This window comes from Rattus rattus, chromosome 13 (assembly GCF_011064425.1).
Source record: "Rattus rattus isolate New Zealand chromosome 13, Rrattus_CSIRO_v1, whole genome shotgun sequence".
Lineage (NCBI taxonomy): Eukaryota > Metazoa > Chordata > Mammalia > Rodentia > Muridae > Rattus > Rattus rattus.
Window position 1 is genome coordinate 33,011,960 of NC_046166.1, and position 68,883 is coordinate 33,080,842.

The 68,883-nt window shown below is 38.9% G+C and overlaps 1 pseudogene; it reads left to right on the forward strand.

Annotated features, from left to right (window-relative positions):
* Positions 1-38,968: 38,968 nt before the first annotated feature.
* On the forward strand, positions 38,969-40,084 carry LOC116914848 (annotated as a pseudogene).
* The last annotated feature ends 28,799 nt before the right edge of the window (positions 40,085-68,883 follow it).

Below are 68,883 nucleotides of genomic sequence, written 5' to 3' on the forward strand. Positions count from 1 at the left end.
AATTTGCTAGCACAGCTCCTATTAATAGTTTGGTTCCCCCTTCTAAAAGGACTGAAATATCCTCACTTTGGTCGTCCTTCTTCTTGAGGTTCATGTTCTCTGGACTGTCTCCTGGATAATCAAGCTTTTGTTCTAATATCCATTTGTAAGTAAGTGCATACCATTTGGGTTTTTTTTTTTTGGTTGTTGTTGTTGTTATTGGTTTGTTTTTATTGATTTGTTTTATTTGTGTGTGTCTGTTTGGTTCAACTCCCTTGGGATATTTTTTTGTTCCATCCAGTTATAAATGAATTTCATGTAGTCATGGTACTGATATCTCAGTAGTTTTCCATTGAACATATGTCCCATATTTTCTGTATCCATTGCTATGTTGAGGGACACATGATTTCTTCACATCTTCTGGGTATTATAATCAATGGTATTATGAACATAGTGGATCAAATATCCTTGCTAAAGGTTGGAGCATCTACTCAGTGAATGTCTAGAAGTGGTGTAGGTGGGTCTTCAGGTAGTACAAAATCTAATTTTCTGAGGAATCTCAGAACTGATTTCCAGAGTGGTTGTACTAGGTTGAAATGCCACTGACTATGGAGGCTTGTCTCTGTTTCTCCACATCCTCACCAGCAATTTTGTTACCTTAGTTTTTGATCTTAGCCATTCTGACTAGCTTTGGTGGAGTCTCCAGGTTGTTTTAGGGAATCTGCATTTCCCTCATGCCTAAGGATACTGCACATATCATTAGGTTCTTCTCAGCCATTAGATGTTCCTCAGATGAGAACTCTTGTTTAGCTCTGTACACCATTTTTCATAGGGTTATTTGATTCTCTTGAGTTCTTTGTATCTATTGGTAAAGATCTTTTCCCAATGTGTTGTTTGCTGTTTTGTGTTAATGACAGTAATCTTTCCCTTGCAGAGGCTTAGCAATTATATGAGGTCCCATTTGTCTATTCTTGATCAAAGAGCATAAGCCACTGGTGTTCTGTTCCAGAAATTTCCCCCTGTGCCCATTTATTCGAGGCTCCCTACAGTTTTTTCTATTATTTTGAGTGCATCTGATCTTACGTGGATGTCCTTGACCTACTTAGACTGCAGCTTTGTACAAGGCTCCAGGAATGCATAAATTTGCATTCTACATGCTGGTTTATGGACGAATCAGTAACAGCCTTAGGCAGAAGCATGGCCAAGATTCCACCTGCCAGGTGTAGGTATAAAAGGGGAACACAAAGAAAGGCAAGGACCACTAGGTGGTTAGCCTCTCTGAACGTGTCGTCTACTCAGGAGACCACAAGCTCACCAGAGGCAGGGCACAAGTTCGGTCGAGTGTGCTGATCGAACCCAGAGTGTCCTGTCCTGTCCTTGGCTGTGGACATGGAACCAGGCACTCAGGCAGGCATCCTGCAGAAGATGCTGGATAGTCCCTGTCAAAAGAGCAACCCAGGAAAGATCAACAAAGTGCTGACGGAACTGTCTTCTCTGAACGTTCTGTGCAAAAGCCTAGCAGAGATTGACTTCAGAAAGACCATAAAGTCGTGGAAAAAACAGCAGCTCCTGGTCCCCTTGTTTAAGGACCTAATAGCCAAGTGGTCACTGGGGTTGCTGCTGGGGCCCCAACCAGAGCAGGTCCCCCCTGGACTTTGGCTTGTTGAGGAGCCACAGGACAGCGCAGCAGAGTACTGATCTAGAATAGACAAACCAGGAGCACGTATTGCAGGTAAACCCAGTAGCTGGGAGAGTGGTCTTCCTTGGGCTCAGCAACTACAGACCAGGTACGATTTCCTGACTGAGCCCTAGCCACAAAATCAACACAGGTTCTTACTCACAGACACCTCAGCATCGAAGCCTGCACCCAAAAGAGAACTGGAGCTCCAAGCAACAGCTAGCTCTACTGAACCCAGGGCAGGTAGGAACCCACTCTGCAAACTTTGAGGAACCTTTGAGCATGAAGGAGCCAAGCCTCTTTAAAGAATGCCATTGGCTAGGTCAGGGTAACACAAGTGGCTTGTGTTTTGGGGGCACAGAGAAATCATCCATCAGGCTGCTGGGAGCAGGAAGAACCCCCTGGGACTGGTTCAGTGTTGGACTGCCTCAATGATGAATGCTGATCTCCTTCTTCAAGTTCCACTACCATGCAAGAGGAAGAATGAACTCCCCTGGCTTGCGTAGATGCAGAGGCCTGGAGCAAACATTCCTCGAGGTGATTCTTGAAGATCCAAGGACCAGAGTTCCATTGTTGACTGTGCTAGTCCAGCTACTCGGTGCAGTGGCAAAGCCTGCCTTGCTGTGGATGTTGTCTCACAGCCATCTTCCTCTCAGAAGGAGGAAGAGCCTCACCTTGGGGCTGGGAACTCAGAAAGAACCACAAAATGCCAGTCTATTCAGGTTGTTTGTCTGCAGATGTTGCCACCAGAAATCCCAACCAGGGCTTCTTGGTAAACACTCTGCTGGCATCAGGGATGTTACTCACCGCCAATCTGCCAAAGAAGAAGCTGAGCCTAGGCAGTCAGAAGAGAAGACACAGTCCACGACAAAGACAAGCAAGCAAACCAAGAGCAGGCCTGGGTCCTCTGCAACCCTGTAACGTCAGGAGTCCCAAGAGGAGAGGTTGCAGGCCCTCAGAGTCCACATCCAAAGCTCAAGGGCCAAGAGGATACAAGCAAGACAGATCATCATGATCTCCTTCCATACCTTGTGCAAAAGCCCTAGTCAATAAAGGGAGCCTGGACCCAGAAGGACTGCCTCTGCACCAACTTCCCACAGTCTTCCTGAGGCTCCTACCCATCTAGGAGCCCAGAAGCCTTCCTGCCTGCCCCCTTGAACAAAGGACAGCAAAAAGGCCCCAGTTAAGAGATCTGCTCTGCTCATGGTCAAGGCACTCAGGGACTACAGCCGTAGGTTCTACACAAAGTGAATTTCAGATGCTCTTCACAATCAGAATGCCTGCAAATCCAGGGACTGGGAATTACTGGGCATACACTCTTCCCTGGAGGAACTGACATATGGCACACTGTGGTTTTCAAGCTCCAGACACACTCCACACCAGCCTCTTCTGGAATTTGCACTGTGCTTCCTGACAAGATTTTCCACAACTTAACTCCTGTCCCATGTCAAGTTGTAAATCATGTTCCAATGTGAATAAATATCTACCTCCCACTTTATTCAGTGTTTGTGTTTAGGTATTTTTAGAATTATGGATACAGATTAAAGTACATACTTGCTTTTCAGTTACCTAAATAGACCAACTGTATACAGACAGTTTCACAAAGATACATGTAGGTTATCATGTAGCCCAATAGGTATATAGTCTCATACATTGTTAAGTATGTAAATATGAGTTGAAATCTGGCTGGAAGACTACCCCTCAGTTCCCAGAATCTAGATAATTTAATGAATCTAAAAGATATGAAAGCTGAAAAGAAAAAAATAAAACTAGACTAAATTTTGTGATTGTGTGTGTGTGTGTGTGTGTGTGTGATAGAGCTATGTGTATCTGAATAATAAATAAGAGGAGACATAACCAAATACACCTATGTATGTGTGAGTGTTTATGTGTGTGTTTATATGTGTGTGTGTGTGTGTGTGTGTGTAGGTGTGTTTGTATGGTTGTGTGTTTGTATGTGTGTGTATGATAGAGCTATGTTTATGTGTGTGATAAAGAATAGGAGGCATAGAAAAATACACACAGGAATGAGTAAGAAGTTAGAAAGAGATAGACAGAGAGAGCGAGAGATAATCCTCATGTCCTGATGCGAACCGAAGTGAGCCAAAGTTCTCAGAATTTCTCTCCTGTTAGGGCAAGTGTACTGGTATATTTACACCCAGCCTTAGTCCATACCTTTGATGCAGCTTGTGATCAAAGGTCATATGAACAAAAGCCATGGAGAAAAGCAGGTTCATGTCTACCCATTTAGAAAGAAGTATTGAGTAGTCACACAGAGTTTGAAGGAGACAAGCATTGACAGTAAGAAAAAGAGAGACAGACCTAAAGAGACAGAGAGATAAGCAGAAGGAGATTCAGTCAAAATGAAAGGCAATCTCCTGACAACCCTGCAAGTGGACACATAGAAAGCCAATATCAAAATTGAAATGCAAATGTGTGTCTGGGCTGTTGGTCTCTATACCTGTGGGGAAAACCATGGCCAGTAGATGTGGAAAGAAGGAAGGAATTAGAAGGCAAGAGATGCCTGCAGCAAGTTGCTGTTTCCAAAATGTTTGGCTACACAGGAAAAGTTCTTGTGCTAAGCAGGCTCAAATGGCTAAGTCACAAGGTTGCCTTGCCATTTTGCATTCTGCAGAAAACTGTGAGGAGAGTAGATTCCAACCTGTTCTTGTTGTGATTGTTGTTCTAGCTGATACTTTCTTTCCTTTTTTCTTTCCATTCTTCCTTTCTAACTTCCTTCCTAACTTTTTTTTTTCAGAGAAGACAGTCTAGTTTTTCCATGAAATGTTGCAAATGTTGACTGTGAGTAACAATCCAGTATTTAAAAAAAACAAAAAAAACAAAACCAAAAAACCACCTTGGGTTAGGTGTGTGGTGCCAGCACCGACCTGGTACTGAGAATCGGGCTAAAGCCTACGGGATGAAAAAAAAACACACACACACACACACACACACACACACACACACACAGGTTATCGTGTCAAACCAGGAGAGGCAGAGAGGAGAGAGAGAGAGAGAGAGAGAGAGAGAGAGAGAGGAAGAGCGGAAGGAAGAGTGAGAGGTGAGGAAGAAGAGTGAGAGTCTCCTGTAGCTTTATTTACCACTTATATACCCAAGTCTCCAGGTAGAAAATAACTGGGAAGCACTGTGGGAGACCCTGGCTCGTGACTTCGGTAACAAAAGACCAACTACGAGACCTGAATTAATTGGGGAGAAATCCAAGAAGACCAGCCTAAATCTCAAGGATAAAGGCTGAGGAAGTAAAAGGCAGAAGTAAATTGACCACCACCCAGGTGTGGTCCAGGTGTGTCAGTTCCACATGCATCAGCCGGGCTCAGCAGAGGTCATGCAGTGGAGACACAAGGTGTTTACTACTTGGTCTTTTCTTCCTGTGCCGTAAATACATGGGAGAGGCCTCTGTCCAACAATCCCATGACTTTTACTGTGGCCATGCAGTTACAAAGGGGCCAGGCCCAAATCCAATATGGCACTACATTTCCCCCGTTATTCTTTTATAAAAGACCATTAGGTGGAAGTAGTGGTCTGAGAGAGATCAGACATGCCTCACAGAGTGCCCAGCTCAGCCATGGCGAGCCACTCTTGCAGTTAGGACTGCACCCCAATGGCTATGAATGAACTTATGCTGTAACACACCGTTCTGGGCTATACGTGTGTGTTTATTGGGGGAGAAACTGGGCAGAGGAGCATTTGACCGGCCCATACGTTTAAACGGGGTGTAGCTACCTCTGTCTTAGGATCGACCTCTCAGACCCCAGCCTCTCTGTCATAGGACCACCTTGTCGCCCTCAAGGCTCCATGTCTAGATTGGTAAAGGGTCAGAGGAAGTTGCCTGTCACTGAGAATAGCTACATCAGGTCATCTTCTCATTCCTCTTACTTGAGCCCAGGGGCGAAGGAGCAGAGGCCAGATGGCATTAATTTAAGAGATTGTGGAAGTTGAGCCTCTTCCGATAAGTAGTGGGCACCTCATCTGGTTCTCCTCAGCTGCTACCACCAAGGGCCGTAGTCAAGCCGCTCCTATAATAAAATTTAGAATTCCCAATTGTTAGCAACTACTCCAGAAAGTTCACCCACTGTGCTTGCCTAACAATAGATTGGGGGAGGGTAACTCCAGACACTGCAGACACAATGGCTGCAGCAGTAATGGCTGCTACAATAGCAGCAAAAATGCCAAGGTCTTTCCCAGGACAGTTCAGGATCGGTCATTCTTCTCTGGAGCAACCAGCAGGCAGTGGAACCATGTCTGAGATCTGCAGAACCAGGGCAGAGTTCCCCAGTCCACAGCAGCTTCACGCAGGCAGCAGTGCACAGAGGGTCGGAGCGCAGGCCTCGGTGGGACAGGACACAATGACTGCAGCAACGCCAGAATTTCTGTGATGACAAAAGATGAGGGGAAATCCTCCATCTTCCTCTAAGGGCACAGGAATGACTCCAGGGACCCGAACCAGGAGAGCTGAATCTTCATGCTCCCAGGATCAGCAAGTCTCACCAGACACTCAGGCAGCTGGCACACTCCTGTAGAATCCTGTAGAAAAAACACAAACATTCCCTCTTCCCCATATAAAATACCTGGACAGGATCATGCCAATATGTGGATCTTTCTATTTCACCTAGGCAGAAGTATGCCTAGTTGTAGGGTGCCATAAACCTTGGCATCCAAATTTTAAAATTGAAATAAAAGGAGCATTATTAGCATTCAGGGATAGCTCCCCCTTTTATTTATTAAAATTGTTAAAATATTATTTATTAAGATAAGTCCTCGAGGATTAAATTGAGGACACTGAGCACTTGTATTTATAAATTGACTTGTATACCAAATTATTGTTTCCAGCATTATTGTTTTGATGATATAAAGAATGAGACTTTTTGACTAATTGTTTCTATGTAAGGCCTATAATCTGCCTGGTATTATTGTCCTCCCTTGCTAAGGGGTCCAGGCAATCCAGTTTGAGTTTTTAAATGGCCTATAAAGGAACAGTACTTAGTGCTCTTAACCACTAAGCCATCTCTCCAGCCCCTCACCAGCTTTATTTCAAATCCTGTAAACAGGGTCCAGTTTTAGCCTTATTTAGAAATCCCTGAGTTGGCAGGGTGAGGCTGGGCATTGAAAGTAAGCAAATGGAGTCTTCCTCTTTTCTCCAGGGTGTGTTATCAACTCCATTACCATTTTCAAAGAGCTGGGTCTATGGTTTTGTTTAGTTCTCTGAGCCAGAGCACTGAAAGGACAGTGAGTTGTCAGACATTCACACTGAAATCACTCACTGATTTCAAGTAGAAAACCTGCCTCTAATAAAGCATTAAGTAATTGTAAAATTTGAGGGCTAGTAGTATCTAAAAAAAAAGAAAATTTTTTTAATCAATTGTAAAACCACAAGCCACACATTGGCTATCAGTGTATGAATTGAAAGCTTGATTTTTAACATTTAAAAACAGGGGCTACAGCACGTAATTTAATAGTCTGTGTTGAAGCAGGGGAAACTCAAGAGAATAAACAAGTGATCCAATCATACATGTAGCCTTTTCATTAGATGAACCACCTATATATAAATACAGTAAGCGCATTTTCTATGGGTTGCATGCACAAATTTACAGTAAATACAAAAGCATGCAAGGAGTAAAATTATCAATTTTGCCTGAAATTTGTATATGTAATAGGCCAAATATCAGTATTTTGTAATAACCAATTAAATTGCTGTTTGGACTAAGGTATGTTTCACCAGGTTTCTTTTTAAAATACTTCCATGACTCTAGCCTACAATTCTGTATTAACACAGCTGAAGTTTTATCTCCAATGTGCATAACAAAGACCTAAGTCCTCTGGTAAGGTGAGGTACTTAGCCAATTAACATATCCTTAGAAGCTTAAAATTAGCTTCAAATATTCTTTTCTGGAGTAGTGTAACAGCTACTCCCCAAATATTAAAGCTCATTTTGAGAGCAAAGGTTTGTAGTAAAAATTTCCATATACATTGAAAGATTTAAGTTCTAACTTCTTACAATGAAGAAGCAACAAAATTACATAATACAAGGCTGTTAGCAATCCTCTAAATCTATCTTGAATGGCGGTTGAAGTAAGCAAACAGGCCATAATGCTCTCACAAGTTCTAAAACCTCATCAATCCTTCGTAAATCTTCTAACAATCTCTACCTGTTTGATTTTTTCTCAATTATAAATAAGTTTGAGTTACTCAATGTAACACTGGCAATCCTTAATCACAATCCTTAAATTCTCCTTGTAACATCAGAGCACAACCACAAGGTCACCTGAGTTCTGAGTAGTGACTAGGCAGCTGTCCTTGGGGCAGTGGAATTAGCATTAAAATACAGATAACTTCAGGGCAAACTACGACTTTGGAAAGCAAAACTCAACCTCCAACAAACTAGTCTCCAAAACACCGAGTCTATCCTTCATGCTACTAAGTTTGGCTGCCAATTCCTACATATGAACGCACGATGGTGCGGTCTCCAATACCTCAACAAAGAGACATTGCCCTAAAATCTTTTAGAAGCCTGATTTCTAGGATAAGAATTACATAAAAATATTATCTCAATTTAGACCTGTTTCCCTAGGTTGGCTCATGCCACATGTTGTCTAGAATGACTTCATCCAAATTACAGTTTTAAGCCAACTTTCTGTTACCAATATTATACTTTTTTAACCATATCCAATAACCTAAAAGCCAATAGTCCATAACTAAGGCATATAGAGCATATTTATACATTTAAAACCAATCAGAAACAAAATTGAAGTGGCTACACCTATCTTTAATATTTAGACCAAGCACCATTTTTACTTTTCTAGCTATGATTTTAAGAGAAGCACCTTGTCACCTGCTAAGTCTAATAATAAGTCAGGGATTTTTCTAAGAGAAACAGCCATCCGCTCCCTTAACATAGAAGCTGAGGAGCTGCTAGCAACTTTAAGATTGGCTAGTGTAAACATTTAGCCAGCCCCCTGGGGAGCTTGCCCAGCAGATTTAGGCTTCTAGCTACAGATGTAGGCTCCAAAAGCCAATTGAAACTTTTTATTTATTTGTACCTTTTTTGAAAGGAGTTAAAACTACATCAATGGGTGAATCAACCAGCATTTAAAATTTTAACCTTTTCTTTTAAACATGAAACACAAAACATTTAAACAACGAGAAACAAAAAACACAGACATAAACTGACAGACATGGACAGCTTGGTGCACCAAGGACAGACAATAGACATAGAGGGAAAAAACTAGATGGTGTCCCACCAAAGGGACCCACATATCCTACCTATGGAACCCAGAACCAGAAATAAGCATTTCTCCAATAGGAGCCAGCAGAGAGGCAGGACGTCTCGTGCTTTCCCTCTGTTCCTAGGAGAGCTCTGAAAGGTTTTTTCTTTCTCCAAAGCATCTCATGGAGAGTCTGGGAGGACTGTTTTCCCAAACCCATTCTCTCTCATGTCTAGGATGTAAATTATCTCTAGTCAGGGTCCAAAGACTAAAATATAACTCTAAAAGAACGCATATGCAAAAACACTTTACCGTTACCTTGTCCCTTTTTTATGACAAGTTTTACTCAGGCTAGCCCAAATCATCCAGGCCTTTCCTGACCCATCTTACGTCCAATCCGTCACTTCTCCTATGCCGGCCGGGCTCCAGGGACGTCCCGTAGGTGGTACCCCCTTTCTTCTCTGATCTCGGTGGGACCTCCATTTGTCGGCGCCAGCACCGACCTGGTACCGAGAATCGGGCGAAAGCCTACGGGATGAAAGAAACACACACACACACACACACACAGGTTATCGTGTCAAGCCAGGAGAGGAAGAGAGAGAGAGAGAGAGAGAGAGAGAGAGAGAGAGAGAGAGAGAGAGAGAGAGAGAGAGAGCAGAAGGAAGAGTGAGAGTGAGGAAGAAGAGTGAGAGTCCTTCCTAACTTCTTTCTTTACTTCTTTCTTTTCTTCTTTCTCTCTGTTTCTTTTTCTTCTCCTTCCTGTGTTGGTTTGTTTTATTTAACTACTTTACTTTTTATTGGATTTATTTTTATTTTCATTTCAAATATTATCCCTTTCCAGGTTTTCGACACAAAAACCCCCTATCCATTTTCCCTCTCTCTTCTTCTAGTGAGGTGTTCCCCTGCCAGTATAAGCCTTATTTCACACTACCCTACACTGAGATTTCCAGCATTGGCTGCTCAAGGGCTTCTATTTCCATTGGCGCCAAACAAGACCATCCACTGCTAACTATGCAGCTGGAGACTTAGGTCTGTCTATGTGCATCTTTGGATGGTGGTTTCTTCTGTGAGGACACCGATTGATTGGTATCATGTTCGTAATTTGTATTGTTGCACTCCCTTTCAGCTCCTTCCTTCCTTTCTCTAACTCTTCAAATGGGAGACGAGCTCTCTCAGTGCCTTGGTTGGCTGCTAGCCTCCACCTCTGTAGTAGCCATACTCTGGCTGAACCTCTCAGGAGACAGCTATATCAGGCTCCTATCAGCATGCACCTCTTGGCATCAGCAATACTCTGTGAGTTTGAAGCTGTATATGTTTGAGTTAGATCACCAGCTAGGGCAATCTATTGATGGCCTTTCCTTCAGGCTCTGCTCCAAATTTTGTCTCTGTATTTCCTCCTGTCTTAGTTAAGGTGTTTATTCCTGCACAACCATCCTGACCAAGAAGCAAGTTGGGGAGGAAAGGGTTTATTCAGATTACACTTGCACATTGCTGTTCAGCACCAAAGGAAGTTAGGACAGGAACTCAAGCAAATCAGGAAGCAGAAGCTGATACTGAGGCCATGAGGGGGATATTTCTTACTGACTTGTTTCTGCTAGCTTACTCAGCTTGCTGTCTTATAGAAGCCAAGACTACCAGACCAGGGATGGTACCACTCACAATGGGCTGTGTCCTCCTTTGTTGATCTTAGTTGAGGAAATGCCTTGCAGCTGAGTCTCGTGAGGCATTTCCTCAAGTGAGGCTCCTTTCTCTGGGATAACTCCAGCTTATTTCAAGTTGACTCACAATACTTGCCAGTACTCCTCCTATTAATACTTTTGTTCTCCCATCTAAAAGGACTGAAATATCCTCACTTTGGTCATCCTTCTTCTTGAGGTTCATGTTTTCTATTGACTGAATCTTGGCTAATCCAAGCTTTTGTTCTAATGTCCATTTATAAGGGAGTGCATGCCATGTTTTCTTGTTGTTGCTGTTGCTGCGGTTGTTGTTTGTTTGTCTGTTTCTATTGATTTTCTTTGTTTGACAGTATCCAAAGTAACAAAATCAGGAATGAAATCAGAGACATAGCAACGGAAACCAAGGAAATCCAAAAAAAAATCATCAACTCCTACTACATAAGACAATACTCACCAAACTTGGAAATATCTAGGTGAAAGGGAAGATTTTCTAGACAGGTACCAGTTACCAAAGTTAAATCAGGATCAGGTAGTCAACTAAAATTACCATAACTCCTAAAGAAACAGAAGCAGTCCTTAAAAGACTGCCAAGTAATAAAACAGATGCTTTTAGTACAGAATTCTATCAAACTTCAAAAGAAAACATAATACCAATACTCTTAAAGCTATTCCAAAAGAATAGAAACAGAAGGAACACTACCCATTTCAGTCAGTGAAACACAATTACACTCATACCTAAATCACACAAACACCCAAGAAGGAACGAGAACTTCAGACCAATTTCCAGTATGAATATCAGTGAAAAAATATTCATAAATCTCACAAACTGAATCCAAGAACATATTAAAGTGATCATCCATCCTAAATCAAGTAGGCTTCATTTCATGGATGCAGGGAGGTTTTAATATACAGAAATCCATCAACATAATCCTCTATATAAACAAACTCAAGGTTAAAAAAAGCCACACTGTCATTTCATTAGCTACTGACAAAGCATTTGTAAAATTTAACACTCCTTCACTACAAAAGTCTTGGAAATATCAGGAATTCAATGCCCCTACCTAAACATAGTAAAAGCAATATATAGTAAACCAGTAGCCATCATCAAAATAAAGGTAGAGAAACTTGAAGCAAACCCGGCCAATCAGGGACTAGACAAGGCTGCCCACTCTTTCCGTACATGTTCAATATAGTACTGGAAGTCCTAGCCAGAGCAATTAGATCACCAAAGAAGTTCAAAAGGATAAAAATTGGAAAGAATAAGTCAAATTATCACTATTTGCTGATGATATGATAGTATATGTAAGTGATTCCAAAAGTTCCACCAGAGAACACAACAAAGTAGATATAACATTAATGCATACAAATCAGCAGCCTTCTTCTACTCAAAGGATAAACCGGCTGACAAACAAACTAAGGAAACTACACCCTTTGCACAATTGTCATAAATAAAATATACCTTGGAGTGACACTAACCAAGGAAGTAAAAGAACTGTGTGACAAGAACTTAGTCTCTGAAGAAATATATCAAAGATCTCAGAAGATGAAAAGAACTTTAATGCTCATAGTTTGGCAGGATTAATATTGCAAAAATGGCTATCTTGCCTAAAGCAATCTACAGATTCAATGTAATCCCCATAAAAATCCAAATCAATTCATCATAGAGTTTGTAAGAACAATTTGCAAATTCATTTGGAATAACAAAAGCTCAGGATAGCAAAAACTATTCTCAACAATAAAAGAACCATTCCTAACCTCACGTTGTACCACAGAGTAATGGTAATCAAAACTGGATGAAATTAGTGTAGACACAGGCAGAATTCACGACCAAGAAATAAACCCACACGAAGGAGCTAAAACTATCAAGTGGAAAAGACAGCATTTTCAGCAAATGTTTCTGGTCCAACTGTTGGTCAGCATGTAGAAGGAAAATTAATCCATTCCTATTTACTTGTACAAAGCTCAAGTCCAAGAGAATCAAGGATCTCCACATAAAACCAGATGTGCTTAAAGTAATGGAAGAGAAAATGGGGAAAGCCTTAAACACTTGTACAAGGGCAAATTTCCTGAACAGAACACCAATGGCTTATGCTCTAAGATCAAGAGTCAACAAATGGGACCTCATAAAATCACAAAGCTTCTGTAAGGTGAAGGACACTGTCTGTCAGTGACAACCAACAGATTGGGAAAAGATCTTTACTAATCCTATGTTTGATAGAGGAATAATGTCCAATATATACAAAGAGTTCAAGAAGTAGATTTCAGAGATCCCAATAACCCTTTTATAAATGGTGTACAGAGGTAAACAAAGAATTTTCAACTGAGGACTGCCGAGTGGATGCGAAGGACCCAAAGAAATGTTCAACATCCTTAGTCATCACGGAAATACAAAGCAAATCATCTCTGAGATTACACCTCACTCTGTTCAGAATGGCTAAAATAAAAAACTCAGGTGACAGCAGATGCTGGAACGGGTGTGTTTAAAGAGGAACACTCTTCCATTGTTGGTGGTTTTGCAAGCTGGTACAACCACTGTGGATATCAGTCTGGAGGTTCTTCATAAAAATGGACATAGTAATACCTGAGGACCCAGCTATATCACTCTTTGGCATAAACCAAAAATATGCTCCAACATATAACAAGGAGACATGCTCCACTATATTCATAACAGCCTTAAGAATAATAGCCAGAAGCTAGAAAGAATTCAGATGTCCCTCAACAGAGGAATGGATAGATAAATGTGGTATATTTACACAATGGAATACTACACAGCTATTAAAAACAATGATTTCATGAAATATCCCTCTAAGGGTGGCAATAAAATCACAAAAGAACACACATTGAATTTCCTCACTGATAAGTGGATATTTACCCCAAAGCTAGGAATACCTAAGATACAATCCACAAACAACATGAAGCTCAAGAAGAAGGAAAATCATAGTATGGATGCCTCAGTCCTTTTAGAAGGAGACACAAAATACTCAAGGGAGGAAAAACAGAGACAAATGTGGAGCAGAGAGTGAAGGAAAGACCATCCAGAGACCATCCCACCTGGAGATCCATCCCATATACAGGCACCAATCCCAGACAGTATCATGAATGCCAAGAATTGCATGCTGATAAGAACCTGATAAAACTGTCTCCCAGAGGCTCTGCCATAGCATGACAATTACAGAGGCAGGTGGTGGCAGACAACCATTGGACTTAGCACTGGGTCCTGAATGGAGGAGTCTGAGAAAGAACTGAAGGAGGTGAAGGAGTTTGCAACTCATAAGAAGAACAACAATAAAATCAGTTTCTCCTATAAATGATCAATGTATTTTGCATGTTTACAGTAATGTGAAGAGTCTCAAGGCATTGTTTGATCACACCCCATCTTTTACTTTGTGTCAGGGCCAATGAGTTATTTTCAAGTGCAGGAGTGTCATATGATGAGTTGGTCTTTTCCATAAAGCCATTTCACATCTGGTTAAACCTCTAAACCATCAAACTGTTGGGTTAGAAGAACATGTGTCTGTTTTCTTTAGTGTCAAACAGAAATCAAAAGGACTATCTTTGCCAAACAATGTCACTAGTATAACTAGAAGAAAAGCCAGATTTAGAGAAGTCAGAAACATATCATAGAGGGAGCACATAGGCTGCTCATCTTGAGTAGGTAGGACATCTCAAGACATTTAGGACTCATTCCTCTTTTCCTCCCATACACCTTGAGCCTCAGTTCAGGAATGTATTTCTTTAGGGGACTTTGTTTTAGTGGATACTTCTTCTTTTAAATCATTTCTTAAATGAGGGCTTTCTAATTATGCCCTTCTTGTTGATGTATTTAAAATTTAAAGTTTCTTTCTGGAATTTTCTATCATTCTTGGTAGCCTGTTATTTTATTTCTCAATAACATTTCATTTATAACAGAAGGGATATTTAGTTCTTATTTTCTATCTTTTTTCATTACATAATGAGTTCAAGAAGTGGGGATTTTTGTTTATGTTTAGTATATAAGAAGGATCTTTACCTCTCTCTTAAACACAGTATGTATTTAAAATAATAAAAATCGATGACTTGATAAAAGAAAATATGAGGCTCGTGCTAATATGTTATGGAAAATATTTGCTGAATTCTAGGCAAAACACTAATAATCATTCATTATAATAGTTTCTAGTGGTGTGCAAGTTTATGTGAGCTAGGGTATGCGATGGTATTTAAAAAAAATCCCTGTATTTTAGTGTGATAACTGAACCACAATCATTTTTAATGAAATAATTCATTGTGTTTAGATATTTATATGCTGAAATCTACAGTGCAGTAGAATCTGTATGACTTGCTTCACAGTCACTATGCACATGAAAGGCCACACATGACAGAAGGATGGCTCTGGGTGGCTGATTGTCACTTATTGATGGAGAAAATGGTTAATTCTATATTTATTTCTATGTCTGTGAGTAATTAAGCCTTTACAAAATAAAATTTCTTATAGACCTATCATTATTTAAACAAATCCCTAAATACCTAATATCATAAATAGATTACATTCTCTTGAATGTAAAACTTATTGCCTGTCCTGGTTAGGAATTTCATGTCATGTTACAATTATGAACACTATATATTAACTCTGTAAGGGACTATACATGAATGGAGTTCTAATAGTATGAAAGAGAAACAACATTTGTATGAAACAAAGTAAACCACTGGGTTATGAAAAAGTACTGATATTTCAAGAAGCAAAGTGTCTCTGGAAGAAAATTATTCCTGAGAGGTATTTACCTTTTCATCAAAATTCCTTGAGTAATTTATCATATCTACCAGTATTTTGTTTGAATTTTAGATTTGAATAACATTATAGTATTCTCAAATCATTCTTATACATATGGCATGCTCACAACTATAACTTGTATGGAGTTATGGAGGATCATTCCGGGACCTAATGGAAGTGGATCACGGGAGTTCGTATGATATTTTTTAGTTCTACTTCATTTTTCTCTAGAAAATATTAATTGTCAAAACCTGTGTATTCATTTGCCAAGTTACAATGACATACATATGGAACTACATTGAGGATTGTGAAATTAACTCCTTCCATCAGTGACCAAAGTAGGAACATCGTCTTCATTTATTTATCAAAGACTACTGAATTTTTATATTGTATGCTTTGAGCACAATTTCTTGAGGCATTCTGTTTAGTTAAAAATATCATTAAACATCACAGATAGTCAAATTATCTAGTATTATAATAGGAATTTGCCTTCAAAGGAGAGGCTTACATACTACTAATGACAGAAGGTTAGTAGAAAAGTTAGATGCTCCAATTAGTTATCTACAGGCTTGATGAGAACACACATTGATGATTCTACACAGTCTGCTGAGTATTGTCAGGCCTGCCTGCCTTCTTCCCTTCCTCTTTCCCTCCATCCCTTCTCTCCTTCCCTCTTCATTTCTTCTTTTTCTCTTGCCCTCCTTTCTCCCCACTCTTTCCTTCTTCATTCTCTTCCTCCCTTCTATTTTTGCCTTCTTTTCCTTTCAAGTGTTGATTTTACAAAGTAGGAGTTTTATGGTAACATTTTCATACTCTTAGACTCACTTAAAATGATACTTGGAAGTTTCTTTGTTACAAGGTCTTATTTTTTAAGGATTGCAAAGTATCATTAATACTGTTGCTTCAAATGAAAGACAATGAGAATTATAACTGTATCACTCAAAGTATTACCATTGTAAGAAATGATATGGTACCTGTATTTTATAACAATTTCAGTGACAATCTTCTTTAAATTTATTTAAAATCCCTTCCAAACTGTAAAAGGAAAGTGAAAGCAAAATAATTCCTAAGTTCAGTTAACAGAAATAGGGGCATTGCATGTGGGTGGAAATCATAATATTTATAAAATGCCTTCATAACAAATAATTAAGCTGTCCACAGGATTCATATTAAAATGCCTAATATCAAAAAGGGAAAAACTCAAAAAAGCAAAGAATATTGATAGGAAAATGTAACTTTAATATCAACCTACATATATATTCTTACATTTTGCTTTACATTTTTTATCTTATTATATTGAAGGAGAAACAGATTAGTCAGTGCTACTAAGTATATAGCATATTTGGAGAATTCAAAGCAATTATCTCTGTTCTATTCTGTACTTTCCAATTCACAGAAACAGATGTTATACTTTTATGCATTCCTTGGTAATAAGAGTCAGTTGAAAGAAAGTCTGTAGTATTTTTAAAAAGTATCACACTTCCAAGTTATCTCTGAATTATTATTTTCCCATGTGTAAGTTATGAGCCAGATGAAGATGTTTTGGGAAAAATAATAATTTGTTCAATTTAGTTGCTTTGACTCACAATTGACTGAATGGCTTAGCAAAGCAGAATCAACAGCCACTATGAATACAAGATGACTCAAAGCAAGCAAATGAAGAGTATGTATAAGATCAAGGGTTCAGGCTTAGTTCTGGGTTTAAGAAATGCTTTGACAGCCAACATGATATTTAGGAAGGAAATGTCTGAAAATAGTTTGAAATTCAGGACAGTCTGTGTAGACTAGGTTTTATATGGTCATTGCATTCTCACATTTACCAAAAGACTACTAAACCTCAAGTGGAACTCACAAAGATTTAGAAAGTGTCTTTCTCACAATGTAGCATTCTGACCTTTCCAATCACAATGTTTTAGTATCTTCTAAAGTTTCTTCTCCTTCACAAGACCTTTGAAATACATTTAAACGACCTGGATCAACTAGGAAAAGCACTATAATGACAGTTAACTAATAAAACTAGCTTTTGACATGTAATCTGTCATATTCACTAAATAAGATGGGGTTATCCTAAAGTGTTGCGAAGATGTTACAGAATAAAATCATGAAAACATTAACTTGAATCAAGCAATAATCTTAAATGTACATTTCAAATAATCTTGTTATTCTTTCAACATGATTTTCTTGGTATTATGTCTTGATGTCTCTGCATGCCATCCATTAAGGATGAGCACAAAACCTGCAACAAAAATTATAAGCATTACAAACAAGAGGAAAGACCAAATAAGTAAGGAGAAAAATAAAATCCCACTTTTTCTTTCTTTTTTTCCAATTTTATTAACTAGAGTATTTCTTATTTACATTTCGATTGTTACTCCCCTTCACGGTTTCCAGTCCAACATCCCCTAATCCCTCCCCCTCCCCCTTCCATTAGGTGTTCCCCTACCAATCCTCCCCCATTACTGCCCTCCCCCAACAATCACCTTCACTGGGGTTCAGTCTTGAAGGACTATGGGCTTACCCTTCCACTGGTGCTCTTACAAGGCTATTCATTGCTACCTATGAGGTTGGAGCCCAGGGTCAGTCCATGTATAGTCTTTGGGTAGTGGCTTAGTCCGTGGAAGCTCTGGTTGATTGGCATTGTTGTTCATATGGGGTCTTGAGCCCCTTCAAGCTCTTCAAGTCTTTTCTCTGATTCCTTGAATGGGGGTCCCATTCTCAGTTCAGTGGTGTGCTGTTGGCATTCGCCTATGTATTTGCTGTATTCTGGGTGTGTCTCTCAGGAGATATCTACATCCAGTTCCTGTTGGCCGTCTTATCTAATTGGGTGGATGTATATGTATGGGCCACATGTGGGGCAGGCTCTGAATGGGTATTCCTTCTGCCTCTGTTCTAAACTTTGCCTCCCTATTCCCTCCCAAGGGTATTTTTGTTCCCCTTTTAAAGTAGGAGTGAAGCATTAGCATTTTGGCCATCCTTCTTGAGTTGAATGTGTCTGTATATCTAGGGTAATTCAAGCATTTGGGCTAATAGCCACTTATGAATGTGTGCATTGTGTGTTTTTCTGTGATTGGGTTACCTCATTCAGGATAATTTCCAGTTCCATCACTTTGCCTATGAATTTCATAAAGCCATTGTTTTTGATAGCTGAGTAATATTTCATTGTGTAGATGTACTACATTTTCTGTATCCATTCCTCTGTTGAAGGGCATCTGGGTTCTTTCCAGCTTCTGGCTATTATAAATAAGGCTACTATGAACATAGTGGAGCTCATGTCTTTGTTATATGTTGGGGCATGTTTTGGGATATGCCCAAGTGAGGTACAGCTGGGTCCCCAGGTAGTTCAATGTCCAATTTTCTGAGGAACCTCCAAACTGATTTCCAGAATGGTTGTAGCAGTCTGCAACCCCACCAACAATGGAGGAGTGTTCCCCTTTCTCCACATCTTCGCCAGCATTTGCTCTCACCTGAGTTTTTGATCTTAGCCATTCTCACTTTTGTGAGGTGAAATCTCAGGTTTATTTTGATTTGCATTTCCTTTATGATTAAAGATGTTGAACATTTCTCTAGGTGTTTCTCAGCCATTCGACATTCCTCAGCTGTGAATTCTTTCTTTAATTCTGCACCCCATTTTTTAATATGGTTATTTGTCTCCCTGCAGTCTGACTTCTTGAGTTCTCTGTATATTTTGGATATAAGCCCTCTATTAGTTATAGGATTGGGAATGATATTTTCCCAATCTGTTGGTTGCTTTTTGTCCTAACAACAGTGTCATTTGCCTTACAGAAGCTTTGCAGTTTTATGAGATCCAATTAGTTGATTCTTGATCTTAGAGCCTAAGCCACTGGTGTTTTGTTCAGGAAATTTTCTCCAGTGCCCATGTGTTTGAGATGCTTCCCCACTTTATCTTCTATTAGTTTGAGTATATCTGGTTTGATGGGAAGGTCTTTGATCCACTTGTACTTGAGCTTTGTACAGGGTAATAAGTTTGGATCAATCTGCATTCTTCTACGTGGTGACCTCCAGTTGAACCAGCACCATTTGCTGAAAATGCTATCTCTTTTCCATTGGATGGTTTTGACTCCTTTGTCAATAATCAATTGACCATAGGTGTGTGGGTTCATTTCTGGGTCTTCAATTCTATTCCACTGGTCTATCTGTCTGTTTCTGTACCAATATCATGCAGTTTTACCACTATTGCTCTGTAATATGCTTGAGTTCAGGGATAGTGATTCCCACAGAAGTCCTTTTATTGTTGAGGATAGTTTTAGCTATCCTGTGTTTTTTGTTATTCCAGATGAATTTGCAAATTGTTCTGTCTAACTCTCTGAGGAATTGGATTGATATTTTGATGGGGATTGCATTGAATCTGTAGAGATAGCTTTTGGTAAAACAACCTTTCTCTTCATGTCCACCCCTCTGTTCTTGAAAATATTCCTGATGTTACCAGGATATATGTGCAGCTTCCAAATCTCTACCTACTGTTCATCCAAGATAGTCTTATCTGAACATGCACATTCTGCCAAATATATTCCAAATGTTTATTTGCCATCTTACTCAATTCACTGTCTAAAAATAACAGCCTAATTGGAATCTCTGAGAGAACCTTAGAGCAATTACATAAACTAATTTTGACACTCCACTATGACTCTACACAGAAAATCAACTTATTTCTCTACATTTCATGTGTTGCCAAGTGTCAGCAGTTGCTAATATAGTTTCACAGGATGAAAAAATGGTTACAAAAGTTGACCCTTATCTCCTTACTCTTTGTTGTCTTTCTTGATCATTTACTATTCCTTCTATTAAGTTTCATTTTTACATTCCAATACATTTATATCACTTTCCTTTCCCTTTCCTTCCTCCTCCAAACCCTCTCATAACCCCTCCTTGCTCATCCATTCATGGACCCTTTCTTTATTAATTGGTGGTTAATATTCCAGTACTCTTTAAAAAATTCGTCATTTCAAATTTTTTTTTAATTTTCCTTCCTCAGAATTGCCACATTCATCTTGAACCAAGATGATAGTTTCAGTATTGTTATTAATATCAGAGCAACATACTGTCATCTATTTCATCACTCTCAATACTGCTAAAATGTACTTTTTGTTGAAGGTGTTTATCAGGCTTAGTAGTTCTCTGGTGTAACTTTGGGGCCACTTAAAGGATACAATCATATCATTGCAACTAGTGATATTTTGACTTCTTCCTTTCCAATTTGTATCTCTTTGTCCTCCTTTCATTGTCTGATTGTTCTGGCTAGGACTTTGAATACTACATTGAATAAATAGGGAGAGAGTGGACAGTCTTGCCTATTCCTTGATTTTAGTGGGATTACTTCAAGTTTCTCTCCATTTAGTTTGATATTTGCTGCGACTTTGCTGTATATTGCTTTTACTCTGTTTTCATATGTGCTATAAATTAATGATGTTTTCAAGACTTGGATAAAAAGAATTTGATAGTATGACGCCCCAAGATCCCAAAATCTCCCATGCTACTAAGTTGATTGGCAATGTGGTTGGGTAGTAAAATAACTCAAATTCTAATCAAAAGCTTATCTACAGATTCAAGCGAAATTAATCACCCATCAAAATGGAGCCCAAAATCCAATTTAAAGACCTCGGTTTGCAAACTTTAATAAAAACCCAGAGAAGTAAAACTATCTCAACAATAATAAAAGGACTTCAAGGGGAATCACTATCTGAACTCAAAATTGTAAGAGAGAAATGGATAAAATCTCCCATGGTATTTGTAATGGATTGATAGACCAATGGAACAGTAAAATGGCCATTCACCAAATGGTCACTTGATTTTAATGCCAAAAATCCCAATGGAAAAAAAGCATTTTCCAATGGTCTTCAAGGTTAGACAACTGGATTTACATGCAGAAGAATACAGATCAATCCATGCTTATCACCCTGTACAAAAACCATGGATCACGGACTTCCAGCATAAAACTATCCTCAAACAATAGAAAAAGGACTTGAAATATATCACTGAGAAAAATTCCTGAACAAACACCTCAAGCAAGATCTGAATCGACATGGATCTCAAACGCAAAGCTTCTGCAAGGTAAAGGACACAGACAGATGAATAAATGGAACAACAGATTGGGAAAAGACTACCAATCCTTCAACAGATAGATTTTTTCCAAACAAAGAAGGTTAGACCCAAAACCATAAAAAAATGGGGTTCAGGCTAAAAAAAGAATTTTCAGCTGAAATGGTGAAACACCTAAAGAAATGTTCAAATTTTAACATAAGGGAAATGCAAATCAAAACAACCCTGATTTCAACACCAGGATTATCAATAACCTGTACAGCTCAGCAAGTCCAAGTGGATCGAGAAAGAGGAACCTCCTCCATTGTTGGTGGATTCAACTGGTACAATCGACTAATGAGGTTAGAAGAAAATTGACATTCTCGAGGATCCATGGGCACTGGAGAGAAAATTTATATAAAAGACACGGCTCCACTAAGTTCATAGAATTTATGGGCTAGAAACTGAAAGAACCTAGATGCCCTTCAAAAAGGAATGGATACAGAAAATTGGGTACATCTACCAATCAGCTATCAAAAACAATGACTTTATGAAATCATCAAAATGGTTGCAACTGGAAAACTCCTGTGTGATGTGTAACCCAACCACAGAAAACAAATAACTCTGATAAAAAAATGCTTGAATTACCCTAGATGCCTAAACAAAATGAAACTCAAGACAGCTGATCAAATAAAATGTTCAACACCATCTTTTTAAGAATACCCTTTCATAAAGGTAAAATCAAAACAACCTGAGATTTCAAACACTTCATTCAGAGCCTGCCCCACATGTGGCCCATACATATACAGCCACCCAATTAGATAAGATGGATGAAGCAAAGAAGTGCAGGCTGACAGGAACCGGATGTAGATCTCTCCTGATTGACACGTGCAGAATACAGCAAATACATTCTGGAAACGAACTGAGAAAGGACCCTCAAGAAGGAATCAGAGAAAGACATGACCTGCTTGAAGAGCTCGAGACCTTTACTTGAACAATAATGCCAAGCAACCAGATAGGATAAGCCAATATAAAGAAAAAAGAACCGTGCTCCACTAGGTAGCAATGAATATTTATAATCACCAGAAGCTGGAAGGGGAACCCTTGATGGGACAGACGGGAGACCAAAATACAGTTTGTATGTAAATGCCTCAATGAAACCTGTTATAGTGATTAAAAATGACATAAGTTCCTGAGAGATGACTCTGCCATAAAGATGGTGTTTGCCCATTCTTCAAGATGATCTGCAATCAATTTTCAGTGCCCATATACATGGATGCTCTTAAATACCTGTCATTCCCCCTGCAAGGGATTTAACGCAGGGTTCTGGATTCTGAAAGCACCTCCTGAGAAATCAGAGGGGACAATTACTTTCTGCCCACATTTCTGACCCAAGAGGAAATCACCTAGTGCCATCTGTGCCCTCTGGAAACAGGGAGCTAGGAACGGTCAGTGGCAGGACCCTTCAGGTTTCTGCCTGCACTAAGAGCTCAAAGACCAGCAGTGCCTACAAACCTGAGAGCAGAGGTAAGACCAACTTTTCTTCTCCAAGTGACAAGACTCTTGGCTTCAGGACACACAAAGGCAGAACTTCTCTGTTCTGTGACAGGACACTTCTGGTTTCTGGCTGCACCTAGAACTGAACGGAAACTCACAGCTCCTTGGACCCAAATCCTGTGGGAGAGAGAGCTGAAGGCCAAGAAGTGCAGAGAATCCTGTGACCTCAGGGCAGACTGCCACTTCTGCCCACTTCTCCTCACATTCTTGGCCCAAGAGGAGACTGCATAGTGCCTCTGGATAGAGGAATATAGAAGGAGTCAGCAGCAGGAACCTGCTGATTTCTGCCTGTGCCCAGAACTGCACGAACCAGTCCCACAGTTCCTTGCACTCTAATGCAGTGGGCAAGAGAGCTGGGTGCTCAGGAGTGTGAAGAATTCTGAAAACTCAGAGGAGACAAGTACTTTCTGCCCACATTCCTGACCCAAGAGGAAATTGCCTAGTTAATCTGTGCCCAGAGGGCATAAAGACCAAGGAGGAGTGAAGGGCAGAGCTCTTTGGGTTTCTTCCTGTATCTAGAGCTGAAAGCCAGTCACTAGGAGTGCCTACACATCTGAGAGCAGAGGTAAGAATAACTCTTCTGTGCCAAGCAACCCTACTGGAGGCTTCAGGTCATCCAAATGAAGGAGCAGTTCTCTGTTCTAAGATCTGGCTGAAAGAAAGCAGATCTACAGGAATGATGACACAGAGACATACAGGAGGGTCAAACCACTGTCAGAGACAGCAGAAAGAACTAACACCAGAGACAACCTGATGGTAAGAGGCAAGCACAGGAACTTAAGCTATAAAAGCAAAGACTACTTGGCATCATCAGAGTCCAGTACTCCTACCAAAGTAAGAACTGGATAGTAAAACATATCAGAAAAGTAAGATTTGGATGTAACTCACATTTTATGTTGATGATGGAGGGCATAAAGAAGGACATAAATAACTCCTTTAAAGAAATACAGGACAACAAAAGTAAACAAGTAGAAGCCCTTAAGAAGAAACCCAAAAGAACCCTAAAGAATCCCTTAAAATATTACAGGAAAATACAACCAAATAGGTGAAGGAAATGAACAAAGCCATACAGGATTTAAAAGTGGAAATATATAAAATAAAGAAAGCACAAAGGGAGACAACCGTGGAGATAGATACCCTAGGAAGGAGATCAGGAGACATAGAATATCCAACAGAATCATCAACAGAGTACAAGAGATAGAAGAGAGAATATCAGGGGCAAAAGATACCATAGAAACATCAACACGACTTTAAAGATAATGTAAAATTTAAAAACTCCTAACCCAAAATATCCAGGAAACACAGGACACAATGACAATATCAAACCTAAGGATAATAGGTATAGAAGAGAATGAAGACTCCCAACCTAAAGGCCAATAAATATCTCCGACAAAATTATATAAGAAATCTTCCCTAACTGAAAGAAAGAGATGCCTATAAACATACAAGAAGCATTCAGAACTCCGAATAGATTGAGCTAGAAAAGAAATTCCTCCCACCACACAATAGTCAAAACATCAAATGCACAAAACAAAGAAATGATTTTAAAAGCAGTTAGGGAAAAAGTTCAAGTAAAATATAAGGCAGACCTAACACAATTACACCAGACTTCTCACCAGAGACTATGAAAACCAGAAGATCCTGGACAGATGTCAAGGATCCTAAGAGAAGACAAACGCCAGTCCAGACTACTATATCCAGCAAAACTCTCAATTAACATAGACAGAGAAACCAAGATAATCCATGACAAAACCAAATTTACACAATATCTTTCTACAATCCAGCCCTATAAAGGATAATAGAAGGAAAACTTCAGCACAGGGAGGGAAACTATACCCTAGAAAAAGCAAGAAATTTATCTCCTTCCAACAAAACCAGAAGAAGAGAGACACACAATCATAATTGCACTTCTAACAACAAAAATAACAGGAAGCAACGATCACTATTTCTTAATATCTCTTAACATCAATGGATTCAATTCCCCCATCAAAAGACAGAGACTAGCAGACTGAATACTTGAAGAGGACCCAGCATTTTGCTACACACAGGAAACACACCTCAGAGACAAAGACAAATACTACCTTTGAGTAAGAGTCTGGGAAACACTTTTCAAGCAAATGGTCCAAAGAAAAATGCTGGAGTAGCCATTCTAATAGCGAATAAAATCGATTTTCAACCAAAAGGTTTCAAAAAGGACAAGGAAGGACATTTCATATTCATCAAAAGAAAAATGCACCAAGATGAACTCTCAATCTGAAATATCTATGCTCAAAATACAAGGGCACCTACATTCATAAAAGAAACATTACTATAGCTCAAAGCACACATTGCACCTCACACAATATTAGTAGGAGATTTTAACATGTGAAACGTGGATCATGGACATTTCATGGAACCCAAAACTAAACAGAGATATAGAGAAACTGACAGAAGTTATGAATCAACTGAACTTAATAGATATTTATAGAACATTTCATCATAAAACAAAAGAATATATCTTCCTCTCAGCACCTCATGGTACCTTCTCCAAAACTGACCATACAATTGGTCACAAAGCAGGCTGCATCAGATATAGAAAGATAGAAATGATTCCATGCATCCTATCAGATCACCATGGACTAATGCTGGTCCTCAATAAAAACAAAACAACAGAAAGCCCACATATACATGGAAGTTAAACAGTGATCTACTCAGCAATAACTTGGTCAAGGAAGAAATAAAAAGAAATTAAAACTTTTTCAAATTTAGTCAAAATGAAGGCAAAACATACCCAAACTTATGGGACACAATGAAAGCTGTACTAAGAGGAAAACGCATAGCACTGAGTGCCTACAAAAAGAGACAGGAGAGAGCATATATCTGCAGCTTGACAGCACACATAAAACTCTAGAAGAGAAGAAAGCAAAGAAACACAAGAGGAGTAGAAGGCAGGAAATAATCAAACTCAGGGCTGAAATCAACCAAGTAGAAACAAAAAAAGGGCTATACAAAGAATGAAAATAACGAAAAGCTGGTTCTTTGAGAAAATCAACCAGATATATAAACCCTTAGCCAGACTAAACAGAGGGTACAGAGAATGTTCCCAAATTAACAAAATCAGAAAAGAAAAGGAAGACATAACAGCAGAATCTGAGGAAACTCAAAAATCATCAGATCCTACTACAAAATTCTATATTCAACAAAAATTGAAAATCTGGAGGAAATCGACAATTTTCTAGACAAATACCAGGTGCTGAAGTTAAATCAGGAACAGATAAAACATCTAAACAACCCTATACCTCTTAAAGAAATAGAATCAGTCATTAAAAGTCTCCTAACCAAAATGAGTCCAGGACCAGATGGGTTAAGTGCAGAATCCTATCAGACCTTCATAGAAGACCTCATAGCAATATTTCCCAAACTATTCCACAAAATAGAAACAGACAGAGAACTACCAAATTCCTTCTATGAAGCCACAATTACTCTTATACCTAAACCACTCAAAGACCCAACCAAGAAAGAGAACTTCAGACCAATTTCCCTTATGAATATTGACACAAAGATACTCAATAAAATTCTTGCAAACTGATTCCAAGGACACGTCAAAACGATCATCCATCATGATAAAGTAGGCTTCATCCCAGGTATGGAGGGATGGTTCCATATGTGAAAAGCCATCAACATAATCCGTTATATAAACAAACTCAAAGATAAATCCACATGTTTTCATGAAAGCATTTGACAAAATTTAACACTCTTTCATGATAAATGTCCTGGAAAGAACAGAAATTCAAGACCAATAGCTAAACATAGTAAAAGACATATACTGCAACCCACTGTTAACATTAAACTAAATGGAGAGAAACTTGAAGCAATCCTACTAAAATCAGAGACTAGACAAAGTTGCCCATTCTTTCCCTACTTATTCAATATAGTTCTCCACATCCTAGCCAGAGCAATAAGACAATAATAAAAGATCAAAGGGAAACAAATTGGAAAAGATGAAATAAAAATATTACTATTGAGACCCTGTGGGAGAGAGACCTCACCGCCTGGTCAGGTGGGCACTCCTGAGGCTGCAGAGCAGAAGAGACCACCAACACTGCCCACCCCTGCCCACATCCCTGGCCCAAGAGGAAATTGTATAAGGCCTCTGGGCTCCCGTGGGGGAGGGCCCAGGAGCGGCAGGACCCTTGCCTGAGACACCGCCGGAACCTGAAGGAAACAGACCGGATAAACAGTTCTCTGCACCCAAATCCCGTGGGAGGGAGCGCTAAACCTTCAGAGAGGCAGACAAGCCTGGGAAACCAGAAGAGACTGCTCTCTGCACACACATCTCGGACGCCAGAGGAAAACACCAAAGGCCATCTGGAACCCTGGTGCACTGAAGCTCCCGGAAGGGGCGGCGCAGATCTTCCTGGTTGCTGCCGCCGCAGAGAGCCCGTGGGCAGCACCCCTCGAGCGAACTTGAGCCACGGGACCACAGGTAAGACCAACTTTTTTGCTGCAAGTGACCTGCCTGGTGAACTCAAGACACAGGCCCACAGGAACAGCTGAAGACCTGTAGAGAGGAAAAACTACACACACAAAAGCAGAACACTCTGTCCCCATAACTGGCTGAAAGAAAACAGTAAAACAGGTCTAAAGCACTCCTGACACACAGGCTTATAGGACAGTCTAGCCACTGTCAGAAATAGCAGAACAAAGTAACACTAGAGATAATCTGATGGCGAGAGGCAAGCGCGGGAACCCAAGCAACAGAAACCAAGACTACATGGCATCATCAAAGCCCAATTCTCCCACCAAAACAAACATGGAATATCCAAACACACCAGAAAAGCAAGATCTAGTTTCAAAATTATATTTGATCATGATGCTGGAAGACTTCAAGAAAGACGTGAAGAACTCCCTTAGAGAACAAGTAGAAGCCTACAGAGAGGAATCGCAAAAATGCCTGAAAGAATTCCAGGAAAACATAAATAAACAAGTAGAAGCCCATAGAGAGGAGACACAAAAATCCCTGAAAGAATTCCAGGAAAACACAATCAAACAGTTGAAGGAATTAAAAATGGAAATAGAAGCAATCAAGAAAGAACACATGGAAACAACCCTGGATATAGAAAACCAAAAGAAGAGACAAGGAGCTGTAGATACAAGCTTCACCAACAGAATACAAGAGATGGAAGAGAGAATCTCAGGAGCAGAAGATTCCGTAGAAATCATTGACTCAACTGTCAAAGATAATGTAAAGCGGAAAAAGCTACTGGTCCAAAACATACAGGAAATCCAGGACTCAATGAGAAGATCAAACCTAAGGATAATAGGTATAGAAAAGAGTGAAGACTCCCAGCTCAAAGGACCAGTAAATATCTTCAACAAAATCGTGAAGAAAAACTTCCTAACCTAAAAAAAGAGATACCCATAGGCATACAAGAAGCCTACAGAACTCCAAATAGATTGGACCAGAAAAAAACACCTCCGTCACATAATAGTCAAAACACCAAACGCACAAAATAAAGAAAAGAATATTAAAAGCAGTAAGGAAAAAGGTCAAGTAACATATAAAGGCAGACCTATCAGAATCACACCAGACTTCTCGCCAGAAACTATGAAGGCCAGAAGATCCTGGACAGATGTCATACAGACCCTAAAAGAACACAAATGACAGCCCAGGTTACTGTATCCTGCAAAACTCTCAATTAACATAGATGGAGAAACCAAGATATTCCATGACAAAACCAAATTTACACAATATCTTTCTACAAATCCAGCACTACAAAGGATAATAAATGGTAAAAAGCCCAACATAAGGAGGCAAGCTATACCCTAGAAGAAGCAAGAAACTAATCGTCTTGGCAACAAAACAAAAGAATGAAAGCACACAAACATAACTTCACATCCAAATATGAATATAACAGGAAGCAATAATCACTATTCCTTAATATCTCTCAACATCAATGGCCTCAACTCCCCAATAAAAAGACATAGATTAACAAACTGGATATGCAACGAGGACCCTGCATTCTGCTGCCTACAGGAAACACACCTCAGAGACAAAGACAGACACTACCTCAGAGTGAAAGGCTGGAAAACAACTTTCCAAGCAAATGGTTGGAAGAAACAAGCTGGAGTAGCCATTCTAATATCAAATAAAATCAATTTTCAACTAAAAGTCATCAAAAAAGATAAGGAAGGACACTTCATATTCAGCAAAGGAAAAATCCACCAAGATGAACTCTCAATCCTAAATATCAATGCCCCAAATACGAGGGCACCTACATATGTAAAAGAAACCTTACTAAAGCTCAAAGCACACATTGCACCTCACACAATAATAGTGGGAGATTTCAACACCCCACTCTCATCAATGGACAGATCATGGAAACAGAAATTAAACAGAGATGTAGACAGACTAAGAGAAATCATGAGCCAAATGGACTTAACGGATATTTATAGAACATTCTATCCTAAAGCAAAGGGATATACCTTCTTCTCAGCTCCTCATGGTACTTTCTCCAAAATTGACCATATAATTGGTCAAAAAACGGGCCTCAACAGGTACAGAAAGATAGAAATAATCCCATGCGTGCTATCGGACCACCACGGCCTAAAACTGGTCTTCATTAACAATCAAGGAAGAATGCCCACATATACTTGGAAATTGAACAATGCTCTACTCAATGATAACCTGGTCAAGGAAGAAATAAATAAAGGAATTAAAAACTTTCCCAAACTTATGGGACACAATGAAAGCTGTGCTAAGAGGAAAACTCATAGCACTGAGTGCCTGCAGAAAGAAACAGGAAAGAGCATATGTCAGCAGCTTGACAGCACACCTAAAACCTCTAGAACAAAAAGAAGCAAATACACCCAGGAGGAGTAGAAGGCAGGAAATAATCAAACTCAGAGCGGAAATCAACCAAGTAGAAACAAAAAGGACCATAGAAAGAATCAACAGAACCAAAAGTTGGTTCTTTGAGAAAATCAACAAGATAGATAAACCCTTAGCCAGACTAATGAGAGGACACAGAGAGTGCGTCCAAATTAACAAAATCAGAAATGAAAAGGGAGTCAAAACTACAGATTCAGAGGAAATTCAAAAAATCATCAGATCTTACTCTAAAAACCTATATTCAACAAAACTTGAAAATCTTCAGGAAATGGACAATTTCCTAGACAGATACCAGGTACCGAAGTTAAATCACGAACAGATAAACCAGTTAAACAACCCCATAACTCCTAAGGAAATAGAAGCAGTCATTAAAGGTCTCCCAACCAAAAAGAGCCCAGGTCCAGACAGGTTTAGTGCAGAATTCTATCAAACCTTCATAGAAGACCTCATACCAATATTATCCAAACTATTCCACAAAATTGAAAGAAATGGAGCACTACCGAATTCTTTCTATGAAGCCACAATTACTCTTATACCTAAACCACACAAAGACCCAACAAAGAAAGAGAACTTCAGACCAATTTCCCTTATGAATATCGACGCAAAAATACTCAATAAAATTCTGGCAAACCGAATCCAAGAGCACATCAAAACAATCATCCACCATGATCAAGTAGGCTTCATCCCAGGCATGCAGGGATGGTTTAATATACGGAAAACCATCAACGTGATCCATTATATAAACAAACTGAAAGAACAAAACCACATGATCATTTCATTAGATGCTGAGAAAGCATTTGACAAAATTCAACACCCCTTCATGATAAAAGTCCTGGAAAGAATAGGAATTCAAGGCCCATACCTAAACATAGTAAAAGCCATATACAGCAAACCAGTGGCTAACATTAAACTAAATGGAGAGAAACTTGAAGCAATCCCACTAAAATCAGGGACTAGACAAGGCTGCCCACTCTCTCCCTACTTATTCAATATAGTTCTTGAAGTTCTAGCCAGAGCAATCAGACAACAAAAGGAGGTCAAGGGGATACAGATCGGAAAAGAAGAAGTCAAAATATCACTATTTGTAGATGATATGATAGTATATTTAAGTGATCCCAAAAGTTCCACCAGAGAACTACTAAAGCTGATAAACAACTTCAGCAAAGTGGCTGGGTATAAAATTAACTCAAATAAATCAGTAGCCTTCCTCTATACAAAAGAGAAACAAGCCGAGAAAGAAATTAGGGAAACGACACCCTTCATAATAGACCCAAATAATATGAAGTACCTTGGTGTGACTTTAACCAAGCAAGTAAAAGATCTGTACAATAAGAACTTCAAGACACTGAGGAAAGAAATTGCAGAAGACCTCAGAAGATGGAAAGATCTCCCATGCTCATGGATTGGCAGGATTAATATAGTAAAAATGGCCATTTTACCAAAAGCAATCTACAGATTCAATGCAATCCCCATCAAAATACCAATCCAATTCTTCAAAGAGTTAGACAGAACAATTTGCAAATTCATCTGGAATAACAAAAAACCCAGGATAGCTAACTCTATCCTCAACAATAAAAGGACTTCAGGGGGAATCACTATCCCTGAACTCAAGCAGTATTACAAAGCAATAGTGATAAAAACTGCATGGTATTGGTACAGAGACAGACAGATAGACCAATGGAATAGAATTGAAGACCCAGAAATGAACCCACACACCTATGGTCACTTGATTTTTGACAAAGGAGCCAATTCCATCCAATGGAAAAAAGATAGCATTTTCAGCAAATGGTGCTGGTTCAACTGGAGGTCAACATGTAGAAGAATGCAGATCGATCCATGCTTATCACCCTGTACAAAGCTTAAGTCCAAGTGGATCAAGGACCTCCACATCAAACCAGACACACTCAAACTAATAGAAGAAAAACTAGGGAAGCATCTGGAACACATGGGCGCTGGAAAAAATTTCCTGAACAAAACACCAATGGCTTAAGCTCTAAGATCAAGAATCGACAAATGGGATCTCATAAAACTGCAAAGCTTCTGTAAGGCAAAGGACACTGTGGTTAGGACAAAACGGCAACCAACAGATTGGGAAAAGATCTTTACCAATCCTCCAACAGATAGAGGCCTTATATCCAAAATATACAAAGAACTCAAGAAGTTAGACCGCAGGGAAACAAATAACCCTATTAAAAAATGGGGTTCAGAGCTAAACAAAGAATTCACAGCTGAGGAATGCCGAATGGCTGAGAAACACCTAAAGAAATGTTCAACATCTTTAGTCATAAGGGAAATGCAAATCAAAACAACCCTGAGATTTCACCTCACACCAGTGAGAATGGCTAAGATCAAAAACTCAGGTGACAGCAGATGCTGGCGAGGATGGGGAGAAAGAGGAACACTCCTCCATTGTTGGTGGGGTTGCAGACTGGTACAACCATTCTGGAAATGTGTCTGGAGGTTCCTCAGAAAATTGGACATTGAACTGCCTGAGGATCCAGCTATACCTCTCTTGGGCATATACCCAAAAGATGCCACAACATATAAAAAAGACATGTGCTCCCCTATGTTCATCACAGCCTTATTTATAATAGCCAGAAGCTGGAAAGAACCCAGATGCCCGTCAACAGAGTAATGGATACAGAAAATGTGGTACATCTACACAATGGAATATTACTCAACTATCAAAAACAACGACTTTATGAAATTCGTAGGCAAATGGTTGGAACTGGAAAATATCATCCTGAGTGAGCTAACCCAATCACAGAGAGACATACATGGTATGCACTCATTGATAAGTTGCTATTAGCCCAAATGCTTGAATTACCCTAGATCCCTAGAACAAACAAAACTCAAGACGGATGATCAAAATGTGAATGCTTCACTCCTTCTTTAAATGAGGAAAAAGAATACCCTTGGCAGGGAAGAGAGAGGCAAAGATTAAAAGAGAGAATGAAGGAACACCCATTCAGAGCCTGCCCCACATGTGCCCCATACATATACAGCCACCCAATTAGACAAGATGGAAGAAGCAAAGTATGCAGACCTACAGGAGCCGGATGTAGATCGCTCCTGAGAGACACAGCCAGAATACAGCAAATACGGAGGCGAATGCCAGCAGCAAACCACTGAACTGAGAATAGGACCCCCGTTCAAGGAATCAGAGAAAGAACTGGAAGAGCTTGAAGGGGCTCAAGACCCCATATGTACAACAATGCCAAGCAACCAGAGCTTCCAGGTACTAAGCCACTACCTAAAGACTATACATGGACTGACCCTGGACTCTGACCTCATAGGTAGCAATGAATATTCTAGTAAGAGCACCAGTGGAAGGGGAAGCCCTGGGTCCTGCTAAGACTGAACCCCAGTGAACTAGACTGTGGGGGAGGGGCAATGGGGGGAGGGTTGGGAGGGGAACACCCATAAGGAAGGGAGGGGGGGGGGATGTCTGCCGAAACCAGGAAAGGGAATAACACTTGAAATGTATATAAGAAATACTCAAGTTAATAAAAAAAAATGTATACCACCCTGAATTATCCTTATTTTATTTTTCAGCAAATGTTAAACTAAGCCTAAATAAATATTGGGGAAAAATCTGAGGCCATTGACTGACCATAAAGGAAGCCCCACTACTAATAGTTGATTATAAAAGCTTCTTTTAACAAGAAACTGTTTTTCTTTCAAAAATAAACACAAATTATATATATAAAAATATTACTATTGCATATGATATGATAGTATTTTTAAGTGACCGCAAAAGTTACACCAGAGAACTACTAAGGCTGATAAGTAACTTCAGCCAAGTGGCTGGGTTTAAAGTTAACCCAAACAAACCAGTAGCCTTCCTCTACTCAAATGATAAACAGGCTGAGATAGAAATTAGGCAAATGACACCATTTACAAGAGTCACAGGTAATATAAAATTTCTTGGTGTGACAATAACCAAGAAAGTAAATGATCTGTAGGACAAGAACTTCAAGTCTAAGAAGAAAGAAACTGAAGAGGATCTCAGAAAATGGAAAGAACTTCAATGCTCAGATTCAATGCAATCCCATCAAAATTTCAACTCAGTTCTTCACAGTGTTAGAAAGAGTAATGGGCAAATTCATTTGGAATAATATAAAGCCCAGGCATCGAAAATGCTCCCCAACAATAAAAGAATTTCTGGGGGAATCACCATCTCTGAACTCAAGCAGTATTACAGAGCATTAGGGATAAAAAATTGTATGGCTTTGGTATAGAGATACTCATGTAGATCAATGCAATAGAATTGAAGACCCAGAAATAAACCCATATTCCTATGGCCGCTTGATCCTTGAAAAAGGAACTAAAACCATTAAATAGAAAGAAGATAGCATTGTCAACAAATGGTGAAAGTTCAACTGGAGGTCAGCATTTAGAAGAATGCAGATCAATCCATTCTCATCACCCTGTACAAAGCTTGAGTCCAAGTGGATCAAGTACCTCCACAACAAACCAGATAACACTCAAACTGATAGAACTGGGGAAGAGTCTTGATCACATGGGGACTGGGGAAATTTTCCTGATCTAAATATGCTCTAAGATCAAGAATCAATAATGGGGCCTCATAAAACTTCAAAGCTTCTTTAAGGCAAAGGACACTGTCATTAGGACAAAAGAGCAACCAATAGATTATGAAAAGATCTTTCCCAATCTAACATCCAAATAGAGGACAAATATCCAAAATATACAAAGAACTCAAGAAGTTAGACCCCAGAGAGCCAAATAACTCTATTATAAATGGGGTACAGAGCTAAACAAAGAATTCTCATCTGAGGAATATCGAATGGCTGAGAAGTACCTAAAGAAATGCTCAACATACTTAGTCATCAGGGAAATGAAAATCAAAACAACACTGAGCTTCCACCTCATGCCAATCAGAATGGCTAAGATCAAAAACTCATGTGACAACAGATGTTGCAGAGGATGTGGATAAAGAGGTACACTTCTCCATTTGGTTGGGATTGCAAAATGGTGCATCCACTGTGGAAATCAATGTGGAACTTCCTTAGTAAATTGAACATTGCACTATCTGAGGACCCAGCTATACCTCTCTGGGCATATATCAAAAAAATGCTCCAACATACAAGTATATATGCTCCACTATGTTCATAGCAGCCTTATTTATATTAGACTGAAGTTGGAAAGAACCCAGACACCGTTCAACAGGGGAATTGATATAGAAAATGTTGTATATTTATACAATGGGGTACTACTAAGCTATTAAAAGCAATGACAAAACAAATACAACTCATAAGAAAATGGATGGAATTAGAAAATATCATCCTCAGTGAGATAACCCAATCTCAAAAAAATCCACACATTGTATGCACTCGCTAAGTGGATATTAGCCCAAAACCTCGAATTATCCAAGATACAATCCACAGACCACATGAATATCAAGAAGGATGACAAATGTGTGGAAGGCTAACTCCTTCTCAAAAGGGAGAACAAAAATATTCATAAGAGGAACTATGGAGGCAAAATTAGGAGCAGAGACTGACGTAATGGGCATTCAGAACCTGCCACAAAGGGTATACACCCAATATATATACAGCCGCCAAAACTAGTTCAGACTGATGAAGCTAAGAAGAACATGCTGACAGGAGCCAGATATAGCTCTCTCCTGAGAGGCAGAGCCAGAGCATGTCAAATACCAAGGCAAATACTAGCAACAAACCATTGAACTGAGTTTTCTCAGGGTCCCTGTTAGAGGAATTAGAGAAATGATTGAATGAGCTGAAGGGGCTTGCAACCCCATAAGTTCAACAATTCCAATAAACCAGAGCTCCCAGGGACTAAACTACTACACAAAGACTATACATGGACTGACCCATAGCTCTAGCTGCATATGTAGCAGAGCATGGCCTTGTTGTGCACCACTGGAAGAAGAAGCCTTTGATCTTGCCAAGGCTGGACCCCCCGTGTAAGGGAATGTCTTGGGGGGGGGTGGTAAGGGGTCATGGACCAGGATGGGAACACCCTTATAGAAGTGGGGGATGGGAGAGTGGGCTTATCTTCAGGAAACTGGGAAAGGGAATAATTTTGTAATACAAATAAAAAAATATTCAATATGAGAAGAAAAGAAAAAACTCTAAAAACAACAAAAAAGACCAAAAAGAAAGCTAATAAAACATTTAATTGAAAAGATCCCATTTTCTTTATTAAGTTTAAAACATAGCAACATATTGAATGTGAGTTGAAGCAGCTACACAAGTTATGGAGCAATATGGATATGAATTAACTGTTTAGCCTTTGAAAGACTAAGCTTCTCAATTTAAAATTGGTGAGTTCATTAACTACTTCATGGGAGTTTTGTACAAAAATCAATAATAATTTTATTTTCCCACCTTGTATGGTATGTCTTGTATTTAGTATTTCCTATATGGGTCATAAAGGCATTTATTTTCCCCATATTTAACCTCCTTGAACCTGCCTGAAGCTCCTTTATCATTACTTACTTCATTATTCCTTAACTGGCCTATGAAAATAGTCTTATGATTTGCTACCTGGTCAACAGTTTCTTAAATTTACCTATTTTATCTCAGCCTGACCCTTATCCATGAGGAAAATATATTTTCATAAGAATAATCTATAAACTTACCCTACTTATGAAGCCTGACACAATAAGTAGAGTTAATGGAACACATATGAAATAAAAGATACAAATTCACTCCATATACGTTTGAAAAGTATAAAATTTGTTTTTGCAAATTTTATTGAATTATTAATCAGTGTCTTAGTTAGGGTCTAATTTCTGTGAATAGACACCAAGACCAATGTAAGTTTTATAAAGGACAACATTTAATTGGTGCTGGCTAACAGGTTCAGAGGTTCAGTCCAGTATCATCAAGGCAGGAGCATGGCAGCATTATAGCATCCAGGCAGGCATGGTTCAGGAGGAGCTGAGCTCTACAACTTCACTCAAAGGAAGCCAGGAACAGACTGATCATACCCAGGCAGCTAGGAGAATGGTTTCCAAGCCCACTCCCACAGTGACACACTTCATCCAACAAGGCTACACCTTCTAATAGTGCCACTCCCTGGACCAAGAGAATTCAAACCATCACAATCAGAAAACCTTTATTGTTTTCCAGCAAGAAGTACAGAGGGAGAAATGAATATGCATATTTCCTGAAACTCCTAGTTAAAAGAGAAACTCCAAAACAGACCCAGAGACCAATGCAAGGTGGTAGTGTTTCCAGAGACTAGGCACACTGCAAATGGCAGCCAGAATCTCCCAGGGTAGGTGAACTGCATGATACACAGGACAAAGATTGGCTCTGAAAGTAAGAAGAATAAGTAAGGATATTCGAAGATGCCTAATGAATGTCCAAGTTTTTGTCTTATATGGATTCCAAGAAGGAAATTCTACAGAGAGTAAGAAGATTAAGAACTCTCAGAGGAAAACATGCCCACCAATGAGATTAGAGCAATAATCTTAATTTAATGAATTTATCTAACTGGTAGAGAATTTATCTAACTGCTTATCAGAAGCTATTCTAAGTTTTAAAAATATGATTCTGCCCAAAAATACAGAATATCTAGGATAAAATTCAAAGAACTCAAGAAGGGTAACAAGCAGAAGGTCCAAGTGTAGATGCTTCAATCCTGCTTGGGAGTGAGAAAACAATCACTGAAGAAATGGAACTGGGTGGATGAGAGAGGGGAAAGGGGAACATGATCAAGTATGAGGGGTAGGAGACAGGAGAGAACTCCTGAGTGCCAGTAGAGTGAATGGAAAAATGTAACCTCAAACTGTGGTTGGGGAGGAGCTCTAGAAATTACCAGAGACCTGTGAGGTGAAACTCTCAGGACTCAAAGAGAGGGACCTTAGGTGAAATGTCCAAGAGTGGGGAGAGGGAATTTGTAGATTCCTCCTCCAGGAGAAATTCAGAGGGCACCAAGTGAGGGATGGGGTTGCCCATTCACAGTCAAAAATTTCAGAATTGTCCCTTCTGAAAGAACTGCAGGGAGAAAATTGGAGAAGAGACTGAGGGAAATGCAGTCCATGGACCTACCTAACTTAAAATCCATCTCAACAGGAGGCTCCAAGGCCTGACACTAGCACCTAGCCTCTCTCCTCTGAGAGGCCTAGCAAGCAGCTGACTGAGAAAGACCCAGATATTTACCCCCAGCAATTGGGCTGAGATTGGGGATACCTGTGGTTGAATTAGGAAAAGGTTGTAAGAAGCTGAGAAGGAGGTCCACTCCATAGGATGATGAGCAGTCTCAACTAACTTGGACCCCAAGATCTCTCAGACACTGAGCCACAATCCAGGCACTATCTAGGAGCTGGTCTGAGGCCCATAACACATATACACCAGAGGACTGCCTGTTCTGGCCTCAGTGAGAGAAGACATGCCTAATCCTCAACACCTGAGGCCCCAGGGAGTGGGGAATCCTGGCTGCCTGTGTGGGGAAATCCTCTAGGAGACAGAGGGGAGGAGGAATGGGTAGAGGAACTGTGGGAGGGGGAGCAGGAGGCAGGTAAGAACTGGACTGTAAATAATAAAAGTAATTAAAAATATTCTTCTGCAACTATTAAATCAGAGTATAAAATGGGGCATATAAGTAATGCAAGTCAAGAAGATTGCAATGACTATCCTTATCTTTTAAAAGGGAACTCCAAGATTTACCATGTATTGTCTACCAAGGGAAAAGTCACAGAACTAGTCAATATAGCATTTTCTATAATTAATTCCATCAATGCAAACATTTTATTAGTAATACATCTATCTAGTGATGTATCTTAGTTAACGGTATGTAGTTAGTATAAGTAAGTTCAAGATCCGTCATCAAAAATGGAAAAAGATGGGTTGGGGATTTAGCTCAGTGGTAGAGCGCTTGCCTAGGAAGCGCAAGGCCCTGGGTTCGGTCCCCAGCTCCGGAAAAAAAAAATGGAAAAAGATAGTATGAAAAGGAAAGAAACTAAATCTTATATTGCAGAGTATGGCACGAAATATGTACATAAGTTATTCAGATAAGACATTTGAAGTATGCTCAGCTACTTATTAAAATAGGAGTAATAAATAAAAGTTTCTACCTTTTTCTTGAGGATTGTATCCTTTAAAACTACATTTTTTCCTTGAATAGAAACAAATTGGGGCTCTCTGATCCTCCCTGTTCCAGAGACAGCCGCATCTTCTCCTGCAGTGCCAGCCTTGTCTTATAGACAAGATGGTGGAGGTCGCTGTGAACGGATTTGGCCATATTGGACGCCTGGTTACCAGGGCTGCCTTCTGCTCTGCATCTGGCAAATTGGACATTGTTGCCATCAACGACCCCTTCATTGATCTCAACTACATGGTCTACATGTTCCAGTATGACTCTACCCATGGCAAGTTCAACCGCCCAATCAAGGCTGAAAATGGGTTTGTCATCAATGGAAAACCCATCACCATCTTCCAGGAACGAGATCCTGCTAACATCAAATGGGGTGACACTGGTGCTGAGTATGTCGTGGAGTCTACTGGCATCTTCACCACCATGGAGAAGGCTGGGGCTCACTTGAAGGGGGGGCCAAAGGGTCATCATCTCTGCCCCTTCAGCAGATGCCCCCATGTTTGTGATGTGTGTGAACCAGGAGAAATATGACAACTCCCTCAGGATTGTCAGCAATGCATCCTGCACCACCAACTGCTTAGGCCTCCTGGCCAAGGTCATCCATGACAACTTTGGCATCATGGAAGGGCTCATGACCACAGTCCATGCCATCACTGCCACTCAGAAGACTGTGGATGGCCCCTTTGGAAAGCTGTGGCATGATGGTCATGGGGCAGCCCAGAATATCATCCCTGAATCTACTGGTGTTGCCAAGGATGTGGGCAAGGTCATCCCAGTGCTGAACGGGAAACTCACTGGCATGGCCTTCGGTGTTCATACCCCCAGTGTATCCATTGTGAATCTGACATGCTCCCTGGAGAAACCTGCCATGTATGATGACATCAAGAAGGTGGTGAAGCAGGTATCCAAGGGCCCACTAAAGGGCATCCTGGGCTACACTGAGGACCAGGTTGTCTCCTGCAACTTCAACAGCAACCCCCACTCTTCCACCTTTGATGCTGGGGCTGGCATTGCTCTCAATGACAACTTTGTAAAGCTCATTTCCTGGTATGACTATGAATACGGCAACAGCAACAGGGTGGTGGACCTCATGGCCTACATGGCCTCCAAGGAGTAGGAAACCCTGGACCACCCAGCCCAGCAAGGATACTGAGAACAAGATGGAGGCCCTCAGTTGCTAGGAGTCCCCATCCTAACTCAGCCACCAACACCGAGCATCTCCCTCACAATTCCACCCAGACTCCATAATAGTAGGAGGGGCCTAGGGAGCTCTCCCTTCTCCCTTGAATACCATCAATAAAGTTCACTGCACCCACAAAAAAATAATTGGTCTGTGCATCAATTAAATTAGAATTTTTTCTTTATTTTTCAGAGTGGGAATGAAATGTCATAAAAATTATAGAGTTAGTGTGCAGGATATAAATAAAAGCAAAAGAACAAGGAGGGAAGGAAGGAACATGCTAACATGGAGCAGCAACAAATGCTCTGTGAGTAAAGGTTCTTTCTGGTGCCATAGAAATATAAAGGGTTTTCTGTGGAGGTCCTTGATCCACTTGGACTTCAGCTTTGTACAGAGCAATTAGAATGGATCAATTTGCATTCTTCTACATGCTGACCTCCAGTTGAATCAGCACCATTTGTTGAAAATGAGGTCTTTTTACCACTGGATGGTTCTAGATCCTTTGTCAAACATTAAGTGACCATTAGTGTGTGTTCATTTCTGACTCTTCAATTTTATTCCACTGAACTACCTGCCTGTCTCTGTGCAAATACCATACAGTTTTTTAATCACTATTGCTGTGTAATACAGGTTGAAGTCAGGGATGATGATTCTCCCAGAAGTTCATTTATTGTTGAGGATAGTTTTTGCTATCCTGGGTTTTTGTTATTCCAAATGAATTTGCCTATTACTTTTTCTAACTCTGAAGAATTGCATTGAAATTTTTATAGGGATTGCACTGAATCTTTATATTGCTTTTGGCAAGATGGACAATTTTACAATATTAATACTGCCCATCCAGGAGCATGGGAGGTCTTTCCATCTGAGATCTTCAATTTCTACAGGGACTTGAAGTTTTGTTATACAGATTTTTCACTTGAAGTATTTTTTGTTAATTGTGACTACTGTAAATGGTGTCATTTTCATAATTTCTTCCTTAACCTCTTTATCCTCTGAGTAGGGGAAGGCTACTGATTTGTTTGAGATAATTTTATATTCAGCCAATTTGCTGAAGTTGAATATGTGGGTTAGTAGTTCTCTGGTGGAATTTTTGAGGTTACTGAAGTATAGTATCATAGCATTGCAAATAGTGATATTTTTGACTTTTTTCTTTCCAATTTGTATCCCGTTGACCCCCTTTTGTTGTCTAATTGGCTCTGGCTAGGACTTTAGTACTATATTGAATAAGTAGGGAGAGAGAGGGCAACTTTGTCTAGTCCCTGATTTTAGTGGGATTGCTTCAAGTTTCTCTCCATTCAGTTTGATATTGTCTACTGGTTTGCTGTATATTGCTTTTACTATATTTAGATATGGGCCTTGACTACTTTACTTTTCCAAGACTTTTATCATGAAGGGATATTCAGTTTTTCAAATGCTTTCTCGTTATCTAATGAGATGATCATGTGTCTTTTTCTTTGATTTTGTTTATATACTGGATTGTGTTAATTGATTTCCATCTATTGAACCATCCCTGCACCCCTGGGATGAAGCCTACTTGATCTTGATAAATGACAATTTTGATGTGTTCTTGGATTCAGTTTGCAAGAATTTTATTGAGTACTTTTGAATTGATATTCATAAGGGAAATTGGTCTGATGTTTTCTTTCTTTGTTGGGTCTTTGTGTAGCTTAGGAACAAAGATAATTTTGGCTTCATAGAATGGATTGGGTAGGGTTTTCTCTGTTTCTATTTTGTGGAATAGTTTGAAGAACATTTATTTGTATTAGGTCTTCTTTGAAGGTATGATAGTATTCTGCACTAAATCCGTCTGGTCCTGAGGGATTTTTGCTTGTTTGGGAAATTTTAATGGCTTCTTCTGATTTTTTCTCGGACTGTTTAGATGATTATCTGATCCTGATTTAACTTTTGTACGTGGTATCTGCCTAGAAAATTGCCCATTTCATCCAGTTTTATTGAGTATCAGCTGTTGTAGTAGGATCTGATAATTTTTTTAATTCCTCAGTTTCTGTTTTTATGTCTTCCATTTCATTTCTGATTTTGTTAAGTAGGATACCATCTCTGTGCCCTATGGTTAGTCTGGGGAACAGTTTTTCTATCTTGTAGATTTTGTCAAAGAACCACCTCCTGGTTTTGGTGATTCTTTGTATAGTCTTTTCTGTTTTTATTTGGTTGATTTTAGCCCAGAGTTTGATTATTTCCTGCTCTCTACTGCTTTTGGCTGTATTTGCTTCATTTTGTTATAGATCTTTCAGGTGTACTTTAAAGCTTCTAGTGTATGTTCTTTCCAGTTTTGTTTTGGAGACTCTCTGAGGTATGAAATTTCTTCTTAGCACTTCTTTCATTGTGTCCCATAAGTTTTAGTATGTCGTGCCCTCATTTTCATTAAATTGTATAAAGTCTTTAATTTCTTTCCTTATTTCTTCCTTTGAACCAAAATGTTGGGTGTTGTTTAAGTATCCAGTCAGTTAGTCTATGTCGTTTTATTGGGAAATTGATCCCAATAAAGTTAAGAGATATTAAGGAAAAGCGATTGTTGCTTTCTGATATTTTTGTTGTTAGAAGTGGAATTGGTTTGTGTGGCTTCTTATGGGCTTATTGAAAGATTACTTTCTTGCTTTTTCTAGGGAGTAATTTCCCTCCTTGTGTTGGAGTCTTCCATCTATAATCCTTTGTAGGTCTGGATTTGTATGAAGATATTGTGTAAATTTTGTTTTGTCATGGAATATCTTTGTTTCTTTATGTTAATTGAGAGTTTTGCTGGGCATAGTAGCCTGGTTTGGTATTTGTGCTCTCCTAGGATCTGTATGACATCTTGCCCAGGATCTTCTAGCTTTCATAGTCTCCTTTGAGAGGTTCAGTTTAGGAGAATGGGGGTGGGATTCAGAAAGGGGGGTGTTTGGGGAGGGGAACACCCTTATAGAATAAGGGGAGGGTGATATGATAGGGGCCTTATGTCCCAGAAACTGGGAAATGGAATAACATTTGAACTATAAATGAAAAATATCCAACAAGAAAAAGATGTCTGATTTATTCTGCTGATAAGTCTGCTTTTACTTTCTTTCAATCATTTTACTACTTATTAATTAATACTTATTATTAGAATTATTATTATTATATTACTAATATTACCACCTACTCTATTTACAGAAGCAATATTACTCTCTTATTTTTGGGCTATCTTTATATTTCCTCAGTCCTTTCAAAGAATCAACAAAAAAGAGTTCTTGAGCTCTCAATTTCTATGTGCATTGTTTTCTTGCTGTTGTTATTTTTGATGAATAAATTTTTCCCTTGCATAATGTGGTAGAATAGCCAAATTTTGAGACAAAAATTCATCCAGGTTAATGGGGATAAAAGTATAAGTCGAAAATATTAGCACAGGTGGGCTGATACCAAATATACGTTGTTGATCTTGGATAACTAAACATTTAAGTCATGGTGACAGGATAAGGAAGTCTTTTAAGAATGTATAGGCTTAAATGTTTAGGGTTGATTTAATGGGTAAAATATTAGATATAGTCAAACAAATCCAGAGGCAATTTCAGTAGTTTAGAAAAAGTTCGCTACTGTGATTTTTAAAAAAAGGACAATTTTGAGAGATATTTTGACACTATTCTCTGAAAAACAAAAAAGCGAGATTCTGTAACCAGAATGGGAAACACAGAAATAAACTACAGCTTTCATTTTGGATTTCATCCTCTTGAAGACCATCAAGTCAAGCAAGTTGGAGCAGACAAAAAAAGCATTAGTTTTGAAAGCACCAGGGACTGAAGTTAGAATAGAAATTCTGTCTTTGTCTTTCAAAAATCAAATTGCAGTATCAGAATAATAATTAAATAATCAACATGTTTGAAATAACAATGTTATAGTTATGAAATTCTAACTTTTAAAACTCCAAGTAGCTTCTTAAAATAAAAACTATTTGGATAGTTGTTATTTTTCCCAGTCTATATTGAGGCAACTTAAAATTGCCGTGTATGAGCTGATCAAATTCAAAGAAGTTAAAATTTATTCCATGCAAACCTTCATCCACCTGTTTTTGTGAATTCACAGCTGTAGCACGGTTCACTGTCTTCAGTCTGTGTCAGCAATGATTTTCTGTTTAATTCTGCTTTTTGAACATGCATCATCTGACTTCTTTGTGATATTTCTATTGCTTATACTTTATTAATTAGATTGGTCTTTGTCCCTTTTAGTTCCCCTAGTGTGGTCTCAGAAATGGTCTAAGAGTGCATTTAAAAACTCTTATGTTTTTAAATCAGTTATGTGCTTTCTGTTTTTTTTTATTGAAAATAGATTTTTCCCTGAATATATTCTGATTATACTTCCCCTCCTCTAACACCTCACAGTATATTACCACCCCAAATACACACTATTTTTTCTCCTTTAAAACAGACATCTAAAATAGTAATAAAATAAAATAAAAGCAAACAAACTGAAATGAGACAAGGAAACTGATAAACAAGATCCAAAGGAAAAGCACAAGAACAGCAGAAACAGTGGTAAAGATTCTTACACTCAGATGTACCATAACAACACAAATCCAGAAGGCATAATAGATTTGCAAAGGACCTGTTAAGTTAAAAAAAAAAATTCCGACAATGTACAGTGAAACATAAACCTCTAAAAATGCTATTGGGATTGTTTTGTGTTGGCCATCTCCTTCTGTGCATGGGATCTGGCCTTAAGTGGAGTTTTCATATTCAATGACAATCCATAGAAGATTAGTTTCCCACTTTTGAGCAGTGATGATTTGAAGTTAATTTCTGAGTAATGTTTTTGAATGGATTTAGGATAGCTACAGTAATTTTAGTTTTCCATGCACCCAGTATCTCCGATAAATCAATTAAGAGTTTGTGACTTGAACTGTTTTTATTAATTATCTGTTCTTTATTGCCTACATGTGACTTAAACATTTTGATTATTCTCAACCCTCACATCGAGGGTTGAGATCAACTCCCCTCCCTGGCAGGTTCCTTTCCGTTGTTAATGCCATATCACCAAGATTAACAGTGGGCATGAATGTATCCTATTTAGGGATGAGCAATCAACTGAGCCTTATTGTCAATACATTGAGCAATCAAGGATCAATGGAATGAAATTCATTCCATTTCAATGTAAAGTGTGATTAATATCGAGAATGCTTTTGTCTAAAATATAGATGTTTGGAAGGAATTTTGATGCCATCACAATATAACTAAACAACTATAATATGTTATCCCTAGTGCTTATGCTCAGTGCTCCCCACATCCAGGTTTATAATATGTAGCATGACTTTGCTGCTGGGAGTCTGAAATCCCAAAACAGAGCAGTTGTTTGTTCACAGGACAGTTGTGCTACTAGTGTAGCAGTGGTCATACCTTTCCTGGTGGGTTGGACCTTTCATTTGTATAAAGGTAATGAAAGTATTAGCTGAGAGATATTTTGTAGGAGTGTGTCTCCAGAGAGTCAGGAGTTCTAGGATTAATGTGTGTTTACTATTAGGTGGTAATGTTATACTATTTTTCAAATACATTAATAAAAATACATTCACCTCAGTAGTGGATAAAGGTTTCTACCATTTCATTGCTCATTGATATTTGCTTCATATGCTTTTGAAAAAAGGCTATTTTCTTACTTCCTTGTTATTAAGCAAACATCTACCCTTTTTCTTCACTTTAATTGTGATAACTCATCCATAGTGTGATAACTCCTCCACTAGACTGTCTTAGTGTTTATTTGGTGTGCTGTTTTCCAGCATTTTTCACTAATATTTCAACGAAAATATATCAAGTAATACATATTGAATTGTCTTCTTTCATTAATTTCTGCTAACTGCAACTTAGTTTTTTTTTTTCAGATAATGCAATTAGGGATAATTGAACTTCATATGTTCAGTATGGTGATATATTTCCTCTCATGGATAACCTATCATCATAGCTACACCCAGTAAAGACAGACTTTTCTTTGTTCAGCATATCAATTTTGACATATCTTTTTCTACAATGTGAATGCACTATCCTTTTTATCATTATTGCATTTGAACTAATAAAGATGAATATTACCTGCATAATGATTTCAGAGCAATTTAACATTTTTTGTTTCAAGTACATTGTCTTCAATATTAGTCATTTTGGGTTTCATATATGTGAGGCAAACTCCTCATCAAGTCATATTCACAGGCCTTTATAATTTGTGTAAATTAACTTACCAAGCTCCTATATTGATTGTTGTCTTCTCATTAGGACTCTGCTGAATCCATTTCATTAGAAATATATTGTTAAATAAATTATATTGTTCAAATATAATCACACATTTCAATATGAAGGATCTTATAGGCTCTCTTTAACGTTTTACAAGACTTTCCTAATTTTTAAAAAGGTATAATACACAAAATATGCTACAGATGAAACACATGAATAAATGGTTCAAAGGACTTTGAAAGTTTATACTCCTTTTTGAAAGTATAAGAGTTGGTATTTCATTAAAACAGAGTGAAAGAGGAACCCACTTTCCCACCTTCACCAGGTCTGCAGCACCAGGAACATGCAGATTAAATGTCCCAGTCCCATCCTCCTACCCTGCAAGTACCCTTGGGCACACCCAACTACCCTGAGCATCACATTGTCCTCCCAGCGATCCATTGTCCAGCAAAAGTCTGCCCACTGGAGGCCTGCTGTATAGGGATACATATAGTGATAACCAGATGACTAAAGGCCAGCGTAAAAACAAAATCAACAAAAGCCAAATGTATGGCAATTTCAAAGTAGAGCTATCCTACTAACAAAAAATCCCTAGATGTACTAACACAATTGAAGCACAAGAAAATGAGCTTCAGTCCAATTTTATAAAGATAGAAATACGATGTTAAAAGAAGAAACAAACAGATCCCTTAAAAACACAGAAGGACAGAACCAAACAGGTAAAAGACATGAAAATTGGAAATAAAGTAATAAAAATTAGAAAAATTCTACAGCTGACAAACACCGTTACCAAAGTGGCTGGATACAACATTAACTAACTAAAAAAAAAAAAAAAAAAAAAACCCAAACCCACCAGTAGTCCTCCATTATACAAAAGATAAACAGGCTGAGGAAATAATGAGAGAAACAATGTCCTCAAAAAATTGTAACCCTTCACCATAGCCACAGGTACTTAAAAATCTTGGTGTAACTCTATCCAAGCAAGTTAAAGACCAGTATGAAATGAACATCATACTTCTGAAGAAAGAAATTAGGGGGAAAAATAGAAAATGGAGAGATATCCCATAACCATGGATCCACAGTATTAACATAGTAAAAATGACCATTTTACAAGTATCTGAAAATTCCATTCAACCCCCATCAAAATTACAACTCAATTCTTTACTAATCTTGAAATACCAATTCTCAAATTCATATGGAAAAAGAAAATCATCAGGATAGCTAAATAATCCTGTACAATTAAAGACATTCTGAGGTCTCTCTATCCCTCATATCAAGCTACAGTAATACATCTCACATGTAGTGGTAAAAAATGCAGACATGTTGATCAGTAGAATAGAATAAAAGACACAGAAATAAACCACACACCCGTGGAAACTTGATATTTGACAAAGAAGCCAAAACTACAATGGACAACTGAAAATATATGCAACAAATCATGCTGGTCTAACTGGATTCTGGATGTAGAAGACTAGAAATAGATGTTGAATGAAATAGATCCCTATATATAAATCTGAACAAAACTCAAGTTCAAGTGGATCAAAGCCCTCCAAATAAATTCTGACACACTAAATCCAATAGAAGAGAAAGTGAAGAAGTGCCTTAATACATTGGCACAGGAGACACTTTCCTCAACAGAACACAGTTGCTCAGGACCTAAGATAAATACCTCCAGGAAAATGACATACTGGTTGCAATGTGGGGCATAATGAACACTTCTCCATTGCTGTTAGCAGTCTGACTGTAGAAAGAATATCTTATGTCTGTGTAGATATGGTCCCTGTCATTAAATTTGATAGCCTGTGGCTTAGGCAGGAAATAGAAAGTGGGGCATCCAAGAAGAGAAATAAATGTGGGGTGGAGCCAGGAATAAGATCAGTCAAAAAGATGGAAACATGGTACCTGAACACAGGTAACTTGCTATTTTGAAGAATTATATTAAAATGAATGGGCTAATTCAAGCAATGGTCTAGTCAAAGAAGAGCTTAGTTTTATGGCCAAGGTATTTTTAAATATATTTCCAGTCTGAGTATTGTTACTTAGAGCAGGGAGCTGGGAGGAAGAACCTGGATCTGTCTTCTACAAATTGCACAAAATGTGGAACAAGAACCTACTTAGAACCCAAGTTTAAATTGCAATGCCCCACAACAGTCCTGGTCTCTTGCAGGAGGAGGGAGAGGAGGAGGAGGAGGAGGAGGAGGAGGAGGTGAAGGAGGAGGGCAAAATCAAAGCTTATCAGAACTACACAAGAGAAGGAAGAAGTATCCTAGATCGGGAGAAGGAACATGCAGAGAGATAGTATGGAAGGTGGCTTTTTCCTTTTTTCAGAAGTCCCTACTGAGTTTCAAATAAAACACAGAAATTGGGGCTTTTCTCAAGGACAGGGTACAGCTGTGGCTTAGTAGGAGGAACTAACTCTGGGTTACACATGGGCCGAATGCAGCCATGGTAGCTCCTGTGGAAACTTCCCAGAGACCACAAGTATGAGATAAGCCACTTCAGAACCTCCCAAGCTTGGCAATTCAAGTTGGCCCAGTTTTGTCCTATGGGAAGTGCTCTGCAGTCATGGTGTTCAGAAATGCAGCACTAAGTTAGTTGCTGCAGCCAGAATCAAACAGAAGACCAAAGACTCTCCATGTAAATAAAGGGATGGGGGTGTGTCAAGCTTCGACACAGCATCTGAGTTAAACCACAGCAGACAGAGGAGACAAAGACAGGCAGAGCTCTATGAATTCTAGAACTGTTTGATCTATACAATAAAGCCATAGCAGACACACTGCTGATAGATACAACAACATGTAAATGACAGTCTAAACCTCAAAATTACACATTTTCCCTTAACAATACTATGTAGATTTTGGCTTAGTGACAATGGTTATGATGATATTATACAATCTCTTTGAGAAAGGCCAAAATGGAGCAGACCTAAGTAGAAAACAGGCTGCTAAATTGGATTAGTCTATAACTGTAAGACTTCAAGCTGCTGGAAAAAGGATATGTTTTGTTGGAAGAGAGAATTTGTGCATATATCAAAAGGAATGGAGAAAAGGATTTAAATCCCATCAAAAACTATAAAAATCAGATTAGACAGAGGGAGGTCACTTGTACTGTGTTGTATAAAAGAAAAGAGAAGCCAGGAATATATTTGGTGGAGTCATAGTATGGGGTGTGGGATAGGGGTGTCTCTGCAGCCCATGTTGAGGCATTCCTCCTCTCTGAGGTACCAGCCACATAGTATAGTATAGATTATAGTTCATTTAGGGCATGGGCATGGGAGTTGAGGGGGTAGTAGAGAAGAGAAGGGCAGAGAGTGGGGGTCATAGAGGCTGGCAATGAGCTTGTAGAGAGAGGGGAATGGCGAGAGCGGGTAAGGAGGGTAAGGGAGCCGGAGAAAGAGGAGCAGAGCAAGAGCATGAGAGTGAGGAGTGGGCAAGCATCCCCTTTTGTAGTGACTCAGGAACACCTTGCTGTTGCCAGGAAACTGTGGGCAGAGCCTAGACTAAATGCCAACAGTTTAAAGATCATTGCTGCAGATAAGAAGAATCAAATCAAGACCAAAACAGATAACTTACATTTGATGATCCTGTACTTGGAAACAGCTCTGAGACTGGCTAGGACATAAAATTCTTCTAACCAAAACACCAACTTCCATAGCCAATAAATTGTATTGGCTACAGAATTCTCATAACTTGTATTCCATACCATCCTTTCAGATGGCAGGAATGGAGATTTCTGGTAGTTTGATTACATGATCAAAGTTGTAAAAAAAGACAGTCGTCTTTCACTTGCTCAAACAAAATGAAGAAAGTCATCCCCAATTGACCTGTGTACCCCACGTATTTCATACAAACATTGTCTTTATAGAATTGTATATTGCTTGTAAGGTTTGTATATTGCAGAATGGAAGGTCAATGAAGCAATCCTGGCAAGATCTACTCTTGATGATGCTGGGACACCTGATTCAGATTCAAACTGCTATGTCCTTGGGATACTATTCCGGGAAAACTTCAGAACAGCTAGCTTACATGGTCCAGCCTTTCAGGCTGTTCCAATTGGAAGTTCATTACACCTGCACTTTCTCAGCATACAGCGAATGGACAACAAATGACTACGGATAGCTTGCGTAAGACTAACCATTTTTCTAATTTTCTTGGCACCATGAAAAGTAATCCTTCACCATAATTCAGCTGGAAACAATTATTAGAAGATCATTGTCCTAGTTGCTTAAGGAGGGGTGAATGGTTTTGGCCATTTAATGAGTTATGGCTATGTTTTCATTTTAGGGAATGATTACAAATAGTTATGGTCTTGGACACCAAGGAGAAGAAATAAGGAAGTTAGATTCGAGGTCTTCTTTTCTCTTTCCTTTCCCTTCCTGTATTTATTTTTCTTCGTAAGTTAAAGGAAAGGGGGTTGAAAAGAAAAAGGGGTGTGTAGAAATATAAGAATATCACATTATTGGGTAGCCTATTTTTATTGGATATTTAATTTATTTACTTTATTTACATTTAAAATGTTATCTCTTCCTGGTTTCTTCTCTGGAAACCTCCTAGCCCGTTCTCTCTCCCCTGCTTCAATATCATTTGGTTGATATTGTTGTTCTTCCTATAGGGTTGCAAACCTCTTCAAATCTTTTACTCCTTTCTTTAATTCCTCCATTGGGAACCCCATTCTCAGTCCAATGGTTAGCTGTGAGAATTTGCCTCTGTATTTGTCAGACTCTGGCAGAATCTCTCAGGAGACAGCTAAATCAGGCTCCTGTCAGCAAGTACTTCTTGGCATCCAAAATCCACACTTTGTCTCTGTATTTCCTCCCTTGAGTACTTTGTTTCCCCTTATAAGAAGGGCTGAAGCATCCACAGTTTGTTCTTCCTTCTTCTTGAGCTTTATGTGGTCTGTGAATTGTATGTTGGGTGTTCCAAACTTTTGGTCTTATCTGACAGTTCCTCTGAAAATTGGACATAGAACTACCTGAGGATTCAGCTATATGACTCCTGGGCATGTACCCAAAATATTCTCCAACATATAACAAGAATATGTGCTCCACTATATTCATAGCAGCCTTAATTATAGTCAGAAACTGGAAAGAGCCCAGATGCCACACTTCAACAGGAATGGATACAGAAAATGTGGTACATTTACGCAAGGGAGTACTATTCAGCTATTAAAAACAATGACTTCATGAAATTCTTAGGCAAATGGATGGAACTAGAAAATATCATCCTCAGTGAGGTAACCCAGTCATAAAAGAACAAACATGCTATAAACTTACTGATAAGTGGATATTAGTCCAAAAGAGGGTAAATTATCAAATCTACTCTTAAAAACACTTACAGCCATAATTAATTTGCCAGATACCTTTGTATTTTGATGCAAAGGTGAGAGTATATGTTGTTACATTGGTACAGAATTTTTGTATATTGACACAAAAATCACATTAGTTTTGACACATTGGTATGGGTTACAGTGTATGATACAAATTTAAGGTTATTTTGGTATATATCATGTATTTATGTTTTTAATGTTTTTTTTGAGGTATTGTACTTACAGATTCTTAAAGACACAATATAAAGTTCTAGTCCATTTGAAAGCAGCGATTACATACTATTTAAGCAAGGCAAATTAATAGTCCAACTCATAGCCATGTTAGATACTAATCTGAATTATCACATAAACGTATATTCTAAGTTTAACAAATGATAGCTAGAAACAGGTGCTGTTTGTTCAGATATGCTAGAAATAAATAGATCATGTTAAAAAACCCAGAGACTCACAGAATATATCATGTAAACATAATTTTATTAATTTAAGATCTTTTTAGACATTAAGACATATCCACTCCTTGCAGTATCCTATTCTCCTTGGAAGAAGATTATAAAAATCAAAAACCTCCACATAGACTTGCTTTGATTATGGCCATCTACCTGCTAGGTAAAGAAAAATGACTAAACTTCATCTTCAGAAAAATTCTGTCTAAGAAGAATAAATTGATGCAGGAAAGTGGACCACCAACTTCTGCCACAGAATGGTAAGCAAGTCATATTTCCTGTTTCACATAAACTCTTCTAGCTATTCCAGTCAAAAAAGCTGAAGATAGACACTTGGACATTATGGATAACGTTTGAGACTTGCAGGAAGCTAGCTGGCATTTCTATAATTTTTGCAAACTGCATTCCTGTTCTTCCTATATATTCAAGTAATGTTTATTCCTGTGCATGTTTCTCATGGAGTTGAAGACTAAATAACAATAGTATTACAATACACTTAAGAAGTCTAGAAGATGTTTTTAGGATGATAATACAAGTTAGAGTAGAAAATTAGATTCAAAACACTGAACACTGGGATAGAATAGATAATAGAATACTACTCCTGAGCTGCCAAATGTAAACAAACTGGACTTTTTGAATGTAACTTGTTGCATATTTATTTAAACTGTTTGTTGTTTATTATTGTATGAGAAAGAGACATTTTATTTAGATAAAAAGGAGGAAGTGTTGAAGTTTGATCTGTTGCTATGTTTTATAATACATGGAAGTACTGGCTCTGTTACTGAGATTCTCAAGTATGCCAAATGATGCTATGAAATTTGCCAACCAAATTATACCTGATTGGTCAATAAACATGCCTACAGTATATATTTGAGAAGAAGTAACTTATTCAGTGCTTCTGTTGCTGGGCTTGGTTTCTGAGCACTGATCATGAGGGAAAACAGGGAGGTGAATAGAGAAGAGAAAATCCGAAGGGTAGATGAATTATGAGAACATGGCCATGAAGGCTGGCCAATTAGAGTAAGGGTAGACCAGGCAGAACATGGCAAAACAATCATTCATTAGGTTTATTGACAGGAAATTAGACAAAATAGCTGAGAAGGTGATATATGTCCAGTTCCAGTGCTAGTAAAGCTTCTAATAAAGGTTTTAAGTCTTCTTATCTGGGAGCTCAATGATCCACGGTAGGCTAGAAACCCCTAATTAATTTCTAAAATAGCAGGTGAGCCTGGAGGTCAGCTTGCAAACCTGCACCACCACCTTGATGGCAGTCCCTCCCTTCCTTCCAATTTTTCTCTTTTCCCCACAAGTTAGTTGCACATACCTGGACAAACAGGTGCCCAGCCATGTCCAAAACTTTCATTTCAGATTTGATATTAGTCTATTACTTCTTTGCTCCCAGGGTTACCCAGAGATTCCTTTTATTTTGATTCAATTTCTTTCTGCCTGTCTGTTTCTCACTGTAGTTATTTCTCCTTACCCCTTCACTCCTGAGATCTCTCAAAACCTCACTTATAAATTAGCCCACATCACCCCAGATTTCTCACATTTTGTTCACCTGACCACTGTGACCTCAAATTCTAGGGTCTCTCAAAATGGCTGGTCTAAGGGTGGGTACCAATATGTCTGATCTATTGCCCTTATGAGGTATAATGTCAGAGGTTATTGACCCTGTTTTGTCCTACTTTCTTCACATACTTAATCTCTTCCTCCATCTCTCTCCCTCTTACCCCCCCAACCCCACACACCATGCCTCATACACACCAATTTTATTTTGGTATTTACAATAGTGCTGTTGCTCATTTCCTTTTTATTTTTACAACATTTTAATTTGTTTAATTTTTATGATGTTGTGGGCATGGAAGGCATGTCTGCATACCCTATCTGTCTGTCTGTCTGTCTATCTATGTATCAATTCATCTATATATTAGTCTATATGTACATATGTAGAATTGTCTATTGGCTGTTGGTCTGTTTGTAAAACTGTCAAGCAACCATCTATGTTTATGTCTATCCATCATTCTAAAGATATATATATATATGCAGAGATAGATATTTATTTATATTTGAAGTTGTTTTATACCTTGGCATGGATAAAACATTAAGGTATGAAAAATTCTGCAAAGAACTTAAGTGCAATGCCCAGAATAGGTGAAAACAGAAGTATGTCAAGAAAAGGATTAGTTCAGCCAAGTGACCAGCATTTCAGAATGCAGGTGCAGTGGCTCTGGAATCACAAGAAATCCACATTTTACTGTGAGCTCACACAGTGTGAATTCAGAATTTCAAAGGGTTTTTCTGTAACCCAGTCACAATCAGAGATGAAGGCAAAGGCATAAGGTCTCATGCTTGTCTTTGTGACGGAAGCCCAGGTTTTCAGTCTTTAAGAGTTCTGTAGTAGGTGGCTATCTGGAAAATGCAAGGTATTTTGTCTGAGAGAACACAGTTTTCCGTTGGTAGAATCTAGGCACTCACAGGTTGGTGGAAACTGCAGGTGAATATACAGAGTAGTCAGAGACACTTCAAACAGTGTTTGCAGAGAAGATATCCGTGAGTTAAAGTTGGGATCCCAGGATTAGGAGCTTGAAAGCCAGAGCATCTTTGAGATGAGAATGGGTGAGCCTGATCTAGTGAAAAGAAGAAATGCCACAACAGAGAGCAACCAAGGGAAACCGTTTTTATAATCTCCTAGGGCCTTGGCCATGTGCAGGTAGGTTTTCTTAGTAGAGGTTGTCTTACTGCTGCCCTTACCCACAAAGGGCAGATAGGAAGCCCTCAGAGCTAGAAGATGGGTAAAGGTAGCCGAAATCCTGTTCAATCCCTCCAAGTTCAGACTCTGGCTATCAGCCTGGGCTCCTGAGCTGGGGAGGAGATCATCATTGTCTCTTTGGCTTTTAGCCTGCTGGCTCTTGTGCTTTGGATGCAGGCTTTCAATGCCTGCAGCCTCACCTCTTGGGACTCCTGCAGCTGCAGGTGTCTGTGGGTCTCAGTCCAGGACTCCTTTAGCTGCCCTGGCTCAGTTTTAAACATCGAGGCCTGACCATGATCCAGGGTCCTATGGGCTCTTTAGCAAGGACCCTGGTAGGATTTCTGCGGAAAAAACAGCTGGGGGCCTGCATCGCCAATTGAATAGTGTTTTGAAGTCAATACCGTGGGTCCATGCCCATGTTGAGGCTACTTGTCCAGGTGAAGAAGACTCCTCCTGGATATCCCGGAACATTAATTTAGTGGCACTGGAGTAGCACTCTGAAATGGGACTCACAACTATGGGACTCAGATCTTTCTAGCTCAAAGACTTGCCTTGAAGTGCTTTTGTTCCAGGATTTGTTCCTCTCCATCTTCTTGCATGAGAGCAGTGCCAGTGGATAAGGAGACCTTCCATAATTGATGAGAAAAGACTCAAAGGACCCAGCAGGCACCTGCTGCTGGTCCCATTGGAACAGTGCTGCGGCTCTTTCTGTGCTTAGGAGACAGAAGCCACTTCTGTTTCCCTGGACCTTGTTGACTACCTGATGTCCTTGGAAAAAGGGGCTAGGAGTTCCTGTTTCTGCAAGCATTTGGTGGTTTGCCTGAAGCCAATCTCTGCCAGGCTTTTAGACAGGATGGGCAAAGAAGAGAGTTCTGTCAGCATTTTGCAGAGCTTTTCTGGGTCTATGTCTTTGCAACGACTCTCCCTGTAGAGGGCCGCAATAACATTCGCCACCACAAGATGGCGCTAGCTTCCACTGTGCCCCACGTGGAAAGCCGGGATAGCTTTTGCCATTACAAGATGGCGCTGGCCTCCGCCGCGCCAGCCGACTTCCTTTCAGGAAGTTAACTGTGTGCGCATGTGCGAGAGTGCCTTCGTGCCAGGTCTTTGCCCACTCCAGGGCGTGCCCAATGAGATCATGGGTAAGCGACCAATCAGGTGTGGATGCGCTGTGCTAGGGTGTATATAAGCAGCACCATTCTGGGGCTCGGGTCTCTCCTCTTCAAGATGTAATAAACGCTTTGATGCAGAAGGATCCTGGTGTCCGCGCGTGTTCTTGCTGGCGAGACGATAGCGCGGGACATCTCCCGAAGCTTCTGAAGGATACTCAGGTGCGGGCCTGCTTCCCAGTATACTCCTGAGGACAGGAAGGGACACCCTAGGATCAGCATTCTTGGCACAAATAGCTTCATCTCCAGAAAGGTGGCCAGTTCTCTGGGTCAGAAGGTACCAATGCCAGCTCACCTGCTAGTGGACCCTGCCTCTTTTTGTCTCTCAGATTAATATGTGTTCTATCAGGTAGTATCTGGGCCAGGCCTCTGTCACACAATTGCCAAACTAACCACCAAAGTGGCTTGTTTTAAGGAAGACCCTTCCAAACTCGTAGGTCTATAAGCCACACCTAGTTACCAGCTTCAATCGTTCCCACTTGTCTCTGACCTCCCAACACAACAGAACTGATGGATCCCAGAACAGTGTCTTCCTTACAGGTGACTTCTTCGACTGTAAGACTCTACAATTCCTCATTTAAACTCTAAGCCAAGCCTGCTCTCCACCGAGGCCTACCACTCTCAAGGGAATGCTGAGGATTTGAGTCTCTTCACATAACCTGAGGTAGGGGAAAAGGCTACAATTTGCTCTTCTGCCAGTTTTCTGCACAGGCAGAGGGCAAAATGGACACTGCAATCTGACCTCAGCAAGTCAGATTAAGTTCTCCTTAAGGCAAGAACATTTCCTTAGTGGACCTGCAACACCAATCCACTGGAAGTCCATCTCTCATTCTAATTTCTCTTTTCATCCCACAAGCCATTTGCGCATAGCTGTCTACACAGGTGCATATAACAATAGCTGAGACACACCTTTGCCTTTAGGATTAGATATTGAGCCTCTATTTCTTTACTTCTTGGGTTATCCAGAGATTACTTTACATTTTGATTGAATCTCTGTCTGTCTGTCTGTCTCTTACTGTATTTGTATTTCTCCCTTATCTTTCACTCCATTGACTTGGGAAATGCAAGGTGGAGTTTTTCCTCTGGGAGAGCATAGCCTTCCCTGTTTGTGATCTAGTAGTTCTTGTGTTGGTGGAAATTGAGTGTGTATACAGAGCAGGAAGAGGAGCCTCAAATAGGGTCTCTAGAGAAGGTATACATGAGCTAAAGCTTCAATCCCAGGAGGAAAGGGTGAATAGTCCTGTCATCCCTGGTGCATTCTCTATGAAGGAAGAGTAGATTTGACTGGTCCAGTGGAATCGTTAGCAATCCCATTGAGGAGAATATCATAGGTTCACTTATTATAAGCTTAATTTGTTTGATTTAAGAAGATGTTCTGTGTCTAAGAAGATGTCTGTAAGATGATAATACAAGTTAGGATAGAAAATGATTAATGTACAGAATTGTTAACACACCAAGATAGGATCAATAATAGCAATTTCTCATTAGTTACCAAATACTATGGACTGGATATTGTAAATGCATATCATGACTTATAGATTTTATAATGGTTTCATAATAATTATAATTGTATTCAATTTAAATTTCAAAAGGAACCATTAATTGGACTAAGGAGAATTATTGAAAGAATAAATATTACTATGTATTGGTTTGGCACTCTCAATAATACATCTGATGGCCTATGGCTTCGGCAGGAGGTGGGAAGTGGGGCATCTAGGAGCAGAGAGAATTCTGGAATAGGGACAAGCAGAAGCTTTGCCAGGAATGATAAGACAGATTCATTGTACTTGAGCACAAGTAAATAGCCACATGGAAGGAGATTGCAATAAATGGGTTAATTTAAGTTATGATCTAGTCAAAGAAGAGCCTAGCTATATGGCCAAGGTACTCATAAATATATTTTGAGTTTGAGTTTTGATTCTGGGAGCATGGGCCTGGAAGGAAGAACCCATAACTAATTTCTATATATAACCACTTTACAAATCAGTTCAGTGGTTTCTCAGGTAATTGGGAATAGTTCTACCTCCAGAACTGGCTTGTATTACTCCTGGGTATATACCCAAATATGCCTAACTATATACCACAAGGACATTTATTCACCTATGTTCATATTATTCACAACCTAGCAAATATTCAACTGAAGAATGGATAAATAAAATGCAGTCTATCCACACAACGGAATAAAAACAAAGACAATAAATTTTGCAGGCAAATGGATGGAACTTTAGAATATCATCCAAACTGAAGCAACCCAGGCCCAGAAAGATATATATAGTCACTTTATTTTTATAGGAAAAATCACTGGTGACCAAATGCTGTCATTTATTCAGTTTTATTAATCTTAGCTCTTTTACTATGGAATCAGAAGTTTGAGTTATACCTGAACCAGAGTCACTGTTTTAGTCAAAGTTTTCCTTCTGTGAACAGACACAATGACCATGTCAATGATTTTTTATTATTTATTTATTTATTATTCATTTTCATACTTCAGATTTTATTCACCTCCAAGTCCCCCCTCCAACTCTTCCACATCCTATACCTCCTTTTGATGCCCCTCGGTCTCCATGAGGATAACCCCAACCCACCCACCCTGCAGGACCTTTAAATTCCTTGGCACCTTCAGTCTATTGCAGGTTAGGTGCATCTTTGGTGACTGAACACAGACCCAGAAATCCTCTGCTGTATTTGTGTTGGGGGCCTCATCTATGCTGCCTGGTTGGTGATCCAGTGTCTGAGAGATCTCATGGGTCCAGGTTAATTGAGATTGCTAGTCATCCTACAGGGACGCCCTCTTCCTCAGCTTCCTCCAGCTTTTCCCTAATTCAACCAGGGGGGTCAGCAGCTTCTATGCATTGGTTGGGTGCACATATCTGCATCTGACTCTTTAAACTTCTTGTTGGGTTTTTTGGAAGGCAGTTGTGATAGGTCCCATTTTGTGAGTGCCCCGTAACCCCAGTAATTTTGTCAGGTCTTGGGCCTCTGATGCAAGGGATATATAGTCAGTTATAGGTGCACATTAATAAGGAGGGTCCAAGGGAGGATGCGTGAAATCTCATACAGAAAGGGAAACAAAATAGTCATTGTATGTTGATGGGGAAAAGGAAGTGGGTAAGATAGGGGGTGAGGAACAAGGATGGGGATCAGATGTGGGGAGGGGGACAAGAGGGCTAGAGTGAGAATGGGAATCCATTAGGGCATCTTTGGCAATAACTGGAGACCAGGAAACGGAGGCGCTGGGGAGTCTATGTGTTATCCTGCCTGAGATTCCACCCATCAGGATATTTGGAAACTGAACTGATCTCCTCCTGTAGCCAGACAGAACTTGCAGTGGAGAAAGCATGACATGGATGGGCCCACTGACAAAACCTTGAACCCAACATTTGTTCTGCCTATAAGGTATGCAGGGATAAAGATGGAACAGAGACCAATGGAACAGCCAACCAATGACTGCCCAAACTAGAGAATCAACCCCTAACACTCTTATTGATACTTTGCTACACTTGCAGACAGAAACCTAGAATGACTGTCTCCTGAGAGGCTTCATCTAGAAGCAGATGGAAGCAGATACAAAGACCCATAGCCAAACGTCAGGCATTGTGGGTGATAAAATTGAGCAAGGAGGAGGTGTCAAGGACACCACAATAAGACCTACATAGTCAACAAACCTGGGCCAATAGAGGCATACAGAGCCACCAAATAAAGTACATGCAAGGGATGGAACTATGATCCCTACATATTTGTAGCAGACATACAGATTAGTTTTTAAGTTGGTCCTCAATTAATCAAAGTGGGGGTGTCTCTGACTCTGTCACCCGGCATTGGATCCTCTCCCTCTACCTGGGCTGCACTGACTGGTCAGACCTCAGTGGAAGATAATGTGCTTAGTCCTGTTGTGAGTTGGTGTGACAGGGTGCAGAGGAACCCCTGTGGGGATTTCTATTCACTTCAGAGATGGGGAGAGATTATTGTGGGGAGTGATTGGTAAGAGTGGAACTTGGAGGGAGGAGGGAAGGGGGCTGCTATAAGGATATAAGTGACTAAATATATAAATTAATGAAAAAGTGTACCAAAGCAAAAAATCTGTCATCATGAAAGAGGAGGAACAGTAGGAGTGTTTGAAAAGCATACAGAAGCATATTCTTTTATATTTACATAGAAATGTACATATAATAGACACATATATGTATTACCCAGCTTCTGTAGAGGGATAAAACTGATATTATTCATTACAGTTATATGTAGTGTGTTTGTCTGAAAATGCTTGATTTCTAATGCTAAATACTGGCTCACAAAATCTGATTGTTCCCAAGGGACAGATCTTTAGACCATCAGATCCTCGTGCACACTAAACAATGCTTTATAGACCTTCTTCCCGAATTTAACTGGTTAATAAAAGGCTAGGACCTTATTGGGCAGCAGAGGGAGAAAAGGTGGGACTTGATCAAGTGAGAGAGGCTTCAAGTAGAGAAAGGAGAAAGAGAAAAGACAAGGTGGCAGAGAAGGCTAACATGAGAGGAAATGGACCATGAGCTTGTGGCCAGGAAAAACAAATAAGAAGGGACATTATGGCTGTGAAATAACACTGAAACCTACCCAATCTATTCTATGGCTTGTAAATAAAATAAGTGGATTTATATGGGCAGCAACAATTTCTAATTTGTTTTACTGTTATAGCATTCTCCAAAATAAGTTTAAAGAGATTAATTTTTACCTACTAATCGCAAAAACAACTTAAGAAGACAAATTCTTCAAGCAAGATACAACGCAGAAAATACTTTTAATTATCTTACAGTTGTAATTCCTTGTCATTAGTACATTATAGTATGTGTAATTTGGTCACTTCTTATCGGTTCTCTATATGGAGAACAGAGTTTAGGAAAAAGATATTACTCTCATCTCCTGGGCAGGGGCCACATAACTTCAATATATCAGTGTTCTGTGTGGATAATTTATTTTTTCTTAATTTTTCATTTAGTATTTAGTATTGGTTAATTTTTAATAACTTAATTTTATTTCTAATATTTTAATAGAATATACTAATTATTCACAAGTTTCATTATATTTTCATGTATGTTCTTAATGTAACTTCATCTTGCACATACTCCTGACATTCTTTGCCTTTCTCCCATCCCACTAATCCCTAATCCCATCTGATTTACCAAATAATCCCTCTTTCTTCTCAGGTCCTCTTCCTTTCCCCTCTCTCCCTTCCTCCCCACTGTATGTGTGTGTGTGTGTGTGTGCGCGCGCGTGCGCACGCGCCTCTGCATTCACATGCATGGGAGAGAGAATACCCAATTTTGTTGGTGGTGCAGAGAAGCACTGACACCTCATTGGTGACTTCAAGACAGAAGAAAATGTCTCTTCCTCAACAACACATATTAACAGCAAATAAATCTTCATAATAAAGTGTAGCTCCATGACTCCCTCCCTATTTCATGACAGGATGCTCCCAGGTCAGTGTTATACAGGAAAATCTCAGATGCTGTGAGTGCAAAAGTTAAAAGCTATGTCATAACTTAGAAATTAGCATTTTCTCTTTTCCTCTTTTCTCTGACTCTTACACTCTTTGTCTTTTATTCTGTGATGACCTTTGAATCGCAAGGAAGTGGTATATATGTGTCACCTATAGCTGAACATTTAGTGATCATTTATTCTCAATACTTTTGACCAGTTACATGTCTCTGAAGACACCATTGACAAGCACAAAAAAGTTTCTCTACTCAAAGCACATAGCAGCACTAATCTCAGGGCATAAACAGAAATTCCTTAGAGAGGAATATTATGTGTACATCATTGTCAATTTAGCAAAACAGCAGAAGTAACTGTTCCAATAGAGCCTGTAATCTCTTGAGACAAAGATGTAAGTTTCCACCAGTGGACCAGGCATCAAATCTAATCAGAAAGTTGTTATTCATCTTATAGCAGACTTTCATCCTGCTGGACTATAGTTTTGCACATACGGCCAAAAACAGAAAATGATGCTGATGATAATCCTCCTCCAGCCACTTGCACAGCACTTAGGGTATTAGGAAAGTTAGCTAGAAGAGAGGAAGCTTTCAGTCCAGTTCCAGCTTGATTTCTCTTTATTCTGTGGTGAAGAAATATGGCAACTTCAGCAATAGTGTCCTATTGCCATCTAGTTGTTTTACAATAGCAACAGCATTTGCTTACATTGGTTTGGAGGCCTTAGGCACCTCCTGACCAACTAATAAGGAGGGAAGACAACCCTGGCACTAAGATTGTATTTGTTACATTAATACTCATTAGATATAATTCATTTTAGATCACAATATAGTATGAATTATGAAGTTTACATAATCTGAAAATATTTTTGTCAAGTTTTATGGGTGACTTAAAAATATAAGAACTATAAGTTCATTTTCTTCTGCTTATGTGTGTTAAATCATTCTATTACTGTATTTGACATGTAACTTGTATTGCTATATATAAAATATGACTTAAAAATTTTTAAATACTAAGTAATATTAATTATTCTTCTCTATCATTAAGATGCTAATCTTTGACACTTATTTATATGCATTACTAGTATGACCTTTTATGACATCTGATGAATCTCAATAATAAAAGATGAGAATTCATCTGGTTTAAGTAATATGTTTCTTTCTTTAATGTTAAAAACATTTAATCCATTCAAGAATTTCCATAATCTTTTACCACAGACTAGTCTGTTCTGCTTTCCCAACATTTTGATCATGTAATTAAATATCAATTTAAGAAATTATAATTATGTCAGCGTTATTCTCTACTATTTTAAGTAAAGAAAATCTACTGTTAGTTTAATTAAAACAAAACAAAACAAAACAATCTGTTTTTCCATAGCTGAGTTGCATAGCACTGGAGCACATGATAGTAATAGATTATACACCATACCAGCTAAGGTAGTTTCCAAATCAATTTACAGATATGTCTCATTTTATATGCATCATACATATTCACACACTGATATAACTTACTGAAGGGTATGATTATGTTGGACGTGTCATATTTCTAAAGTAAAATCCAATAGAGTACGAATAAAACATGGATTATTCACTTGCACAGATGCTGCTCTGTTACTGATTTACATTTGTGTTTTACAAATATAGAAATCATGATAAAAATTCTAGTTCATGTGATTGTCATGGAAACAGAGCATTTATCACACATGTACTATATTATTAAGTATAATTCTTTTGAATTCAGTTTTATGCTTTAAATATTCTTTAGTTACTGACTTTACTGCCATGAATAAGAAAATTTAAATTTTCTTTTAAACATATATATGTATATGTGTGTATGTGATTTTTAAATATTTCTTATACAACATGAATATACAATCTGTTTTCCAAAGATACTATAAATAAAAGTGGATACAGATAACATGATATGGGCTGAACAGGTTATATTTAAGTATAACCTGTTTCTTACTGGATTTCAAATTAGTAGTTGAATAGTAGTATGGAAATCTAGACTTTAAGTAGAATATATATATATATATATATATATACATATACATATATATATAGACACATACATATAAATGAATGTATGTAATAAAAGATAATGAAAAAAAGAGGCCATGAATTAGAAGGGGACTGGAGAGGTGGGCATATGGAAAATTCTGGAGGGAGGAATTCTAAGGGAAAATGTAATTATATTAAATATTGCAAAAATTAAAATAATAAAAGTGCTGATATTTCTTTGCATTAATTTTACTCTGTTACTTTAGTTTTCTCAAAACTCTACTTGGTATTATTTGTATGCTTAGTAACAAATTCAAAGTTATGCTGGCCACTAAATACATTTTATTTATTGTTAGAATAACTATTATAATATAACATTTATTTATTTAGTGAAATTTTTATCAGTCTGTAGGCTGGAGTCCTGTTGTTCTACTCAGACAGAATTCATAAACTTAAAGGTTATAGCTCCAAACCTATGATAAAACTGAAATTTAAGGCTGCAGACACTCTGATTGGAGGATTTTTGTTCTGGAATTTAACAACTGGTCCCAGTTGATGGTGTCTTTTTGTATTCTCAGCTCTGGCAGCAATGGGAAACAGTAGGCACCAGCAGACAGGGGAGGGGGTACTTTCTAGTATTAGAAGAGCTTTCTATTATGTGTGTTTTTCACCAGTTTTTTTATTTCCTTTTAAACATGCAGTTGATAATATTTTGTCTTCTGTTGGCTTGGCTAAGTTTAAATAACTAGGGAATATTTATGCTTTTGAGATTCCGTACTCTCTATATTCATAATGCTTCCAAATAGTGTGGAGATGTCTACCTTAGAGTTGGCTACTGATTGGTCTGGGTGCCATGAAGACAAGCATATCTCATATTAAGAGTTGAGTCAATTCTCTTTATATAAAATAGTTTGTTGATAATCAAAGACCCGATTTAAAAATTCCTTCTATATTCAGAACTGCACCTGAGAATGGAACCAGTGTGGGTGAGGTATAATATCCCTGAATAAATAATAGGAACGGGGAGAGAACAAGATAGACAAGAGTTAATACAAGTCATCACTCATGTGCTTGGAATCCTTGATGGGGGCTAACCATGGTGTAAGACTGAGTGAGAAATAGATGTTAAAGATCATTTCACAAAATGCCTTGTATTTCAAAAACAGAAAATAATGATATAAAATAACCTGTTTAAACAAAAATCTCTTTACAAAACATGGTATTCAGAACATACATGATGCTTTTAAATGTAGGATATACATCAATTTCTTCTATAAACCTTACCTATCAACATTATTTCAATTACCAAGAAAAAAACTTGATGATTTTCATGACCTACAATATGAACTTAAAACATTCAGATTTGACTTTGATGAACACCCGTAAGAAAAATACCTGTTAAAAGCATTTTTTAAATCTTTGCTAACTGAAAGGAATACTATATTGTCTTTGAAACTAATTTGGACACAGTGAAAAGGAAAAATGAAAAAACAAACCTCCCAAATGATCTTTTGAAGCCTTTGATATCTTCTAATGTGGATACATGGGTCACATTACTGCTCAAAAATTTTTCATGCAAAACTGGCCTTCAAAATCAGCATACAAATGGAATGTGCTTCATTCCTACCCACTATGTTTTAGGGAATGCAGACAGCTATAATGCAGCAAAAATATGGTCACACTAAGGTCCAAAAGTACAAAATGAAAAATAGTGTTCAGAGGAAATTTAAAATAAAAGAATTTCTTGGAGAGAGAGATTTTGCTTTGAGTTTCTTACTGGATTTTAAATTAGTCATTGAATAGTAGTGTGGAAATCTAGACTTTAAGTAAGGAAGTATGTCCCAAATCCCAGAGAGGAGACTTTATAATCCACAGCTTCTTAAACAGTGGGTCATGGGCTTCAGAAAAATTTGCAATATAGGAGGTTAGCTACTGAGTCCTTAGAAGTGCTGAAGGTTGGTGTGGATGTGAGGATTATTTGTATAATAATGTACATAATTTACTTTATGTTCCTCCTTTGGCAGTTCTCTCTGCCAAAGGTAATGACTTTTCACTCTTAAAACAGGAGTTAAAGAATATATAATTTCTCTCAGGAGACAGCTATATCAGGCTCCTGTCGGCATGTACTACTTGGCATCAGCAATATTGTCTGGGTTTGGTGGCTGTATATGGGCTGGATCCCCAGGTGGCTCTGACAGAGCATGACATATACAGAGGCACATGCTAGCAGCCAACCACTGTACAGAGAACAGGGTCCCCATTGGAGGAATAAGAGAAAGAACTGTAGGAGCTGAAGGGTTTTTGAAACCCCATTACAAAAATACCAACTAACCAGCATTCCCAGCGACTAAACCACCATTCAAAGAGTACACACAGAAGGACCCATGGCCCCAGCTGCATATGTAGCAGAAGATGGCCTTGCTGGGCACCAATGGAAGAGAAACCCATGGTACAAGGCTTGCAAAGGGGTCCTGAATGTTGGACCCCTCAGTGTAGGAGAATGTCAGGGTGGGGAGTCAGGAAAAGTTGGGTGGATGGGTGGGGGAATATCATCATACAAGAAGGAGGAGAGGGGATGGGATAGAGGGTTTATGGACAGGAATCTGGGAAAAGGGATAACATTTGAAATATAAGTATAATTTCTCCACTGTGCACAATATAAGGATGTAATATGAATTGTATGAGGGGCTTCATGCACCTAAAAGAACAGCTGTACTAATGAGCTAACTTGTCAGAAAAGATACAAAGGCAGGAAGATTACTGAGTTCAAGTTGAGTCTGGGGTAGAATGAATTTAGGTACAGTTGTGAAGTGGTGATTTCAGAGCTAGATCACAAGTCTCCCTTATTGTCTGTGCTTACAAAGAGGCAGATCTATGTTTAAAAAGAAATGTACTTGCTGCTTTTTCAAAGAATCAAGGAGATAATGTCATAAAATGCCAATTCGTGGGATAATCAAAGGAAACCTGGAGTGATCATTGAATTGATTTGTAAACAAAATACTGGATGTTGGTCTGCAAGAGCTGCCCTATCTTGACAACTGTCTGGAGAGCCATCTCTAGCAGAACACAGAGCTGTCAGGTTGTACACACCATTAACTTTGAGTCATTTCTTCTGCTTCCAAACACCCCTTTTTCAGGAACCCCTCTCCAAGATGAGGCTGGTCCTTGGCAGATAACTCTATTGCTTCAAACAGCTCAACTAGATGGAGACTTTTCACATGAATCTCTGTAGTGATATAGATCTTAAGATCTGCTTAAATAAAACTCTCAAGAGCTTATTATCAAATATTTGGAACAAATTGTGATTTCAGAAATATAAACTCTTGCATAGAAGAATTATATTCTTCTATGCAAGAATTTTCAATATATTTGTTAAAATTTGATCAGTTGTCAGTTGTCACTGACAAATATGTGATATAAATGCATTTAAATACTTTTAACAAAAGTTAAGGACAACTATTAAGCTGTATACAATAAACTAAAATAGTTGTTATTGATTAAAATTCAGTAAAAGAGTACATCAATAATTTTTTTCAAAAAGAATTAATGTAATGCTATATTTTAATTAAAATTTAAAAGTGATCTTACTCTCTGCCCCCATTACCAAAACAGACCTTCTACTCCAAACTTCTTCTTTCATCCCCACATTTCACTTTATCCCAGACCCTAGCTCCAGTATCCATTCCCTATAAACCCAGGTCACCCTGACCAGGTTAGCAAGTACTCTATCGGAAGATCTTTAGTAACCCTCCCTTTTTCAAATCCAATCCTCCAGTTTCATTCTCCTCTCTCTAGGAGACCACATCCTACAATTCTACATATTCTCCACATCCACCATATCACAAAGATCTTCTCCACGCTTCCTCCCCATTCATCTGTTATCCTAGTTATCAGGCTCTAGTATGCTTTCTCTGGGAAATTCTTAGACAAGATTGTCAGAGAAGCAAGTAGACATGTGAATCAGGCAATTCCAATCTCCATTCTCCCTTCATTTTTTCCTCTATACCCAGTCCTGTGGTATCATCCAAGCTCTGTAGCAGCCTACCTATTATGATTTTTTCTCATTCTAAAACACACGCTTGCCTCCTTCCAGCTTAGTCCCCCAGGTCCCCAATCCTAGCTCATCTCCATTCTCACATGTCAACTCCTAATACCTGGAAACTTTAAAAAAATACTATTTGTTTTTATTTTTATGTCCGTTTGGTACTTGGCCTGCTTGTATGTCTGTGAGAAGATGTTGGATCCTCTGGCACCAGAGTTATAGGCAGTTGTCACCTATCATGTGAATGCTAAAAATTTAACCTGAGTCTTCTTGAAGAACAACAAATACTATTAACTGCTGAGCCACCTCTCTAGCCCCCTGTTAGATGTATTTTACCCATAAATTCCAGTAACTATAATTATCAGGATCCAAGATGAATTTCCTACCATAAAATGCCAAGCTACTATACTCTCTTAAGAACCAGAAAGGAAAAGAGAGAGAGAGAGAGAGAGAGGAGAGAGAGAGAGAGAGAGAGAGAGAGAGAGAGAGAGAGAGAGAGAGAGAGAGAGAGAGAGACCCAAGAAAGATTAAACAAAATATCAGCACTAAGAATTAAAATCATTAAACCCTGGTGAAAAAACAGTCAATAACTCTCAGAACAATATGCTATAACCTTATTACAGTAGGACCGTAGGACCTGAGGAATGCTACATAGCTGAAACACATGATAAAAACCTTGTAGTAGCTTTTATGAGCATGATCAAAGTTCTTGAAGAGTAAGTGAATCCCTTACAGAAGTCTATGAAAAATCTGATGGAAGGAAATGAATAAAATAGTTCAAGTCCCCAAAGTGAAAATGAAATCAATAAAGAAAACCAAACCTGAGGTAAAACTAAAATTGAAAACTTTCAGAACTCAATCAGGACCGGAGAGTCAACCTTCACTAACAGAATACAAGAGATGGAAGAGATATACTCAAGTATTGACCTTACCATGGAAAAAATGGACAATGTAGTGAAAGAAAAGGTTTAACTGAAAAATTTCATGGTAAGAAAAAAAAATCCAGAAAATCTGAGACACTATAAAAACAAACAAAACTAAGAATACTAGGAAGGAAGGAAGGAAGGAAGGAAGGAAGGAAGGAAGGAAGGAAGGAAGGGAGGGAGGAAGGAAGGAAAGAAGGGAGGAAGGAAGGAAGGGAGGAAGGAAGGAAGGGAGGAAGGAAGGAGGGAGAGGAGGAGAGGGGGAGGGGGGAGAAGGAGGGAGGGAGGAGAGAGGGAGAGAGGGAGGAGAGGGAAAAAGGGAGAGAGGGAAGAGAGAGGGAGAGGGAGAGAGGGAGGAGAGAGGAGAGAGGTGAGAGGGTGAGAGAGGGAGGGAGGGAGCAGAGAGGGAGAGAGGGAGGAGCAAGGGAGAGAGGGAGGAGAGGGTGAGAGAGAGAGAGAAAGAGAGAGAAAGTGAGAGAGGGAGCAGAGAGGAAGAGAGGGAGGAGAGAGGGAGAGGGGGAGGAGAGAGGGAGAGAGGGAGGAGAGAGGG